Below are 72,089 nucleotides of genomic sequence, written 5' to 3' on the forward strand. Positions count from 1 at the left end.
GACTTGACGGGTGGATGAGAGGGCACCGAAACATTTCCAAGAAAAACTCACTTAGACACACTGTGGCTTAGCCAACGGCACGCTTAATGCTAGTGTGCCGTTGGCTAAGCCACAGTGTGTCAATGGTGTCACACAAGGTTTCCCACTCCCATTTTAAGAAATTATTCACACATGTGCAGACACAAGATGCTTTTCTCAGTTTAGTCTGGGTTAAACTCTCCAGATATAATAGCGATATGAATAAAAGCAGATTTCTGTATAAAATAACACAGACAAACTGAATGGTCTGGAAATGGAAATGGCGTTCACCTCAAGTCAAGGCCGGTCAAGAATGCAGCGCCATTCAGATACAGAGGAATCGACAGTAAGTACATTTTGAGAATTTGTCAACAAATTCTTGGCCTTTTTAACATATGAAACACAGGGACAGCAAAAAGCTACACGTGAACAATCAAAATCATTTTTTTCAATATTTATTTATTTTTGCAGTAATGATATTTAATTATTGCCGTTTTAGTCAGAATCAGAACGAGACAATGCTGCACATGACAGCACTGAATGTGCATGTTGCCTGGCAACCACTTGTAAAAGTTGGTCTTGAGCCCTTTTTACATACAGGGGCATAGAAACACCAGACTTTAAGAAAACATTCAAACTGCATTTAAAACACAATAAAGCAAATAACAAGTATTGGATACCATTATTTTAATCAATATTAATTCGGTACATTTATATCTATATGTATTGGTTACATTTTGTTTTACAAAGTTAAGAAAGCAATGGTTAAGTCAAGCCTGATGTTGCATTACACATAAGAGAATGGTCCCTGTCACATCAGTCCAGTACAAGTCAATTAGAGATGTACTTAGGGTGGGAGGTGGGGGTTGATGGGTGCACAAGCTCTGTCTAAATTTCCATCAGAAGTGATTCATTTGTTCTGTCATAGTCTGTTTATTTCTAGCACTAGCGCAAGAAAAAATTGATGCATGTTAAGTGGAATCAAAATTCCACCAGTTCTGCTCCAAAATGTTTATGCGTAAACGACTAGCAGCATGTGCTAAGATTAACACACAAAAAAAAAACAATGATCAACCTACTTATGTGAATATAAATACACATAAACATGCTAATGTACATTTGACACTATCACTCGGATGTGCCAATCACCGGGACGAAGGAAAAAACAAACCGCTACACAACTCCTTATCCCGGCTGCTTTCCAGCAGCTTTTAGACGCAGAACGGTGTACAATAATTGCAGAAGAAATTGCCACTTATATTGGCATATAGCTGAACTAATTGAAACTCTCCTCCTAATGCATGTTTTCATTATTCTATTTATTTAGGATTTTCCATTTCATAACATTAAGACATGCTTTTCAGTTTTATAGTCTATTTTGACTTGTCCAGCGTTCGTACAGTACAATAACAAAAGAATGTTGTGTGAATGAAATGTTCCTTATGTTTAAAATGAAGATAGTTTGGGCAAAGTGCTACATCAGTCCCCAGGAGGAGGATTGATTTTCTCTTTGTGTACAATCACATATGTTAATATGAAAGTGACAAGTTATTTAACTTTTTCTTTGGACTGATGTAGATTCTGCTTGCCTTTTTAAAGTTAATAACGATATTAACTCCAGCAATTTGTGTTAATCTTATTCTAAAATAGTTGGATAGTTCAAATTAGTACACTTTTTTACTTCAGTAATAGGACTTCCACCACTTTTCGAAGGTAACATGTTTTGTTTGATACTTTTCATGCATAAAATGGGGCCTTTGCCAGTGTTAAGCCATGCACCAAATTGCACCATTAATAGGTGGGATCACTGCTGACTTAGCATGCCTGGTATTAAGGCCTGAGACCATTTAGTGCTTTATAGACATGTAAGAGGGTTTTGGAGACTATCCTCTCACACACAGGAAGCCAGTACAGTCAGTGATTCAAGGGTGCGCTCCACTTCCTTGGTTTCGGTGCAGACTCTGGCAGCAGTGTTCTGGACGAGCTGCAGCTGGAAATAAATACATGGACAAGTTTTTCTGCATCCTGTTCAGACAGAAATCTTTTAATCTTGCTATGTTTTTCAAGGTTGTAAAAGGCTGATGTTGTAATTGTCTTGATGTGGCTGTTGAAATTTTAACTAAAACTGTCCTTGGCAGAAAAACAAAGAGTATCAGTCATTTCACCAAACGCTGACATGTTCATGTTGAAGTGACGAAGCCCACTTGCGGCTGTGGGAATTTTGTCTCTTGTCCATCTCGGCCAAGGTGTGTATTGTTGTTATGGAGCCACACATTCTGCAGAGGGAGAGTGCCGCTTGTTTTCTGCTTCACGCTGATAATCAATGTTGTTGTTCTTTTAAAAACCGTGACGCCGCACCTGTTCCCTTACCTGAATCACATGGTAATTATTGTAACCACAACAACAGAGGTTCCTCTAACCCAAAACGTATTGCCCAAACCATGTAACTTTTGGTTCTAAACCTAAGCCAACTTAAACCACAGCTCCATGACAACATGACAGTACTCCCTCCTTTGCTCCCAAAGGACGAGAGCCATAATTACTACGGCTGCTAGAGGGCTTTGTCACTTGTCACTTTTGAGAAGTTAATGAATTTGTTGGGAGGACAGTCTCACATGCCTGCATATCACTAAATTGTGAGATCATTTTTTCTTTCACACCCAATGTGAAGCTTTAAAGAAGCTATTCCCACAAAGACTCTCCACTAATCTGCCTTCCTGGCTCATCGGAATGGCATCACCTGTCCTTTCCACCGTGTTACCACTCCCCCCCCCCCTTCCCTCTTGTCATGGGGCCCTTCCTCCTCGTCCTCCTTGTATTTACCTGACACCTCTGTGCTGACACCGCACTTTATCGCAGTTCGACCCTCCTCCTCCTCCTCCTCCTCCTCCTCCTCCTCACCACCAGCATCAAGGCCCCGTCTCTGGTCAAGGAGGAGGAGGAGGAGGAGGAGTAGATGGAGAAGCGAAGGAGAGGGGGAGGGATACCAATAGCGCTGCTGATTTACGGCCCTGCCTCCTTGTGACAGCGGCTCTAGGCTTCGGGGCCACCGTCAGACTCCGTGTGCTTGTTACATTAATTTCACGGCTCTTGTCGCCCCTTGTCCAAAGCGTCTTCCCTGACTGAGCTGCACTGCACTAAATGTTATCGCAATCACTATCAATGCTATCGCTAAGTTATCGTTAAAATATGTGCGAAATTCCGGAAAAATGCAGCCGGAGCTGCTTCACAATAACAGCACCCCATCGCAAAGCAAAGAGCTGAGGGGCTGAGTCCCACACACACCTGGAGGAGTTTGTAGGAGAAATGCTTGGCTCGTTAGGAAACATCCATCCAAAAAACAAAGACGCGTCGTTGTTTGTGTGTGACTGGCCAAAAGAAACAGAACAGGTCTGACGGCCAAAAGAGCTCTGAGCTCGATAAAAGATTATTGTGACAATGTCAGTTTGGCTACACACAGGCGAATACTGCAGCTGTTTTGCCAGCAGCAGGAACACACAACAACAAAAAAAACTAGGTTGGAAGGGTGGGTTTTGTATCTGTGCGGCTCAGTTTGTATTCGCGTCTTTTCAGTTCTTCTTGTTATATGGCTTGCTGTCACACGTACACACTGATTTTGTAAATTTGCAGAGTAGAGATTGAAGTCAAAGGCAAGACCCTCCTGGAGTGAGGGTTTTCTTTTGTAAGGATCTTTAACAAATGCTTTGAATTTTAATCAATCTGACTTTCCGATAAGTGGCCTAAAGTTTTCTGGCGTGTGGCAGAAAATTTCATGAAATGAATGATAATGAAAGATCGTGGACAAGTGAGCGTATCACCGACACAGCGAGTGATTGCTGAAAATGTCATTCCAGATCCGCGAGCTTTAATGTGCTGCTATTACAGCCTCCGCGTTTTTATTCTCAGTGCGAAACTCAAAGCCTGACCAAAGACGAAGTTTATCGTCTGCACTTGCTCACTTCGAACCTCGTACTTTCAATGTCAATTTCAATGCCGCCATAAAACTTTCACTAAGTCACTAAACGGTGTGCCAAGGCTAACCCAGAAGTCAAGTCAGGCTGGAGCCATTTCTTATAATGGGCACAGTTTTATAATTGATAGTCTTTTTTTCATCTCTTGTGTCTGAATCATCTGAAGTGAAGTACCAATCGGAAGACTAAACACCATGCCTGGAATGAATCAAAATGGGACGTGATTGAAGAAGGGGGGGTGGGGTGGACTAAATCAAATATTTGAAAGTGTTATGGACTGTGGCGCGTATAACTTCAACTGAGTATTTCAAATTGGAGAGGATTGCTGTAGGACTTTTGTTAGTGAGAAAAAAATGCCTGTAGATTTTCTGAAGAGTGCTACTTCACAAAAGCATATTAAAAAAAAAAAAAACAGTGCACTTAGGATCCAAGGCTATGATGACACCAAATACAGAGAAGGATTAGACTTGTACTAAGCTTTGAGATCAATAAGTCATAACCGCAAAAATATCAAGGCACACCGCTTTGCAAAAATTAAAAAAGGCTTTTAAAAATGGGACATGTGACAACTTGCGGATATACCAAGGCCTCCAGGCAATGCAGATTAGCAATGGATGATAGGAAAAAAAGTGCAGTCAAGCAGGTAGGTGTGCAATTACAGCAAAGTATCAATATCTGTAAGGCTTGTCACACACTTTCATTATTGCTAAAAACTAATTTTATCCCCCAAAAAAACAACGTATTGGGACTTGAAACAACCTCAATGAAATGTTCCCTAATGAGGGAGACTCTGGAAAGCTTCACTACAGTTTACATTTTTTTAATGTCTCGAAATGCATTTCTAGCAGTATCCCTGCTCTAACAGCACTCTTGCATTTAGCCTTGCCATCCGCAATAATTATGCAACAAGATGTGGGATCGGGCCGGCTACCCACTCATGCTATAATGATGCCCACATCGAGCCATCAGCATATCCTCCACAACACCTGCATAATGGACTTCCATAGGAAAAGCATGGTAAAAAGGGGAAGACGGCTTCCTGCATTGGGTTGTTTGTGTGTGAGTAGAGATAGAGACGGTAAAAAAATAAAAAAATTAAAGGCAGATCTACACAAAACAAAACCCAACAAAATCTCACATTTGACCAAAAAATGCCTGCAGCTGTTAAACACTGCATCGAATGCTTTCTCCCTCATGCCTTTTTTTTTTTTTTCCCTTTCTCCCACATGCGCGCGCCTGCACACGCTCGCACACGTTCCCCACGCAGCCAGACGCGCGCACACGCAGACCTGCTCGCCAATGCACAGCACAGCACAGGAGCCCCGGACAGTGCCAGTGCCTGCCCGTGAACGCAGCCTGGCGTCTCTACCGCTCCACTGGATGTTTGCGCAGAGGACACCTGCCTCCGCCGGTGACTGCACCGATCCACGCCGCAAAATCCACATCGCGCCCACCTCTTAACTTTTGCAAATTGTGACGTTTTTTGTTTTTTTCCTTGTATAGTTTGTTTTGTAGCAGGCACCTGTTCCAAGACTCTTTTTGCATCGGAAGGAAAAACCCTGTAGAGCCGTGCGTTTGACATCCAACTTGGCACTTGATGGATATTTGTGAGTGACGGGTCTGGAAAGTTGCCCTGCGTCAGGGAGCATGGGCGCAAAGTTTAAAAGCTTTTTCCTCTTTTTTTAATTAAAATCGAGAGACAGTTTTTTTTTTTTTTTTTTTTTTTCAAATGAAGGCAGGTGAGTCACCCCTCGCGTGAGAGACGCGCAGAGCTCCGCGGCTCTCCAGGTACGAAAGGAAAGGAAAGGCGACGCGGTGGAAGTCGTGATCTGTGCGGCGGATTGCGCCACGGAGGACGGAGGGGAACGGACCGATGAGACAACATGGGTAAGTAAGTGGAGGATTGTGTCGTGTTGACACGATTGCCGCCAGGGAATAACGAACACCGCGAGTTCCGCAAATCATGACTATTATTAGTTGAGCGCAGTCCTTACAATGACATTATGGGTTGTTTTTTCTCCTCTGGCGCATCTGTGAGCGTGTTGGATTTTCAGAAAATCCCCCCAAAATATTTTCGCGGCTTATTCCTGCGCTGCAAACTGACATCTCCAGTGTTTCAGAGTAGCACTTTTGCTCCATTTTCCTTCAAATATTCCCTGAGAATTCTTTTTATTTTATTTTTTAATTTGCATTCAAGAGCATCTTGAATCACCACTGAGAGGTTCTCCATCTCTACTCGCGAATAAAAAACAAAACAAATAGCCTGCTGCAGGAGGGAGTGCTGGTGCCTCTGAAAATCAAGGGGGAGGAGGGAGACAATAATGCTCTCACCTTTTATGATGTGGAAGAGATGTAGACCATTATCTTAATCAGTCGACGTGGGTCTGTCTAGTCTAGGTTCTAGTGAATGCACAATGAGTTAAAGCTGAATAGCTCCTTATCTGTCAGGTGAAGCAACTTTATACCCTAAAATCCCAAACCGACTTTAAAGGGCAGAGATGTGATGATTCTGTTTTCTGTGGCCTCCCCCTCATCTCCCCCTTCGAAGCTCTGACATGTTTTGACTCCATTCTACCCCCCCCCCCCCTCCTGACAGCTCTGGGCATCTACAGTCTCATCCCACACTGCCTATCACCTCCACCATTTTACTGACTCTGGGTGCTCTGGAGCTAAATGCACCGCTCAACCTCACAAACCCACACTTCTCTTCAGTGTTTCTTTTTTTTCACATTTCTTTTTTTTGGGGGGGGGGGAGGGTGCTCAAAGAGAACTGTGGGTGTTCACAATTGTCACTCACTATGCGATGAAACGGCGCTGACTTTCGAGCACTCTGCAGCTGTTCGAACACAAAGCCGCACAATTGCTTCGTGTCCTTTCTTTCACTGGAACTTTTGTTGTTGAATATCTCAGGGAAAGACTGATATTGTTACACGCCCGCACACGCACACTCACTCGTGATGGACGGCGAGGTGCAGTGAGAGAGAGAGAGACGTTTTGAAACTACACCATTCATTTTCATTCCGTCTGTCTCGACTTCTCGCTTCATTTGTGCTGCTGTTGTTTCTTTTTCTTTTTCAAAATGACTGAAAAGCTGAGACATTCTGGAGAGATGCCTGCTGCCCAAACATCTGTGCAGAAATGTGGCACTTACCCAAGTAATGAGCAGCTTAGTGCAACTAATGAGCACATGCTAATGCAGTTTTAATTATGTCATCACAATTACTATAAGCCAAAATAAGAGGCTGCAGTTGTTAGGATATCAACACTTCTAACTGAAGCTCTCTCACAGTATCCACCCCATCTTCATCCATCGACATTGGCGTCCACCGATTTAAATGGGAGAGAAAAGTTCATACCGTCTTCAGTGGTGACGTTTTTTTCTCCCTGAATTCGACAATAAAACATGACATCAACACGATGTGGTTATCATAATCATCTTCACAGAAGGGCACGATCAGCTTTGGCTATGTCTGAGAGAATAGCAGCTAGAGGTGCAGCAAATCCTTTTTTTTTTTTTTTTCAATATTGATAATTACTTTTCTGACTAAATGTGAATAATGCCCATCGCAATTTCCCCCAAATTGCTTGCTTTGCCCAATCAACAATTCACAACACCAGGATATTCAGTATAAATATAACACAGAGCAAAGCAGCGAATCCTCACACTCGAGAGGCTGGAACTAGAGCATGTTTGGCATTTTTGCTTGATAAAACACGGCATCTGTTGGTTGGCAATTCATTAAATTGACCGGTCATTACAAAACTTGTATGAAGTAATGTAGTGTTATTTTTCAAAATTGATAACATGTAAGGAAGAGCATCATTTTGACTGACAAGCCCAGCTCTCATACTGTGCGTGCTGATCACATATCTGTGGCCCAAAGCTGTGGAATTTACCTTCAGCCTTGTCTACCACAACAACGGAACTGTGCAAAATGACGCAAAGAGGGCTACATATCCAGCAGACAGAAAGTAAGGGCAGGGCAAAGCAATGCAGGAGTCATTGTGAACAACACAGGGGGTTCAATGGTCTCCGGTCTGACTGTACACACGCGTCTGCTGCGGTCATACTGCTTGGGCAAGAGCAACAGGGCAATTGCACTCAAATAACCTTCAGTTTATTCGATAATCCATCAGCTTCCTAGGGCAGACGGAGGCAGTAATTGGCCCAATGAACACATGCCAGGAAAACCTAAGCTGAATTACTATGGAAAAAATAACTAACCTGTGGGTACTTCTTTTTTCTTCAAGCATATAGTGCAGATAATTAGAAGATGTTTTTCACAGGTTTCCCACTGGCACAAAACCATGTACTTTTCATGCCAATTTAAGACCATTATGCATAGACAATAGATGTGGATTTAGTTTAAATCAACTAATTCGATTAACACTTTTTTGTTGAAGGACAAGGTCTCTCTTATCTACAGTTTAAAGCCGCAGAACAACATGTTGCTGCAAAGTGGTTGGTTTTCAGAGGGCTTCCTCCGGAGCCATGCAATATACAGTATGAAGACAAAGCCTGCGTATGTTTTAGCTTAAGACCAGGTGGGAAGCTAGTTCATGGATGAACAGTGTTTGGTCAATGTGATAAACTGTGGTCAGATTGTTACAGGGATATGTGAATTCCTGGATATTAAATGCTCTTCTGAGTTACAGTAATAACTGTTCTCCGACTACCACTGAAATAGCATATCATATGGCATGGTTAGGCTACATTCGAGACTGCTTCAATTTATTTTAGTTCAACAATATCATCATGCTATTTTAAACAATGTGTTGTTCTGGATCACTCACATATGGTGTGATTGTGTAATTAATGTTACTTTATTTAACAAACTAGACCTAGGTTGCATCCCAAGACAATTTTGAGCTTACCCACAGCTTTAAATGTTGGTCTTATAGTAAACAGAGCAAGATAACATTACTGCTTCGGCTTCCAGACCGTGGTTCGGGAGGCACAGGGGAGACTTTGTTTTGCCTCCGGGGCCAGAGCTGATGCTCACTTCGGTGAGCTGCAGCATTTATTCATGGACAAACACTGAACATTTACTGCTACTTGACAACTTTACTGTTAATCTCCTCTCTGCTCTGATCGCCAACAGCTGTCTGCTCCGAGCGCGTTCACCGTCACGCTCTCCCCCCCCCCCCCTCTCTCTCTCTATCTGTGCCGCTCGACCACACAGCAACGCCCACACTATATGCTACTCTTATGGCATACGCATAGGCCTGTGTCATCCCCCTACAAATACAGGTTTGAAACACATATACAAGAAAACAAACGTGTGGGAGAGCAACATATACTGCGTAGTTATTGAAGAAGTGGATTGAATGATTCATCACCGAGGCAAAGACGTCACTTGCGAGGAACACTGTCGCGCCTGTCCGTTTTGAAAGAGCAACGGCCAATGGGGAAACTCCAAGTCAACCGGCCGATGACGTAACTTTGTCGCTCGCTCGCTCAGTGACAGACTTTTGAGTTGACACTGCAGGGCTGTGAAAACAGAGAGGAGAAAACCTAACTAACCTTGAACAGGCCTCAGCTGTAGCTCCTTTTCAGATAGCTAAAGCCATCAATAAGGATTATTCTGTCAGTGTGAGGCATGTTTCTTCATTCCAAGACTGACTGAAAGCCCCCATCAGGCACTTTTTTGCTGCAGTTTAGTAATATTCACTTCACCACTACCCACACACGCCATCAAACCATCATAACACAGCATATCACATCGAATTCTTTCCCTATATACCTCCAGGTTTTTCATTTCAAGTTTATTTGTCCCCGTCGTCGTGCAGACAGCCAGACTGTCTTGAATTGCAACATTTCCTCATAGTTTCTTCTTTTCTTTTTTGTTTTATCCTTAAAATTCTGCGAGATACTTCCCCAAGTAATGTGTCCAGCACATTGAGCCCATGTGGTAAAATATGGGCAGAGACACATAACTGAGAACAAAGCCTGGCAGTAAGCTGTGGGAGCTGAGCTTGCACAAAAAAGAAGACGATGCAACAAGAAGCACATGATAATGTATTGTGTTTATTTGTACGCCCCCGGAGGACACTACAGCCCACGTTTGCTTGTCATGGTCTTCCAGCCTCAAAGATAAAAAAGAGAATGTGTCAGTCCCTTCCAAAACAAGGCATATGACCTTGCGGTTAAGTTTAGGCCCTTAAAACGACTTGGTTAAGGTTGGGGGGGGGGGGGGGGGGATTTGGACATGGTTAGATGACACGCAGTAGATGACTGCGTGTTGACAGTGGTTTCTGGTGTCAAAGTCACATTGTAACAACGTGAAACTACTTCCGCCTTAATTTCTCAGTCATTATTCCCTCAGTCAGAAGAGGCCGGTTGTCAAAAAAGCACCATAAAAACTTAAATTTTGTTGTATTTCTCTGTTATATAAATATTAATGACAAAATAACCAACGCTCAGAGTTCAGGTTCTGAAAACAACATCCTCATTGTTTATGCAATGTGACACAGCTGATCTGCTTGATCGAGACGCGGTGTGGTTTGATTAGGTTTGATTGACAGTGGCGCGGCAGCGGGATTCTCAGAATGTCACGGGATTAGGCGAGAGTCGCGGGATTACATATCACAGGAAAATCCATCTTGTCAGGCTTCAAGAAATGCGTTTCTGATCGGCAAGCCGATGGGCAGACCAATCAGCGTCCCGGGAGGAGCTCCTACCAGCTACAGCTGTGGCTTAGGTGTGTGCTCAAAACAACAATGGTCCTGAGGGAGATAAATTAGATTCTTCAAAAATGTCAGTTACATCCCAACTGAAGAGTATTTCTCCATCGGAAGAAGAGCGAAGAATGCCACTGAAGGCTTTTCTTGATAGAAAAGATGATGTACCGACTCACTTCGGTGAGAGTTTGATTGACAGGTGGGTCATCCAGTAACCCGCCACATATACTTTTACCAGTGGACTGCTTTGAGTTCGGTGCTATTCATCCCCTGACAGACATCATCTGACAATAGCTCCTGTGCAGTCGCACTACGTTAAGCAGTGGTCAGTGATGCCGGTTAGTTGGTTTCACTTTCACCCATAAATAGCCTACATGTAGTTACTTTCTTCTTCACTGAGACTGACCAATCAAAGCTCAGTTTTGGGAAGGGAAGAGATACAAGAACAAGATGAGGAAACAAAGAGAAAGAGAGAAGGTGATGGAGATGAGAGACGAGGACCAGGTACTGCCCACTGGGCCCAGGACAGGATTATTATGCTGTTCAACACAAATAAAATCTCACCTGATCCAATTTCAACTGTTATTACCACAGAAATATGTGTATTTTGGTTTATACTGTGGAACCTATAGGCTCACTACAACACACATGTTGTACATGTACCATTTCTATAATTCAAATCCAAAATAATGCAAACTCAAGCCCAAAAATAAAATAAAGAGGGTGTATTTAATTTCACTAAATTATTTATAATAAACCTTCGCAGGAGGGGCAAATGAGGAGTCAGAGTGAGAGACAGTAGGTGAATGCACAAGGTGAAAGAAAGCAAAGAGTCAAGGACAAAGAGAGATATGAACAGAAATAATGTCATGTTGAAGATGAGAGGATACAAGAGAGAGAGGGAGCACATTCATTTTCTGATGTTTTGTGATCATTTTTTAGCCTCTGTTTTCAGATTGTTGTGGGGATCATTCATTGCAACATTTAACCTTATGTTCATGTATTACTGCTGACAGGTCATTTATGCTACTGCCCACTGAAATGCTTTCAAAGCTATTGTTCTTCCACTTTTGTTGTCCAAACATCCTAAAAGGTGCAATTTAGGTCAGGGAAATTCCCAAAAATGATTTGGGGAATGTTAACCCCATTAAGCTCAGTTTCTGGACCGTGGTATATCTAAAACCCTGCATATGGCCAAACCAACAACTGTCATCATATTTTGACTCAAATATTGCTCCATCCTAATCGCTGCATGTGACATCACCTTTTTTTCCCGCAGAAACCCCACTCCCTTCAAACCAGTGAGAGAGTTTAGACAGAACACATCAAAGTCACATGTGAAATAACCTTAACTGTGCTGACTTTGTCAAAAACAAATGGGAGTTCATTTGTGAGCCCCTCATAGCTCACAGTAAGAGGCTGATTTATAAATGCGGTCTGCAGGGCTTTCAAACAAATGACCGTTGCTTTCATTTTTCTGATGAGGTTCAGTTTCACTGTGTAACATATGAAGCCCCAGAAGGAACATGGAGACAAATATAGAACAGTAACACCTTTGGTATGTACCTATGGTACTGTGATTAAGGAGGAATATTTTGATATATAATCTGTGTAGTTTTTTAGGGATACACCGATATTGATTTTGGATATGGGGCCTATACTGACTCAAATGGTTGAATAAGGTATCAGTGACTATGGGGCCCATCTATTAAATGTATCGATCAAATATCAATCTATTATCTGTAGGATTCAGGATCGCAGGATCACTCAATGTTGCCCAATACGGGTTGGAGCCCATCCCAACGAAAGCAGGGTACACCTTAGACAGCTATCACAGGGCTGACACATATTGAGAACCGTTCACTCTCACAATTACATCTACATGCAGTTTAGAGTCCTTAATTTACCTAAAGTGTAGGAGGAAGCAGGAGAATGCCAGGAAAACACATGCTGACATGGTGAAAACATCCAAACTCCCCAGAGAAGGCTGGCCCCTCTTGCTGTGAGGCGGTAAACAATGTATGCTGCATTAAAAAGGTTTACACTTCAATTCTAATTGTCTGATCATTTTGAAGTTGCTGGTGTAGGATGTTTAAATAATAACCCTACACTTAAACATGTTTTTAAACTATAAACCGAATGATATGACTGTACTGTTATAATACACATCAATGCAGGTGTTAATATTGAAATTCCCTCCCAAATTTATCAAAATCAAAGTTTCACGGTTGACAATGTTTAAAAACGGTCTCTGTTTAAAATCAATGCAAGGTACATTTTTAAATACAGCCAGCAGTTGAGTAGTAAATTATGGCATGAAATAAAATAATGTTAAAGCCCACGAGCTCACCTCACTTACCGCTCAGATGGCTACATCACAAAATAACATCTTGCTGCTGTCTTCCGCTCTCTCCACCATGGCCTCTAAGCACTGGGCTCTCTTCCCGGTGCTAGCCACGGACACTGGGACACGTGAAGGCTGTCCTGACCTTTACCACGGCTTCTACGGGCATGGTGGTGTCTAGAATTATAGCACGGCAAACAGTGACATGCAGCATGACATCTGGCTCCACCTGTCGCAGCTTCTCCGCTGATCGGTCGCGAGGTGCTGTATGGTTTCATTTCCCCCAAAGGACTGTTTGGACCACGCCGCCGGGGAGCCGTGTCTCATGTTCCTGAAGCAGCCAACACCTTTGGAGAAAAAAGCTGCACTTCAGCCGCAAGATCACAGATAGCGAGATGCTCAACATGCTCCAGCTCGAGTGCCTCCTCCTACCCTGCCAAGATATCCTCCTTGGCCCAGCAGCTCTGTGCTATAGCAGTAAGAGCTAGATACAATGAATACAATGGCATCAGTGCCAATGGAAGCAAAAGAAACACAGCAACCCTTTTTTAGGGCCACCCACTTTCTCTAAATAGCAGTTTCCTCTCATCCAGTCTGCTAATGTTCCCACTGAGCATTTTTCATCTTCACAGTGCATGCTCCCCAAACAGCAGCAGAAACAAACCCAGTCATCTCATCACATTTTCATGAGTAATAATCCTTATTAATATGCATTACTGACCTTAAAGTGTTATCAACCTCTTCCCGCTAATCGGAGCGAGTTAGTGGTGATGTCCCGGCCCGACCTGTGTCAAACTCAGGGTTTGACCTCGGAGTCAAACGCCGACGCTGTCATGCATCTCCCTTTCGAGTCGCTAGCCCAAATCTCTCTCAAGATGCCATCTGTCAAGACAGCGCTCCTCCAAGCCCTGACATCAGCTAGATTTAAGCACCTTGCACACAGAACGACAATGGCAGCATTGTGCTCTGAAACCATCATGTCCAATGGCTTGCACGGCGCCATGATGTTTTTTTTTTTTGCTATATTGAACAATGTTTGGCCACAGAGCCCCGCTTGCAGAATGCCGGGTCAACCTGGTGAAACTTAGGGCGCAATGCGTCACAATGTGTACTGCACCCAACGCAAACCGTGAAAGGCCCATGAGTGACATATGCGTGCTGTCGGTCTGGTCGAGAATTGGCTCTCCCTTTTTCCTGTGTCTCACCAACATTGCCCAGTGTGCGCTTTGTCTCAGTATGTTGTATGCACAGAAATAGGCAGACACAGCAGCTGTTCGTTCAGTGCAAATCGCCATCTCACTTAATGGAATGGAGCCTCCGTTAGGCGCCCAGCCGTCCTCCAAGAGGCTTTTATCCAAGCCGCACCCTCCGAGGCTGAACAATTAAGCCAACGCAGAATTGCTAAAACTGCAGTTCATCAAATAGCCACTTGAGGCTGGCTCCAAAAGTGAGTGAGTCCTCATAGAACCCCAAGGTAAATTGCATAGCCTATGCGATTTGGCAAGTCAGTTACGTATTGTAACTCAAGTCTATGAGTATAGGCGTAGCCCTCTAAGCTGTGGGCCGCTTTGACTCGATCTGTACCAGCTGAAAAGAAATGCTGCTTTTATTTTGGAACAGAACTATGGGCGCATGGCTGTTACGTGTTGCAAGTGCGAATCTAAGGGAGGCCTCTGTTGAGCACAAAGGCACGACAAGAAACATTCATGACTGCGCATGTGCACTGGGCTAAACCCAATAGCAACAGCTCTCAGAGGGTTAAGCTTATATTCATAATTAACATTATTGGGTATTGGCCAATACCCAAAGTCCAGGTAATCTATTTGTATCGGGACTGAACATTTTTCGACAGTTTTTGTATGTATGTTTTTAAATCAGTTATCTTTACAACCATCATTGGATTTGCACCAAAATGTAAAAAAAAATATTTTCTATAATGATTTCCTGGCCAACCCTTCCACAGCCAGGGTCAGTGTAAAGGCCTTTTAAAAGCCCCGATGATTAAGAAATGACACATACAGAAAGTTGATTTGTAAAGGTTACGTATAAACGGTGTGTATACAATGGCATTAAGTGCTGAATTCGTATTAAAGATAGATATTTGTTTTTCACAATCCTGAACGGGTCCACTTTTGACCTTTACTGATTACCAGCATACCACACACACACACACACACACACACACAAACACACACACACACACACACACACACCATCCATGATGTTAACTCGTCAGCCTTTACAACAGGCTTGCTTCACAGTGGCCAGCTTAGACGTTTTGGTTTGTGCTGATCTTTTGACACCAGCTCTCATATCGATCAATGCAGCTCTCTGCCTCTCTGCACAGATTTCTAAACCAATAATGTGTGTGCGTACTTTTGCGTGTGTGTGTGTGTGTGTGTGTGTGTGTGTGTGTGGATTCATAGGAAAGCCAGTGTCAGTAAACTTCCTGATATGTGTTATATTATTGGTCTGTAAAGAGTTTTGGCTGTCACATTTTGACAAGCTGACTCTGGATGTTAAGCGTTGTTGGTGTAAAGGTGGAATACTTTAGATTTATAGGGTGCAGCTGCTAGAGAAGCAAAGTATCTTCCTCATGCTGCTGTAAGAGGCACACTGTATGATGTAAGCAAATATAAATATATACGACAACTAAAAGTCAGACCTCACCCCAATTAGACCTCTTAAATGCCACCATATTCAAATAGTTTCCATTAGACTTTAATCACTTTGAGGGGAAGGAATCGTTAAGCGTTGTATCTCTACAGCAAAGGAATGAAGCTACTGCCAGTGTCTAAGTAAGATAAGCGGCACAGTAGCTGGATAAAGACGCAGATATCAAGGCAAAAATAAAATCGCTTTACTGTTTCATAAAGTTAATTATCTCTCGGTGCAGTTTTGCTATCTTTGATAGATCTTCATCAGGCATGAACTTCCTGTTAGATCAAAACACTGCAGCAAGAGATAATTAAAGTTTTAATGGGGACATAAAGCAGTGTGTAGATTGAACTTTTGCTCTGACCTCTCTTAAGTGCCATCATCTTTTATTTTTATGTTTTATGTTTGTCTACTTGTTTTCATTCAAATATTCTACACAAACATGCTGAAACAGATATACGATTACTGGATATACATGGGGATCAAAGTCAGTGAAATATCAGGCGCAGCACTATGGCTGTAGGCAGCGGACCGGTGTGGCTTGGCTGAAGCTTCTTGAAAAAGTCACTTCCTCAGCTAATGTTACTGTCGTATTCTTGTCCCCTAAAATGATATTTTTTTATGTTTGCCGTCCGCCTTATCCCATGTCAGTGCAGCGTTAGGCTGCCTTTTTCCACATCAGGCAGCTTTCACGGCCACACAAAACCTGCTGCTGTGAAAATGTTGACATTCAAAACAATCAAATAATCTTTTAAAAGCAAATGATGTTTTACACCCTTGACAAGTGCACTAAGTGGCTTCCGCAAACAGGCAAAAGGTAAAAGGTATCTATTTCTCTGAGACAACAGTTTTAACTTTTATCATTTGTTTTTATAGATTTGTGAACTCATATAAAAGCGTATGAGACATCAAATAGTGGACAGTCTAAATGTCAAAACAATTAGTTGATCAATGGATACCAACACAAAAACAACAGTGTATTAATTAACAGTTCATCTATTATTAAATGACTGTTTATTGTTTATTACATGTACTGGTCCCAGCATCTCAGATGTGAGGATTTTCAGCTTTTCTCTCTTTTATATGTTAAATAGATAAATAAACTCAATATCTTTAGGCTCGGTCGGACACTTTAGAGAGAACAGTTAATCGATTAATAAAAAAATAAAAAAAAGTCATCAGTTATCGTAGTAAGTCATTTACCTTGACTTGTTATCAGAAGCATGCTCTGCTGAGAAAATACAATTCACAGATAAAATACTAAATTACGGAAATCATCTTTAATTGTGTTTCTCATTAACATGATTTATATATATCACGGTTATCGTCAATAGCGACCTGCTGTGTGGTTACTAAACGTGAATCCACATCTGCCAGCCAATAGGAATTGAGAATTCACAGTGGTCTTGGTATGCATTAGAATGATAGACATGTCAGTCAATAGACTTGGCGGCCAGCTTGGCTGCACTGCACTTACAGTGAGAAGTTGATGCACGTTACAGGCAGTCTCTCTTGTGGATAAATAAGAATTCTATAAACCGTATGTTGCTAATCCCATTGATCTGGAATGTTAATGCTTAGACTTAGCAAATCAATACACCTAATCATGGCATTAGATCTTTAAGTGGTAATAATTTAAGCGTCTCTCTCTTTTTCCTATAAAAAGGGCCAACAGGCAGAGCTAGAGCAATCTGTCTGTCTTCATTCCCATTTTACACGTTTATTCTTGAGTAGGTCATAGACTCACTAGACCTCAATTACTACACTCCTCGGAAATCCAGACAGAATAACTGAGCTCACAAAATCAACTGTTCATTTCATTTCAACTTTTAATGATTGCTGCCCCATTTAAGCTGTATTTCGCCATTTCTACTCAGATATTAACCAACCGCGTTCTATTCCATACATCTTGTTGTAAAGCATAGCATGCATTTCGGACTGGCTCTTTGCATGTAGCTCCAGTTGTAGTAAAATAAGCTTTTATCATAAATTGGCCGTTTCACACTGCTTCTTGCTTTTGCTGCGAGTTCAAATTACAACTGGCTCCAATTTTCAAATTAAAGGGCGTAAAATAATTGGTTTTAAGTGTGTAGAAGGTACTCCATTTCAATATTGTAAAGCCAGGGTGTCCAATTTATCAGTGTTGCACGGTGGGCTACGTGACTGGTAATGTGTCACATACTTCAGCACCCTGAATGTATTTTTAATCCTATGTGCCTTAAATCTGAGCGAGCACACTCAATAATGTAATATGTCACACATGCTGTTGTGTTCTACGGTTTTGCTTGCGTAAGCTCGATCACACTTCACACAGTTTAAAACCCTTGGCTTCCGTTGTCAGAGAGGAAGGCAGGAGGTTAGTTTGGAAGAATTAACAAATACCTAGCTGAGGCTTCAAGTTGTGTAAAAATACAGATTATATATCATACAGCCTCTTCTCTTTCTAAGAAGGCAACATGTATAGATTTGTACAGTTTTAGGGAGAGGACATATACACAAGCAAGTATACACAATCAAGTATAGTATAGTACATAATGTCTTATGTAAATATACAAAGAAATATAGCATGCCTGCAATAAATTCATAAAATTGTTGATTGTACAATTTTGCCCATCTATAACCTTGAAGAGCTTTCACAAAGAAACGCTTCCTTTTAATGTGTATAACCTGTACTACAGTAGACCATTTAATAAGAAATATTTTGTTTTCTTGCACACTTTTCATTTCTTTGAAGTGCCCCAGCGTGCGGCCTTAGCCCTGCTGGCCAACCCACTCGGGCACTCTGGGTAATAGCCTCTGCATCAGTGCTCAGAGCGCCGTGCATTCAAATGAAATATCAACTTTGTCGCACCGCCAAGGAAGACGACAGCTGAATCTGTTGGGCCTGCCAGAATCCACTCTTTTTCTAGGGGGGGGGGGGCGGGGGAGCGGTCTCATTGGAAGTTGACCTTAGGTGAGGTAATCAGGGACAAGACATATTTTATCAAATTATATAATGATTCAACATTTGCTGTTTTGTGCATTTGCAAGTCCAGTTCAGTTGACATTTAGTGTCTAACTGCTCCCAGTTGGTGAGTAGTTAAGCCCAGAGGGAAACTGGGGCACAGAGCCTGTCCTTTAAATGGATATTCATTGGCTGCAATTGCATCTTCATGAGATGCAAATTGTGTTGAAGCATTGTTCGCCGCACGCAATAAAGATAAAGCAATGTGCCCCAGTTTTCTTGAAGCACAACCACCCATCTTGTCCTTTTCCGAGAGCTCTGTTCTACTGGATCAAGTGCAATACACTGGATGTTTGCCAACAAGGTTCTAACTTAGGTCTGTTTAAGAATACAAGTTTTTTTATTTGCACCAAGTTTTGACATGGGAGAAAGATGCATGGAATGAAAAAAGACTGTCTCTGCTCCCTTCTAAATCCATTTTGATACTTTATTTTGACTCATACATGAGTCTGTCAATGTATTTTGGGGTCGCAACGCTAAATTGGTGCTCTTAATATAGAATGAATACAGTGTTTGGAAGATGGCAAAAAAAAAACTTTTTTGGTTAAGTGTAATAGGAGGATTCAATGCAGGAAAAAAAGAGACTCTGCAGGCTCAGTCCATAGATGTTCTGGGACAGATAATAATCAATGCAAATTTATAGCAGCTAACAGCATTATTAAACTGCCAGCCTACCACACTAACTCCATCCACTGCCATGTAATACTTAAAGAGAAGTGGAAGTGGAAAAAACAGACTTTGGACTTGAAAGTTATTAGGAACAGATTTATCTTTGTGATAACTACACTAATGTGTACTTGCAAGTTGCTCAAATCTCCAAGATTTAACTTCTGCGAGATATGAAATCTCCAAAACCCTCCGGCTCTGATTGGTCATGCTCTACTAAAAAGAGAGAGCCAGGTAAACAGATGTGTGTAGCTTACCACATGAGATCAAATCTCTTCTGGGGGGGGGGAACTGATAGCAATGCCTGCCGAACCATGGTTGCAGCATTTTATTCATATTTAATGTTCCTACTTTGTGGTCTTTTCCTGCAGTGACACAGATGTAGGGATGTAGATCTCTGTGCAGTTAGCCGTAATGGCCGTTCCAGGTGGCTATTTCCTCTGTTTGCTGTCGGTCAGACTCAGAGACAAGCGTTTGAAATGATTCATGTATATTTGGAAAGCTGTAGGAGGCCTGCACAGCTTGCCCCGATACCCTGTATGCTCTTCTGCGGGAGTCTTCGTTTCTTGCTTCTGACTGACTGGGTAATCAATCTGTGCTAAAGTGGAAGTCTCTCTTCATTCTGCTCTGTATAATCTCCCCCGGGAACCCGTTGTACACATGTCCAGTTAGTTGTTATTACTGTTCTGTCTACGCAGAATTCCATTGCTGAACCAATGTGTGCTAATTAAAGATAATGTCTTGCGGAGGCGTCAGTGAGCCAGTGTCTGAAGGTTGTGGCTTGCTATCACAGCGTACAACTTGGAGTTTTTTTTACCATCTAAAATATGTGTGAACCCCCTTCTCAGTTTGATCCCAAATGTAGTTTTAGTGATACGACATAATGAGATTTCCCGAAGGGCTTCACAACGGACACATGACTGTGTGGTGCCGTGGATGCTTCAGTTCACAGAGCTCCTAATGGAGGTGATGGGTACGGCAGTCCATCTGTTTGGGGCACTCAAGGGATTTACTTCTTTGCCATATATTCACATAGCGTGCATCTACATACATGCTTATTGTCTTTTAGGAAGTTAGAGTTAGGTAACAAAACTACTTAGTTAGGTTTCGGAAAGCGCAATTGACTAACAACACTATCGACTCACGTGACTGGTTGACCAATATCAACCGGTTTTAGTTTCATATGTAACATGAACAGCGGTCTCCTGGAGGAAAGTCCTTTGTTCATTCCTGTGTATTACTCCCCTGGGCTGTTCTCATTTTTACTTGCATTCTGCATTTCTTGAGACAATAATCCTTATGTATCCTGTCACTGTTCATTGTAATAATGATCAAGATACACATGAATCATTACTTGATGTTTTGTATTATTAAAATAACAAATTTAGGGGAATGGGCATTCAGCTTTGGCGAAGCTATGCACACTTAGTAGTCACATTGCAAATGTAATTAGGGCCGAGCACACATACCCTCTATCCTATTTAATGTTGCACATTAGCTAGGAACTTACAACTAGGTTGCCACCTTCAACTTTCATCTACGTAATTCCAATCAATATGACCTGAAAGCCCCCCCCCCACCCTACTTACTGCAGCATGGAGGACATTTCAATAGCTAAACACTGTGCACATGAAACATGAAATCCAAGCATGAAATCCAAGCATCAATAAAACACAATTTTCCGAAAGGTATAATTTAGTTTTTTGTGCTTCTTTGGTAGCTTTATGGCTCAAAACAAACCCTGCCTGTACCGAGGTGTAGCATAGCGACACACCGGGAGCCTGTGCTAATTGTAGACCATTTGTGACAGTGCATGTTTGCTACCCATTTTAGCAAGAAATTGTACCAGTGATGTGTGACATCCAACAATTTGTGGTGTAATGATGCATAATAATGTATTCTGCATACTAACTGCCAGACAACGGAGGATCTCTTTTAGTTACAACGGCAGGTCAGCACACAGAACAATTGACAAGTCATTTTCTAAACATAAAATACTTCTAGTCCGGGTCCCTTGCAATGTAGCCAGCTGTCTGAGGACTTGTCAATGTGAATACAAAGTGACAACAACACACATTATTTGTAAAATTCTGAATTTGCATTTCCATATTCAATTCCTGCAATTTGCCATCAAGCAGTCTCCCTCCATCTGTTTATCTTTAATAATCTCTGTTTGTCCACCAAGTTCTGGAAAGCAATATGTCTCTCCAAAACTTATCTATACAGAGTTGCACATTCTGCCAGTAATATCATCAGTTTCTGTATTTGTATTCATCTCATTCACTTGCTGTCATTTTATTAACCTTGTCAAAAGTCAAACTTCTTATGTATATACCAAATCAAAACATTTGCGCGTGTGCTCTTGTACTTATATTTTTGTGAGGACCAATTTGAGTGTTAGACCTTGAGAGTGAGGACATTTTATTCAATCCCTACCTCGACCAAGAGCTGCTGTTTAGGACTTAGTTTAATGGCTGGGGTTGGTATTAGGTTTAGGTTAAGGTTAGGATCAAGGTTTTGGGTTACAAATTTGTGTGTGTTGTACACGTAGTCAACTTCTTCCTACTCAAATGCAGTACGGTGGGCAGCTAACATCAGGTCAACAATTCATAAGTTATATATTAATATGCATTAATTGATGCTAATGTTTAATCATAATTAATTTGATTTCCTTGATCTGTCAATATTAGGGATGGTATCGTTAGGATTTTACGATACTACTACTATTATCGATACTGCTTATTGGTTCTTTGTGTATTTTGTGTGGAAAAAAAAAGACAATTAAAAAAGAATCAACATTGATTTATATCCTTTTTATAACAAAAAGTATTTCTTAAATGGCAACAGCAGAAATATTTTAATAACTCACTATTGTTGTCTATACTATTTTAATGCCAACAACACATATACTCCTACAGGGAGGAGTATATTTGGAATTGAGAGCCATGGTCATCTACCTACAGTAAAGAAACAAGTTGTTAAGGTGTGTTGACTGGTGGTAGTGGGACTAGCAGCTTCAAAATAACTTACTATATATTACTAATATATTAATAACACTAATTTATAACAACAGAGCTGCTCCCCTTATTAATAACTATGTATCAAACAACTCAATATACACTGACCAACTTATTAGTTGTTACATAAATCCCTTTGACTCCACTGTTGAGTAGGGGTGCAGGCCTTTAACTGGGTAACCGCCCTCTGACACTTGTTCACCCTCTCCCCTGTAGCTGCTCGCATGAAGGGAATTGGGCTGAGGGAGGGGGATGGGCTGGGTCATGGCTGCAGCTTCACCTGACAACCGACACGAAGTTCCCAAATCCTTAAAATACAGTCGTAGCTAACCGATTAGCTTTCATTTATTAGTTATCAAACTATGGCATCGCTAACTTTACCTGCAGAGGGCGAGGATGGACGGCTGCTCGACAATCAGTAGAAATCTGAGCATTTCTGCACATTTATGTTCTGCTTGTTTGCCAAATGTTTTGATAGACTGCTGGTATCAACTCACACACTGTTGAGGGTTTTATTGCATTTGAGACAACAGTTATCAGCATCTACTGGCGTGCAATGTAGCCGCACCTTCAATCTTTTTCTTCTCTCTGCCATGATGTGTGTCTCACGCTGTACTGAGCCGGAGTCGGTGTGTATGCGTGTGTGTGTGTGTGTGTGTGTGTCTATGTGTGTGTGTGTGTGTTTGTGTGTGTGTGAGTAAAGCACAGCTCCGCCCCTCGTGCAAAGACAGGCACAGAGACAGAGAGAGGAGGTTTTCAACGCTGCCTTTTTACACGGAGATCTCACACCGTAACTTCTAAAGTACCGATAGCAGAACCGTTAACTCCGGACCTTTTCGATACTCCGTGTATAAACTACTATCTTATCGGTTCTCGTTTAGAACCGGGTATCGGGGGGCATCCCTAGTCAATATGTGTTTTCTCATATTTGCAACCCATGTGTATGAGAACGGATAGATGGAGGTATTTTTTTTAGACTTGTAACCTAAATCTTGTGCAATACCAGCACTTTAAAAACAAAACTCAACTCACTAAAAACAGGAAGGAAAAAATGGAAGGCCACCCACCATTAAAAATCTCATAAAAATACTAAAATATGCTGAATATGAATATCTTACAATGTAATTACATCCAGCTTTACCTCTACTCCTGTTTTTTTGTTTTTTTTGCCAATGCATTTGGAATTTTTAATAGTCCCCACTTAAGGAAATCATTTCTCTATCTCTGAGATTTAACAATCATACACACAATTATAATATTAGTAATTCAACAAATGATAGTTCTCCCAACACTCAAATTACAAATTACTTGTGGCAGCATTTATTATTAAAAACCATCAGACCTTTAAACCTCCTATAAAATAAACTAATTAGATACGAGCTGTAACTACTACTTTATACATCTCCACAATGGAACATGTCATTCCCACCCTCACCTTACCCTACTCAGAACCATTGTCATTTTAGCCTGTCCAAACAAAAATTAAAACCCTTCCTCCCTTTATGCCTTTTTAGATGAGCTTCTCATTGTTAATTTTCAAATCTGTAGCTATTAACAGCAAAGCAGCTGCCGCAAAACCGAACACAGAGCAGATAGGTGCCTGGGGGGAGGTAAAAGTATATTTGAAAGCAGCGTTGTCCTGAGATATGAATACCCTTAGTCAGAGCATTACTCAGTGTGAGACCAGATGAGAGCCCTCGGTCAAGGATGTGTGTCCTTGACATATAGTGCAGTCAGAATGTATTAGGTCAGTGACACATCCTTTAACTGTTGGCTCTGTACTGCAAGATGTAGAATTTGAAATCAAACAAGGCTATTTTTGGGTTAAAAGGGCCAACTGTCAGCTTTCATTTTAAGTTTTTTGCATCAGGTTACTGACATGGACAGTCAAAAACATTCCACTCTTTGGCTATAGAAAATCTTTGATTGCCTTGCCTATATTGAGGATCGTTGTACAGCTGCCCTTGATTGTTCACACAGTATAAGTAACCTTGAATGTTACCGTTGGTTGCCACTGATCCAGATGGAAATATATATATATATATATATATATATATATTCAAAGACTCGCTCAATGCTGGTTCCATCAAGAGTGAGAAATAAAAATCAAGACCGATGTCATATCAGACAGAACAAATCTTGAGTGGAGGGGTATGGCACCCATCAAACCTTTATATTTCTCCAAATTTGATGGTCCGTGTCAAGGTCCTGGAATCTTGACCCTTATTGGATTTTGGGACTCAGGCACTGCTATTACCCAAGTCTCCTTTTGTATTAAACTTCTGTATATACCATTGTATGGAGGATGGTGAAAACCTCTTAAAATGGGGAAATGTCTGAAAAAAGGAGTTGAAGAGTACTGGCAACTCTGAAAGAAAAGTAAGAAATATACGGCCAGTTTCCAAGGGACAACTCAACCCAAAAACCTGTTACCTGTAGTGCTGTTTGTCCATCTAGATTGTTTTGATGTGAGTTGCCTAGTTTTGGAGGTATCAGCCATAGAGGTGTCTGTCTTCTCTCTAATATAATGGATCAAGAAAGCAATCGGCTTGAGGTGGTAAAAGCAGAAAAAAAAGGTACATTTAAAACTCAACCGCAATGTTTTTTTTAGAAATCATGACCCGGTTACTCAAGATAATCCACAGACCTGGTTGTGAGAAATTTCATGTAGGAACTATTTTCATTTCACCAAACTACAGCCGCCAACGGTATCACTGCACAGAGACGTGCATCTATACCCGAACCACGTCACAGCTCAGCGATGCCATTAATGTTTATGTTTTACAAGCTGGATAATCTGCAATAACCGGGTCAGGATTTCTGTAAAGAGACATTGCTCTTGAGTTTTTCAAATTTGTGCCCTTTGAGCACCACAAGCCAAGTGCCATCTTGTTCTGTTATATTCAAGACAAGGCAGACATTTCTAAGGCCGATACCTCCAGCACTTGGCAACTCACACCAAAGCAATCTAGATTGATGAATAGCACTACGGTTAAGAGGAAAATATTTATCAAAATTTATGTATGAAAACCTTCCCTGTAAAATCAACATAGGGGTCAAAGGGGTCTTGCAAATTTTGGCAAATGTCCTGAAAAAGCAGTACTTTCATATGATCCTCTAAAACTTCTATACTGCTTGTTGGCTTTGTGTCCTTGACAAGTCTGGGTTCAGAATATTAATATGTTTAAGGAGAGCAACGTCTCAATAAGTGCACTTTTGCAGAAACCAGCATTGTGACCCATAATCAAAGGACAACTAAAAAGCGTGGTATAGAAGTATATATTGTGATTCTTGCTATGGCTGCGTTCAGAATGATTACCAGTATTGAAGGAAAACAATTTTCACACTGCAGCCATTATTCCTTTTGCATTACCGCAGATGTAATTTTCCAAAAGTCAATATTTCGCAGAAAGCATTCATGATGTTCTTCTGAAGATCATTCTTTAATTTAAATCACCTGAGAGCCATTCCTCTATTTTTTTTCATATGCTGCTGGTACTATGTAACAAAAAGCTTTAAACAATTTTTCACTTACCAAATCTGTTGGAAACGTTGTGAATCCTTTTTACTTCACAGAGGATACTGACTTTTTTATTTGTCCATGCTTGTTTGCATATATCATCTGAAAAATATACTTTAGTAAAATCCTTAAATTGCCTTCTTTCTTCTGTCTTATATTCTCTTATAGGTCCATTGCTGTGTTATGGAAGACTGAAACACCTCCTCTTTCCTCTTCTCCTCCTCTTGCGGGCTCCCCTGTTGTTCAGCTTTGGTGAACGCACCTGTCCCAATAGCTGCCGATGTGAGGGGAAAACAGTCCATTGTGATTCTGCTGGCTTCTTAGATGTCCCAGAAAACATCTCGGTAGGCTGCCAAGGCCTCTCTCTGCGCTACAATGAACTGCACACCCTGCTGCCATATCAATTTGCTCACCTCAGCCAGCTTCTCTGGATATACTTGGACCATAATCAGATTTCAGCTGTTGACAGTCGAGCATTCCAGGGGGTCCGCAGGCTTAAAGAGCTGATACTGAGCTCCAACAGAATCACATCCCTACACAACTCAACATTCCATGGAATTCCCAATCTTCGTAGTCTGGACTTGTCCTACAACAAACTGGAAATCCTGCAGCCAGGTCAATTCCATGGCTTGCGAAAATTACAAAACCTACACCTACGCTCAAATGGTCTCTCCAACATCCCAATTCGAGCATTCCTGGAATGCCGAAGTTTGGAGTTTCTGGATTTGGGCTACAATCGAATCAAGGCTCTTACCCGCACCACCTTTTTGGGGCTGCAGAAGCTGATGGAGTTGCATCTGGAGCATAACCAGTTTTCACGGATCAATTTTTTTCTGTTTCCACGATTAGCCAACCTAAGATCACTCTATCTGCAGTGGAACCGCATTAGGGTGGTCAACCAGGGCCTTCCATGGACTTGGTATACGCTGCAGAAACTTGATCTGTCTGGAAATGAAATCCAGACCCTGGACCCAGCTGTGTTTCACTGCTTGCCCAACCTTCAAGTCCTCAACCTGGAATCCAACAAACTGTCTAATGTGTCTCAGGAGGCGGTGTCAGCATGGATCTCACTGACCTCCATCAGCCTAGCAGGGAACATGTGGGATTGTGGAACTGGCATATGCCCACTTGTGGCTTGGTTGAGGAATTTCCGGGGTAGTAAAGACACCACTATGATATGCAGCAGCCCAAAGTATCTCCAGGGAGAAAAAATTATGGAAGCCACGAGGAACCATGGTATTTGTGAGGAAACTGATTACGTTCTGACTGAAACACCTTCACCAATGTCAGATCTCATTTCTGAAGCCACTGGTGAACCAACCTTTGCCCCTACTAGCGTCTCTCCACCTATGCCACCAGCCAGCACCTTTGGTCCTGTCCCACCATTCAGACCTCGACCGATTCCTCATCCTACCCTGCCTGGGCATATGAGCAAAGACCCAAGAGACTCAGTTGCTCGCACTCGACCCACTCCTATACCACCCCCAGAGATGGAGCACATGACTCTGCACAAAGTGGTGGTGGGCAGCGTGGCACTCTTCTTCACCATGTCCCTAATCTTGACAATTATCTATGTGTTCTGGAGGCGCTATCCAGGTGCAACCAGGTTGCTGCAGCAGCGATCCATGGTGGGGCGGAGGCGTCGCAAAAAGAGTCCAGAGCCAGAGCAGAACCTGAGCTCCCAGCTCCAAGAGTATTACATGAGCTACAACCCTGCAGCCACACCAGAGGCATTGGAGGTGCTAGGCAATGGCACTGGTTCCTGCACATGCACAATTTCTGGCTCCAGGGAGTGTGAGGTATGATTCATCGCCTCAGCCCTAAAAATACAAACTCAAAATCAAAATACAAAGGCTCAACAGAGAGGTAAATCCTTTATCAAGTATGCCCTGTACAAAGACACTGTTGATTCACAGTTAAGCATATTTGACTCTTTGCTCATAACACACTTGACTTAAAATGTTAGATGTGTCCAATTATTCAGGTTTTACTTTTAAAACAGTGGAAATCAGAAAATTACTACTCTGATTCAGGGAAAGCAGTCTACAAAATGGGTTCAGAGGACCACTGTAACATTAAGGTAGTACTGAATTGTTGTGTTCTCTGAGGTTAATTGAGTGTGGCTTTGACATGGTTTTCGTCTCTGTATCCAATTTTTATTGTCAAGCTACTCTTTTGCAAATGTTCTTTATGATATGTTGACTTCAAGGGACCATGAATAATTGGACGCTGTCTAACTATTTTGACACTGCATCAGCATGGCATGTTTGATAAGCTATTTGTTTGTTGTGTGTTTGTACCGTGTCTGTGTGTGTGTGTTTTGGGTAGTTTTGAGGGTGGTCTACAGACCTTAGATTCTCTGGAAATGTGTGTTTTATATACCAATACAAACCTCTATAGTGCCATAACCTTTGTCAGTCTCTAAGACACAACATCATCATTTGTGCAAAAGTCACAGCAGTGGTGGATGAAGTGAACAGTATTGGTTTTGATCAGGATTTGACAGTGTCTTTATCATATGGCAAAGTGAGATATTTTGCTTGAGAGGCAATTAATGCAACTGAAAAGCTGCTATTAACTTGTTCACTGTGAGGTTGAACATCAATTACAGGTGACTATGGTTTGTGTGGTTTCGTCTGTGGATGTGCACTGTAACTGCCCTTCATGTTTCCCCGAGCTGTGTGCGAAGATTTATGGTAATCTGTACAGAGGAGAGGCACTACAGTAATCCCAAAGCTTATGATATGTCTTGACTGTGGATCCCTCTGCTATGATAAGGAGTATATTTATAAACCAGGGTAATTACAGTCACGCGTCTTTGTCTGATCTCAGGAAGCATGGTTTAGGTGCACACCTAAGACAGATTTATTCATACAGAGTTTAAAGGTTCAATAAAAAAAAAGAAAGTTGTTTAGTAAAATGTGAAAAGAAGTAACAAAAAAAATCTGACACCACGGGGTATATTACCGCCTCAAACTGTAACTTCTCTCTAGTTACAGGAAGTTAACATAACTTTGACAGAGACTCGATGTGCAAAGCCTTTGGGCTCAAAATGTATTATATCATTACAGTAAAGGTACGGAAATGTATACAAATGGCGATAGGAAAACTATTTGCAACTTTCACGAATTCCCTACGCTGTATAATACAGTAATCATACTACTTTTTTAAAATCCTACATATTGCGCAAGCCAAATTATTATTGTTACTGTACCTTACTGAAGTCTTTCCTTCAAAAAAATGTTAAAAATGTTAAATTGTTAAAAATGTTAATTATTGTTACTGTTATCTTCGATAGTTTATTACGTGCAGCACAGGATATATGATTTTGCTGTGGGATTATCATCTTTAATGCATAGGAAAAGTCAAATGGATGCAAAGCAAGTCAACCCACTTTGTAAGAGTCACAAATCTCTTGACATTGACAATGGAGCAGATCTAGCTTTTATCTTTTTGCATCGACTATAAAAATGTTCTCAAGCTCCTTGCAGTTAAGGCAATTATTGCTTGTGTCCTGTGTTCAGAAGAAAAGCTTGACAGCCACAACAAAGTGGGTTTACTTACTTCCTTACGATAAAAGCGAACATTTGGAGCTATAGAGGAATTGTGGTGATTGTGCTGGATTATGATTTTATGTTGTGCATAAGCAATTTTGAAAAGGCAATGGTAAAGAACATTATTGTCAGACCAAATTGATTCCTGTTTTATTCTGCCTCACTGAGAGATTTGACTCCTTTCACAAATACAGCAATTCCCCACTTACGTACCTCCCTATTTTCAACTGTGACGCATGGCGGGGTGGAGAAGTTTTAATTTTTAATGTTTGCTGAGCAACTTGCAAGTTTGTGCTGAGTAAGAACATTATTTTCAATGCTCTAATCTGCTGCCAGATTTTATAAATTTCAATTAAGTCACACTTTGACCTCTCACATGGTGACCTCCACGGCCCGCATCTTATGGCATTACAGCATTGACAGGAGAAGTTGTGATGGAGAAGAATCTTGGAGAATTAAATGTTGTGCCTCTCTGAATTCAAAGTTATCCAATTCTACCCTACAGTCCTACTGGGGAAAACCTCAAGCAGGACAGCACATTGATATTGTGATTATATACTGTGATTATTATTTAGTAGCATACAAGTTAGCTTTTTAACGAGAAAGAAATACATTGACATTTTTACGTATAATCGTTTTGAAGCTGCTCTATTATAAGTATAATATAGTATGTCATAAGCAAATTCACATTATGACGGACCGATTTATTTTGGGCCCGGCTGAAAACCTGATGTGTTAGTCATGCATCTGGAGTAAATATGCAGCTTGACTATACGATGCTACAAAACAAAAGAGGTGTTCCGATTCTCTCCTCCAACCCTGCAAGTATTTCTGTAGCAATCAGCGTGATTGTATTGTCTCTCTCTACATAACCATAATCCAAATCTCATCTGAAAAACAATCTCTCCTTTTCAACATCACTGACAGATGTCTACGATAGTTTCTTGCTGGGTGGGCTCTCTACACTGTTGCTTATTTCAGGTGTTTAATAATTGAGAAGCGGTCGTAAGCTGGGTTTAGTTTGATGAAAGTGCCATCTTGCTGGCCAGCACGGCCGACTGTGCTTTTCATTATGGGTCTGTGCAGCGCCAGCACTCTCTGTGGATGGCAATGTGGAAGAACAAAAGGCAACATAACACATTCGCCCTGCTGGAGGATTCAATGAGGTATTGTTAAGATCGGCATAGAATGGTATCAGAGCCCAGCAGGAAAAGAGTTTGAACAGAACAGTCTGTTTCACTTTGGGGCTGGATACTCCAAACCTCAAAGCCCCCTCAAACCCAGAAGGGGATATCTACTCTGGCTGATTTGGTCTTTCGCTCACGTAAACGTTTGATGCAGCTATGCTGGGAGTTTTTGCTGAGATCACCAGAATCCATTCAATCGTATCAAATTCTCATCATATTGTACGAATGTAAATGTGAGCAGTTGAATGGGAAATGCAGTTACGGTTGTCTCGAGTAGGAGTAAGTCGGAATGTCTCACAGCTACAATGTCTCCACTTTGAGAAAAGAACTACAGAAGGCCATCAGCTCTGAACACTAATAAAACCAGTTAATTAAACTGTAGCCTACACTGTTAGGGCTATGAAGGCTGGACAATTAAGTATTTCAATATTCAGGTCCAATTTTCAATTCGCAAGAGCCACAATTGTAATTGTAAATGACATAATTAGCAGTGCCCTTATAAGTGGGGGTGAGGGAAAAAGTTTATATATATATATATATATATATATATATATATATGAGTTGGGATGTTTGTCTTGTTCGAGTCTGAATCAAGAGATTCCAATAGTAGCGTTGGTAATCTCCAAAGCAGGCCAGTGTTTGATTGAGCACGCTTTGGATTTACAACCTTGAAAGTAGCTTCGCAAGAAGAAAGCCAGCCAGAGATTAGCGTTAGCAAGTGGATCATTGAACAAACGAGCCGGCCAACAAACACACTCTGCACCACTTGACAAATCTTTAGTCAACTTGTTAAACTTCTGTTTAACAGAAGACATGTAGCCAGTGGTAACCAGTAAATAAATGTGAAGTGGTAACATTGATATAAGCTGTCAACTCCTGTCAACAAGCCTTTTTGGTTTAGGACCAGTTAGCTGAAGTGCCATATACATTTCATATACATTTCAGTGGACTGAATCACTTTTGAATTGAGATTCTATAGATGGTCAGATTCCCAAAGAGTTGTACATAACCTAGGTGATTGCCTTGTATAGCTCTGCAGTTGGTGAACAGAGTTGTTGAAATCTCCCACTAAAACAAAAATCATTGGTTTTTTTTAAGCGTAATGGCAATGCACAATACTAATTTCAATATTAATGTCCAGTTGTAAATCACAGCCACATTTGAGATGTCTCAAGCATTTTTATTCAAATTAGATATATTATATGACCTGGTTAAGCTACTTTTAAAACAAAAATATACGATGGCTTTAATTGAATTGATTCAACAATAGGCTAAAGTCATGCTATTTCAACAATTTACTCATTTAAAATCTTATTGAGTAAGAAATGTTACAGACCAGACCTATAGGTTGAATCCCATGATGAATATGAACATGCCCACAGCCTCAAAGCTGCAGTGTTTATTCATATGCAAACTGAAACCTACACCGTACATTTACCACCTCGAGACAACTTTACCGCTCGACTACACAGCTACGCCCATATGCTATTCTCACAACACATGCAACAAACTGTGTTATAAAAGTCACATATGCATCAAACTATTTCAACATCCTACAACTACAAGATGAATCATGTTTAAAACAGATGTACCGGAAAATATCTATTTTATAGGCCTCTGGGGGAAAAAAAACAAACTGTGCGTGTATCGAGGAAGTGGACGGTACCCATTCATTTTGAAAGGGAACAAATTATGTAACGTTATCACGCTGCGGTTGAGCCACAAAGAGCGAGTGGGACCGGGTTGCGCGTAATCACAAAGGGAGGGTGAGTACGTCCTTTTCATGACTGAAAAATATCAAGCACAGTCTCCACACACCCACACAGTCATTAGAAGAGGTCTAATCAGGCAAAACAAGTGAAAATACACATGTGGGTGATCCATGTTTAGGAGATTTAAAATACGCCAAATACACAATTAGTGGTACACTCTGCAAAATGAGGTGACTCTATTTTTACTCAACTGTGTATTGAATGACAAATGTATAACTAGACAGAATGAGGTTCACTCTGTGTTTTTCTGTAAATTTTTCTTTCATGAGCTGATAAAGCACAGTGGGACGCTCTTTATGAACTGATAAACCAGGTTAGTATTTAAATATTTAGTGTTGTTTTCAGACAAAAATGTCTTTAGAAAATTGTGGCTGCATTGGGATTTGTCTAAAAAAAAAAAAAACATTTCATGGCATAGTAATCCTGAGTTCTTCAGTGATATCTGACTGTATTTCAACCACAACACTAAAGAACACGTATTATTGGTGTGTTCAAAGCCTAAATAGAACATTTCATCTCGAAAAATAAGCTTATTGTATGAGGTTCTGATTAAAAAGACTGCATTCTCACTTTTAGATTATGGAATAGTTTTAGATTTCTTTCTTTGGATGAAAAGAAAAAGTCTTACTATTAAGAAACCAACATCAACATCGGCAATTGTAAATAGAGTTAATGACTATAATACAGTGAATTACAGTTGAGTCATAGTTTAACACTTTGCATGTGTGACCCCATAATGATGACTATGAGAGATGAATAAATATATCTTTCAGATTGCGTCAATTAAAATGACACCCCCGATGAATTAAAAGAAAAGCAACTGGAAATACATTTGTTTGATGTTGCTTTAGGGATAGATACCAATCATAAATAGGTACTGGTTCCAAAATGATAAATTCAGTAATGACTAGTAGGACCAGTTGGTACCGCTATCTTTATTTGGTTTCATTCATTCATTTAAAATTCAGCATTTTCAGTTTGCATTTTGCATTTGTCATCGTCTTCCAAGACAACAATAAATACATTTTAAGAACTGACAGTTGTAACATTTTGGTCTCCTAAAAATGTCTTATTCAGCGTTCGTTCAGTTGTACTTATCTTCACCCTCTCATGTCACTTTGGTTGCAAAAATCCAAGATGGCGCAGCAAAAATGCCAAACTCGAGGCTTCAAAGTGGCAGTCCACAAGCCAATGGGTGATGTCACAGTGACTACATCCTCTTCCTATATATATATATATATTCAATGTGGTTGCGCTTTGGTACGTGACTTGGTAAAGATTACAGCTAAAATAACCACTTAGTTTAGGTCAGTTAGTTAGTCATGGTTACAAAGATAACTACTTGGTTGTGGTCAGGGACCTAATGGGACAAAATGCCATATACAGTATTTGCGGTGTTTTGGAATTGTTCTGTGCCATTTGGCAAGGCAGCCAATCACTATAGATCTAGAACTCACACATTCATTCGCTCCACCTCTCTGTAAACACCAACTAACAATAGGCCATGGTCACTTTGCAAAAAGGATGTAAGCAAGGGCACATTGATCAGTGGTAAATTTGAATCCCTTTGGAGAACTTGTAATCGTTGATATTGATCAGCAGCACATCAATAGCGTTATTGATAGAATCCTAGCAATACCCAGTCATCATTTTTTCTGATATGTGATTGATGGTTGGAATTGGACTACAGCATGCACAACTCTGAAAGGACAAGTAGATGGATAGAAATACTTTATTGGCAAAAACAGTCCAAGAAAGCAGCACCAGATAACTGACAAAATAGATTAGCCCGTTCACCGTCTCCCTCCGGTCTTCTCCTCAAGCACTCGCTGCCTTTTGGAGATACTGTGACTGTACGCCTCCTCCCCTCAGACCGCTTTGAAGAGAGGATGTCACACAGCCCGCCACAGCACTCACTTTGCATGTCCCCTGGCTAATTTCCCCTGCAGTTCCGTTCTACTCGATAGGCGTTCCGGCAAAAAAAAAAAAAAAAGTAGAAGAACACTTTAATTTTACGGGTCCCTCTCCCCTTGACTTCCATCAGTTTTAAGGAACTATTAAGAGCTTAAGTGCAAGCAGGCGTGTACCACGGAGCGAAGTCTCAATGAATATACAGTTGGTCTCATGGGCTAGTTAAGACGTTTGTTCTCCGATCCCAGGCCCCCCCCCAAAAAAAATATTCTCCCTTCAAGGCACGGAAACGGCAGCTTTGAATGTGTACATCATGAAATTCTTTATGGCCTTTAAATATTAAATTAATCATATCTGTGATCAAACAAGATAGAGTTTTAAAAGACTGAATTATTAATTAAGAGTCTTTTACAGTTTAAAAAAAAACTTTCTGTTTCTGTTCAATGCAGCTCCTAAACTCACAGTGTCTTACACTGGACTTGGAGCGAGATCATGCTGCTCTTGTCAGCCAATAAATGAACCTCTATTAAAGGAAACGGGGGGCTAATTAGGACGAGATATATGTTTTTCTTTGCTTGGCTCAAGTGTTTTTCTGCTCGACGAAACAGAGGAAAACTGCAAAACACCTTGGTTTATCATCATTTGGTGAACGAACAGCTGCTCGGATGACAATGCCGGCAAACCTCTTGGTGAGAAGTATTTCCACTTATTCAGTGCAACTGCCTCTTAAATATCTCAGAGGGGCAATTTCATGCCCTCTTCCCTCGATTGCTGGGTCATCCTCAAAAGAACTTCTCCCTGCAGAGGCTGTACCGGATGATGATGCATGTGCTGAAATGTTGTAGACGTGGCTCTTTCTGCCCCAGGCCCTCCTCCATATTGCACATGCAGAAATACAGTCACACGTACTCACAAGCCCCAATGAGCCGTGTATTATTAGCAGCATCTGGAGCTTGGCTCGGCCCTGCAGCAAAGACAAATAGGGATCTTCTGTTTTGCTGGATATCACAACAAAAACACAGAGAGAGGAGATTCTACAGCATAGATTTGAAGCTGTGTGTTTGCATGTCTGTTTGTTTCCTAGGCTGAAAAGGGAAACAGGGCTCAGTAGGCACCTTATAAAAAGAGATTCACCGCATCTATCGCCCCCTCTATTGCCCCAAATTGAATTTTACAACCCCCTCCTTTTTCCTCTTGCCACAGGCTTTGGCGGCCCCTGCGTGCTTTGTCCTCAGATAGCAGTAGCATCAACCCACTCACCTTCACTTGTTCTTTCAAAAGCCCACAAACATCTTATTCCGCCACGGTTCACTGGCATGAATACATAACCGTCCCTAAAATGTACAGGTGCTGAGAGGGGATAAGTAACTAGCGGTATCATGACACTGCTCCACTGAAAAGTGTAAGTGTAATTAAAGTGAACAACACTCCTGCCAACACACGCTCACACAGTCTCTTTCCAAAGTGCATACAACTTTACGGCTAGTAAAGTATGGAATGTGGGATACAGCGCTGAGACAATTAACTGATAAATTGATGAGTTGGTCAACAATGACCACTGTACCACTTTACAAAACATCCAGCCTTGACATAAAATAACTGGGGTAAAGGAAGATACGGAACGACATGCAACAAAGGTCCCTGGCCAAACTCGAACACTGCAATTACACGATTAGCATCTCAAATCCCCCCTTTTCTTTGTCTTGTCATAGCAGAGAGAAAATCTTTTGGGTTTACAATATATGTGGTCTGTCTGGCTCTGTGACAAAAACATCAATGTGATGTCCCCTTTGGCTTTGGGAAAATTGTGATTGACTCTTTTTGACATTTTCTGACACTTTATATACCAACGGATTATTGAAAATCAAATATCCACAAGCTGCAGACAAACTCCTGTCCAAACTGGCCATGAAGATTTTCAGAAATTCCTTTCTGCTTTTTTTTCTGTATATGGAGGGCAACATCTTCAGTCCTTGTTCCATACTCCAACCAAGGTAGATATGAGGCTTTAGCAGTCTTGAGTTTGTAAAATGTAGTTGGTGTCCTCCAATCTTTCACTCTCTTGCCATGCCAGCAGCTGTTTAAGGCACAGCATATCTTTGAGCTAAATGTCAACATGCTTGTAATGACAATGCTAACATGCTGATGTCAAGCAGGTTCAATGTTTACCGTGTTCACCATCTGAGTTTGAGTCATGGCAATCCATCCAATAGCTAATATGACATACCAGTCTGCACCCAAGTGGTGGGCTGACTTACAGACTGCTAAAATATTGTAATTTGTTGAGCAGAACTATGTTTTTTTCATTTTATTAAATTTATTATCCAGTTAATCAACTCTCAATCTCATAAATTCAACCCTTGAAGGGGTCCTGAAATCCAAATTTGGAACCACTGTACTAAATGAAATGATAAATAATCATAATTGATAATGAATGTAATCATTAGTTGGAGGTCTAGTGAAACATTCTACTTCCAAAAAGAATAAACTTACTTACAGCCATGGACCCCTTTTTCTTATTTAACCTTCGCTTGCAGCTCCTTTAATTCCTAGTTTGCAGTTTTATCGGCAACTGTGAGCCAACTGAGTTCAGAGGATGAGGGGAAAATAAAGCCTGCAGGAAATCAGTTGGAATCACAAGAGGAAAGAAGGAGGCTCCATGCCATTTCAATTGGTATTGAAATCACCTCTAAGCAGGGGAGAACAGGGCTGCAGCTCCTTAAAAAGGGTCACAGCAGTGACCAGTTTACTCCAACTGTGAAGGGTTGAGACAACGCTGTCCTGCCACACATCCTGAACCTTGAAACTGTGAGGCGGTCTGCTTAAAAGCCCTTAAATGCTTCTACTCTTCAAGAGTCAGCACACTCAATATGTTAGCCTCTCATAAATTTGATAATAAAAGCTCTTTGTCAGTATAGATCAGCACAGTTCATTGGTTTGTGCTCCAAGGTTTATTAGGTTAAAAAAAAAAAGAAATCCCCTTTCAGTTCAAGTTAGAGAATATCAATATACGTTTCACACCATCGTTTTTTTTTTCCTCTGGAGTGCCTCATTGTAAGTTGCCAGTGTTATCAGAATCATACTGTACACTGTCTATATTGTATAAGTTTGTCCTGTCTTGATCTTCTTGTTGCTGCTTTTGCTGAAAATGAACTGTACTTGCAGTCCTTTTTTTCTTACTAGTCACATTAATTTTAATTTCACAAGGCTCTCGGTCCTCCTCAGCAAATGTTTAAATTATTAAAGTGTTTTTCTCAGAAGGGAGCCGAGACATTTGTGGAGATCACAAATATTTCTGAATGGTGCTGCCCTATAGGCGTGTTCGTTTTACTAGAATCAGGCAGCAGCCCCCCACAGGGGGGCCACAGAGTAATGCCGTGTAAATGAGCTTTTCTGCTTAGGCGTAATGTTTGAAAAGCATCTATTTGATGCTATCGTAGGGGGAAATTTAGTTTCCTCTTCCAAAGTTCTGACCGTCATCTAGATCATGTGTAAATGACATCAGCCTGATTATCATGTGTTATCAAGCATTCATTAAGTGTTTACACCACAGTTGTGAACACTAAAAATGTCTCAATATCAGCTTAAAAGTGCACTATAATGTTTTATATTGTGTTGTAAACCATTCGTTAACTGTTTGTATACTGCTTATGATTCTAAATACACCTTGTTTAAATGAAGTGTAACCATATCAATATTAGGTTCGATTTAACTTTTTAAATTTTTTTTAACTTTAACTTTTTTGGTAAGTAGCTGTCCAATGAAATACAGTTTAACATATTACCAGACTGTAGGAATAATATATAGATAGGATTTATTATACATAATGAACCCTGGTGGGTAGTGACAGAAATAAGCCATGCGTGATACATACCAAATAAACAATAAAAATAATAACTTAATAATAAGTAATAATAACAGCCTTGAATTGTCTGGTTGTGTTATGTGTATAAGTGGGGAGTTTTTCTAAATTCCAGATGACTTTTCCTAAATTGTTTGATAATCAGTGTCAATCAGTGATGATAATCAGTGTCTCTGTGATGGTAAATCTTGGGTTTGAAGTTAGTGTTACCAAATATGCAGTGTTATCCAGCCCTGATCATTTGTTGCTTTTGTTGCATGAGATTCTAATTAAATATAGATTTTTTCACATACTTCTCAACTACTACTACTTTTCAAATTGATACCTCTCTCCTTTAATCGATTCATGTAAAAAAAAAAACACTAATGATATGAGCAAGCCTTTAAAGAGGTTCCTCATCATGAACTGTACAGCCTTTTACTCCACTCAAGGTGCTCGTATGCTAAAGCAACACCAAACAGTGGCTCTGCGCTTACATACGTAGATCAGCATTCCACAGCCAGTCTGATGCCATAAACTGCGGACCCACTGTGGGAAAGAAGTAGTGCTGGAAAGCTGTGTGAAGAAATACTTTTAGTAAATGTTATCATCTAAATTGACGCAGTTCCTGAGGGGCTCGGTGCTTTTCCTTTTAACTCCTTTTAACGTTCCATTTGTACGGTTTTACGTTTTAATAAAAAACCCTGACAGTGTTTTCATACCAGGGCGCTTGAAAAAGTTCAAGGCATCACATTCAGGATCATGATATCATTTGCATTCCATATTCTGTTAAATGTCACATTATGCCTGATACTTTTTAATAGAGTATGACACCGTCGCTAGCAGTTGCAGTAGGAGTGCTAATTGCACAATTGCACCCTCTGGCAAGTGTCAACAGCCACTCCAGTGGGAAGGGGAGGGAAATGATAAAAAAGATGTCTCCTGCAGCTATTGCAGTTCTTCAGGATCAAATCTTGCTATATCAAAGTCTCAGCTGATTCGGAACATGTGAACAGGATTGAAAATAATTTAACAAAGGATAGGAAGACAAACAATTCCTACGCCTTGTAGTTTCCACTGGCAACATTAAACACAGCAAAACACTGGCACAGCTTCGGCATGGCACGGTTCTCTCTGAAACAAAGTCAATTAATTACTCAAGCTGAACTATAAAACTTAACTAAACATGCTTGTCCTTTTGGCCAGAAAACTAGAAATTAGAGGCAGAGTAGCCTAAAGAGGGAACTGTGTTTGTGTCTGGTTGGATTAATAAGAGTCCTGTTATATTTGGATGCATTCAAATTTCCGTAGCGTGTTCCACCAACCCTTTTAGGAATTTTCATTTTTTATGCCCTCTCATCCAAGCCGGGAAACTAACATGAACATTTAGCCCTCACATTACACAAATCATTAAAAGTGACATCTATTTCTGTGATAAAATTGATGCACTATCCAAAAGCTATACAGTTTCATGAAAAAAAATGATACATTCTGACCCTGATCCTTATCAGAACAATAGAAATTTTTCAAAAGCAGATACCAGAAACACTGAATGCGGCACCACTGACTCTGAGCCTGATCCCCCTTTTTATTTCATATCATCTGACCATTGTCTTCAAAGACAACAGCTGCACATCCTGTATGATTGTATCATGTGGATTGCTGGAGACTTTTTCTGTTGCTTTGATAAGACTGGTGTACTTTTAGTGTAACTTCAGCTGCTATCTACACTGTTATTAACTATTTCCATAAAGTTGAAGATGAGTCCGTCTCTCCATTTGGCCAGATTCAAAACGCTTCACAAGACTTCAATCGTTCTCGAATGAACCTTGAGTCCATTTAAAATGTAGCTTTTTTATGATCTAACAGCTATCCAATTCATCCAAGATGCATGAGATATCATCAGCTATCGGTCTGAGGACGGATAAGCCTCTGGGGGTAAGGGGCTGTATTTCTTGGGTTCCGGTTCAGCCAGCGGATACCCAGGCCAACGTGCGCTGCTCATTGTTTACAGTCCAATTAGCAACTTGAAATGCTGGACTGGAGTTGGAGACAACGCCTATACAACCAGATTGTTTTTACAAGTAGCCAGTTTATAAACTCATTCTAAACCACTAAAAATCTGACGGTAGCCGGTGGATTCCCAGATTGCATTTCAGCGAATGCGTTCCGCCTTTATTGCTCTCCACACGGACGGATTTACCTGCATTAACCAAAGCCTGCTCGATGGTGATTGATCGTCCCTACTCGGACTACGTGCAGAATCTGTTGATAGAGATTGCACTTGGAGACACTAAGTGTGAATGGGGCCAATGACACTGATGACGGGTCAAATTACTCCTTGACTAGAACTTCATATTGGTGGGATTTACAGTATTTCATTTCAAATGTGGCCTTTTCAATTTCCTTTTTTTCCATCTGGTTCACTTTATCTACAGCCAGCTGTAACAGTGCCATCACAAAGCTATCAATATACAGTGTTTTCACTCACCAACAACTTTGCATGGTCAAAATAAAATATTGAAGACACAGCATATATACACCACTTTGAAAGGCTTAATTTTAGATGACTGATTTCCATTTTACTTCTAATAAAATTAGATTGTAACAATATCTGTCCAAACGAAATATAATTAATCATCTAAAAAGGTTTTTATCATGATCATTACATTGAGTCCTTTGTAATTTACATCTTCTCTCGTAAAGATGCCAAAAATGCCTTCCTTTGGCCAAAATACAGCAGAAATAATGGAATGATAAAAAATGTTTACAACAACTCTATCATACTTAATCATATTCAAATGCGTTGTATTGCATCAAGACAGGCCTGAAAGTAATTCCATTAAGTCAACAAATACAGATTAATATTCCATATAAAGATGTCAGTGTCAGAAGGAAAGATACAAACCCCAAAACAAGTGACATGTATTATTGGCAATATAACCTACTGCTACTAAAACTATAGATCGCTGCACATTTTAACACTAAACTGTATGAAGTCATGAATCAACAGTGGTGATGAGTTATTCATGCTTATGAAACGTTGATTAATTGAATCGTATGTGACAACAGAAACCATACTCATGAACTCTAATTTGAAGCACCTTTTCCTTTCCTCAATAAGTGATTATTGGGTCATTTCGCACAGCAAGTCATTATGGTCTGTCAAATTTGTATCAGTTTAACTTGCCGTGTAAAAAAAGTAAAAAAAAAAAAAAAGTAAATAATAGAAAAATGTACTTTAGTTTTGAGACACCTTTGCAGCGAGGGCTAATCACAGTATATTGATGCCTTATTACATGTTGGTCAGATATGACCCAGTATTCCCAATTACAAGCTTAAAAACCCAGATGTAGAAGAACTGAGGGAACGTCCTGAGCTGAGATGAGAGGATCTGCAGGGAGGCAGCATGACAAAAAGCTGAACCCCATAGTCGCTCAGTTTCCTGTCTGAGTCTTATAGCACAGCACAGTGTACAGTAGTGTTGGATGATATGATGATTTATCATTTATTATGAAAGGAAATGAAAATATGTCAACTACCATAGATTTTTCTAGAATAAAGGAAATGCATATCTGTAGCCCTTGTCATGTGAAATGCCCTTTTATAGTGACCAGCTGAAGGCACACCTGTACATGCTAATAATCATGCTGTTTAATCAGCAGGTGGAAGGATGACATGCTCCCTAACACAGAACACAAATTTTTGAGAAAAATGCCTTTTCGTATAAAAGAATAAAATTCCAAGATGTTTTATTTCACTCAAAGTGTGTGCATGATAGAGTGCAAATCTGCAAATGTGCGAGGCGATGCAATGGATTCACCGAGGACAATGTGCTTGTCAAGGCCAAGGATATACAGAGGACACAGCTCACCAGCCTGATTTCATCCTGTTTCTATCTGTGATGGATACAAAGGCATTAGCCTGAGGGTAGGACCTGCAATAGTATATCAATATGGTGGTGAGGATCCTTCATAATCCTGCTATCGCTGGTTCTGTGCCTTCCGGTGTAAATCCTGCAGAGTGGGGAGTTCAGATCAGATGTTCCTCCATTCTCTGTAGGCATACGGTCCTGAGTGGCGATGCCTTCTGTTAGAACAACCCGTTCTCACTTCCCACCTTCTCACATATTGACGCACAAAGCACCCTTTAGCGTTTGTGTGAGATGCACATGGCGTTCAACTCACTAGAGTGGAAACCCCACTGGGTCAGTGTCAGACAGTCAGAGCTACTGAAATAGTATAAAGAGTGGGAAAGTACAGGGAGGAAGTTGGGGTGGATGGATGTGTCAGACAAACAGGGACTTTGACCCAGGAGACCGCTCTTAGTGTCCTGTGCGAAACCAGGTCAAAGTTAATTAATGTAGCATACATAAGTTATGTGACAAGTGTACTTATTTAATGTGACACACATACTTATTTCAACACAAACCATGATCTTTTCTGATTTGTTCACTCATTTACTAAACTGCATTGCCTTTCCTTTATAAAATTATATTGTGTGTGGAATATGTCGGATTTTCACTGATGTAAACTCCTAATCGTGCCCAGCCCTCTATAACTAGCTCATTGGTTTTGCTGTTATTTAGTAAGAGGTTGTTGTCTTTACACCATAGTCCCCCACAGGACCCCTCACCTCTTTTGGATAGGCCCTCGCTTCGTCGTTGCTGATCCAGCCTGTCACTACACTGTCATCAGTAAACGTGACGATGATGTAATGGGAATTCACGTCAAAGAAGAAATGTAAATTACTCAAATTACTTTACATGTCTGGCAATATTTGAGGAGAGTTCACATCGTGATTCTTTCTAGTTTACATGGTTTCCGGTGCCAAAACGTTCGCAGGACGTTCATTTCAGAATGTTCATAGGATGTTGTTTCAAGTGGGGGGTGCAGTGGGGATGATGCTGTATGTGCAAATCGACACCCATACGAAAAAGATAATTACCAATAATATATGCTGATTGCACGTTTTATTAAATGATTATATGGCCTTTAAAAATAGGTTGTGTACTTTGATGAATTTGTAGAAATGAATGAAGAAAACATGCACATAAGCTACACACTAGTGATGCACGGGGACAACGCCCAGCAACAGGATCAGCACCTTGGGGAGCGCCGCTCACTACTACAACAACATACAACACCGTGAAGTCAGATATACACAATAACAGTTGAGGATAAAACACATACACAAAAGGTATGCAAATTAAATGTAGGCTACATTTAATGTAGGTTAATGTCTTTATTTAATTAACATTAGCAAGGCTATTTCTTTTATTTTATTGTTGTACAGTAGCCTATATGCTCACAGTTTGTTAAGAGTATATTCCGCTGACTTCTTTTAATGAAATACTTTTGTTTGAATATCCTGTTGTGGATGGTGCAACACTATTCTGTATTCTTGTAGTGTCGGAGCAGGTGTTCACTGAAGCTTTGTGGGATGAAACTTCTTTTCAAAGTTGTTCAAGACTTTCAAAAACCTGAAATCCTGCATAGTCATGTACCGCTATCAGCCCTTTCATGTTAAGCTAGACTACATGTTGCCCAGCAACACAAACCGACGGAATTTTAAGGCACAGGAATCATTATTTTTGTGATATCTGTAACAAAAGGGTAAGATCAAAAATGAGTCATAAAACAAAACAAAAACATACATAAAAGATGTTTCATTGAGGGTTTGTTGGCAACTGTGTACTCAGGGATAATAGGAGTAATGGATGTACCTCTATGCATACGATGCATCAGATGATACATGTATCCTAATGAGGGTAAGAAATCATTTTCTTGCTTTATGTAGACATTTACATATGACTTTTTGCTTTTTTTTTATTCACTGTGCACCACATGTAATATTCAGAAGAGAGGCTGGGGGGGGGGACCTGCTGCTTCTAATGTGGCCATCCATCACCTGCATGAATCACAATCATCATAAATCACAACGCTCCGGGCACAGATAAACATGCATGTGCATTCACTTATACGTAGATGTGCGCACACGCCGAGACATGTCATCAGTTTGCTCCCATCCACAACACACTAGATCAGATTTCCTCGGGGAGATCGTGGAGCTCTACCTGTACACCACGGTTTCCATCTCGTGCCTAATGCATACAAACAGCAAATCGCTCTCTGTTTGACTTCAAATGATTCTCTTTTAGAGGAGCTTACTCTTACTGGCCCGCTTGAATATGTGTCATTATGCCCTTGCTTCTAATGAAATGTGGATAGTGTAGAGTGTGAATGCATTTAAGCTCAGTTAAGCTTATTTCTTTTACCCTCAGATACTGTGGGGACTCAACACACAGACATAATAGAATATTAAAAACACATTTGGGTTCTACAGAAACATGAGCATTTTTAGAATAGTGTTTGCTAGAATTCCATCGTGGCTGGTTGGTAGTTATTCTTACGGTTTGAATTAGGTGATGAGGTCGCTAAATATAGGTTTTACCCTTTGACCTGCCAATAAAAGGGGAAGTGACTGGTGTTCAGCCTCTGTTCTGTGCACACCCAGTGATTCAGGCTGGACTCATCCAGCAGCATGAGGACACAATGTGTGATTACATGAACGCTGTGATGATGCTTGTGCGTTATTATATCCATATTGCTTTCCATATGTTTTCCTTAATTGGTGTCTTGTCTGAATGCTGTCATTGGAAATCTAGGTCATAAAGTATGGCTGGAGGCAAAATATTGCACTTGCTGTCAAGATCTTTTATATACGTACATTCATGCTCTTAGCATATTAATCTGGGTTTATATTATTTAAACAGAGATGGCCATGCATTTCAAAACAACAAATATGCTGGGCACTATTCTATATTTCTTTTATACTACCTACAAATGTGTTGTAGACATTACATATCTCAGATGTTTGTGGAAATAACAACTTGGATAAAAAAAAAAAATTTGAATTTTCCCATGATACAAGTATTGCGTCATTAATGTTTTATATATGTAATAGACCGGCATGGCTGATGTGACCTTGCTGAGATCACAACTAGAATTTTGTCAGACCATTAGCAGGAAATCCATTAATCTACCTTTATTTCCACTCAAAGCTGTCTCATTATCAAAGAGAGGATCCAATTACTCCAAACCAACTTACTACAGACATTTACAGACACCTTTGTTCACAGTGGCCAATCTCCCGTTATGTTCTTTTACCGGCGACTGGAACATCTAACAAAAGTGAACTGATGCTGCGACTTGTAAAGGCAGAAACATCACTTGGTCTCGGTTAATCAGAGGATTGAGTGTGTGTTTGTGTCAGGGAGAGGAGCGAGGGCTTAAGAAAAAAGTGTAAGTATCTGTGTTGCTGAGATCAAGAGCTTATACAGGCATCAGCTCCCCAGGAAGAGCGCCCTTAACAATTGTTGTGTTTTCTTTAAGAAGGAATAAGCTCGGTTGTGATGCTTTAATTTGCCATCCGTTGTCTGTATCGCTTGTTTGGATTGGAGCTGATCCATTTCAAACATTATCTCATTTTTTGGGATAATGGGATTTTTTGGAGTGTGTGAATCTAAAACAGACATGCAGCTACGCACCATACGTACATGCATATGAACACACATGAGCAACTGTGTTCATACATACATACATACATACATACATACATACATACCAGACCAAGTTGCAGCGCACACAATATTTAAATTGTTTCATTTACTTTTCGCAAAGAATTGACACACTGGGACTTTTTCCTATTGTCTCCCTTTCTTTTCATGGTCTATAGGGGAACATGAAACGCAACACGAACATAAAGGCAAAGGGGTGAGGAGATAGAACAGGCTAATTGAACAGCCGCGTGAACCCTTTGAGAGTGGCTGGTATATGTCTGGTAATTCCAGCTGTCGTTAATCAGAGCAAACTAATTACATCATGTTTGTAGCTATGCTAATTAGCCTCCTAATTAAAAGCACATGAAGGCGTCAGACGGGGTGTTTGAAAGCAGGGACCGATCTGGACATGTAACCTGTGTTCTTGAAAAGACCAAACACTGAGTGTTGGAAGTAGTAGGTTTCCCTTTGGAATGCATCCACAGCAAAGGAACAGCATTTATGATTAATAGTGTTATTTTGTTGTGTACGCGATGATGTGGACTGACCACAAAGGCCTACTGTTTTTAGTTTTCACCAAAAGTAATACCTGGGTTTGTTTTTGAGAAGTAGATGGATTTTAAATTGATTTTTCCCTCCAATTTTACGTCCTCACAAACCCCAAAAGTTGGTTTCCTGCTGTAAGAGGACTTATCACTGTAATTCCGTAAAACAAGGTTCTTTTGTGGTGTTCACAGTCCTGTACGTGTCATCTCAATTTAACAGACAATGCATTTTGGAGCTTCGTTCAGATAATATAAAATCCTATTGCTTGGGCCAATTGGGCTGGTGCAACTGCCATCTTTCATTTTGCTTTGAGAGTTGGAGGGATTATACAGTTTTACTGCTATGTTGCATCTGATATCTTGAAAATGTCAATGCAGTCTTGAATGAGCTTGACTATAACCAAATAAGATTTGAAGTCATTTTACTATCTCATTCCAAACTTATTTAGAAATGTGGTCCTAGTAAACAAAGTGCATAACGCTACTGTCCTTGGCACATGATTGAAGGTTTCTAAAGAAAATAGATGAAAGGTAGTAAAGCTCCTGCCAAAAATTGACAAATTGCAATATAGTGAATATTAGAAAAAAACAACTAAATAATTGTAGCAAGCCAACCTCCCTCCAAAGTATAGCATTGTATTCATAATGAATATTCACTTAAACAGAACTTCTTGTTATCCAGATTTAAAATTTTTTAGGAACCCCGATATAGGTCAGTTTTCAGTTTCTGTATTGCATTTGTTTCCACAGAATTCTCCCTCAGATGTTTTTAATGCGTGACACTTCAACAGACGCTATGCAGACTGCAGAAATGTCAAAGATGAAGAGGACACAGTAGTAAAAAGAATGAATGATTGTAATATTATTTTGAATTAATCATTTCATCCTCAAACACTTTCAGAAAACAAAAAACAACATGGTCAAACCCACAGCTACCGTAGCAGATATAAGATACCAACGTAGCATTAGCAGTGTGCAGGCAGTAGAGTTAGCTCAGCTACCCATGTCAGTCAAGTGACCCTTGCCATGCAGGTCGCAGCAGGTCCTCGAGAGCTTCCCTCGTAGAACGAAGAAGAATGTCCCTCCACCTGCAACACTGCATACAAAATTACACATGCATCTCCAGATTTGCTCCTACTGCAAATGCATCTATCTCTGTGGCTTTTGTTTGCAAAGGTGCATGCACAGACCTCTTCGAGAATTACGTTGAGCTCAACCTCTTTTATATAATTTTTTTTCATTTTGAACTGTACTTTGACTGCTATCACACCAGAGTCTGGTTTAAATTAGCAGGCGTTCTTACTAATAATATCATGCACTGATAGGATGTAGAGGGGCCTCCCAAGGGTATATTGTTATCGGTGGGCCGGGATCCACAAAGGATAGTGGGTGTTTCTCCATGAGCAAAGTAAATCCCCTGTCACTAAGACTTATTCTAAATCAGACTCAAATGTTCAGGATGCTACTGGCTTGTCTTTGAGGCAGAGCAGATTACTTGTGGCCCAGTGACACAGGTTCTCCGAGATCTTGAACAGTGTAAATATCCAAAGGCTACACTTCTACAACGAGCTGCCATGGTGCATTGTTGGGAAAGAAGGACCCCTGATCATAATGTCTGCCAAGTTCACCCTGGGCTCTTGCCAGGCTTGTCGCAACTCCCACTTTTGCTATAACCGAGGAAGCTACCCTCTCCTTCCTTTTTTGCAGCATTTTCAAAAGGCTGCCACTGGGAGACAATTGCTCCTTCTGATGCATTAAAGATGTTGCTCTGCTGTGAAAGGCCACTAGTGCAGTCCAGGTGACTCTGATATCAATGCCAGAGAACAGGCAGAAAATCCTTTTAGTTTCCTATTTTACCACTGGAAAGCTCCACTTCTGAGAGTGCAAGAGTGAAGCGCGTGTCCCTGGTGAAAGATGACAAAACCTCCTTGTGGATGCGCAGCGGCACAAATTTCTTGTCGGCGTGAACGAGGCGAGGCGGTCAGTCTTGACTGCCGGCAGCAGACGTGATGAGGATTGGTGGAGTCTGGGGACAGAAATATCCACAGCCCATCATGTAAAGTGATGTAAAAAAATAAAAAAGTGCTGTCTTCAACTTATGGCTGGAAGCCATCAAAAGACTTTTGGCTGTTTGCAATGCAAGTGTTAAAAGAGGCGTAGAGTGAATTCCGGTGCTCCTCATTAACGAAGCACTTGAAGAAAATCATGTTGAAGCATAATGAGTTTTCGCAAATAACAGCTCAGCTGTGTCCATAAAGCACACTTTTGAGCGGGGCTGAAATAACTGCATGATACATTATGACAGCAACAAATCCACAGAAAAAACAACAACAAGACAATAAAGGAAAATGATTGCTTATGCGCTCTTGTTGTGAAAATTGTGGGCATTTACCAACAAATAAAGCATAACGACGCGCACAAGAGTCGGCCCTGTAACCACTATCTAACAAGCGATGCAATACTGCAGTGGCTCAACAAGGGGTGTGGGAAACACCCCTTGAATTCAAATACCAGAGACGTGACAGCGAATTACTTTAAATTTGCTACCAGGTCACTGCATTTGACCACTCACCAGATTCTACAAAGAACCATGGAAAAATGTTTTTGAGCCGATGAGAATAAACATTTGAATAAACAAACATCAAACCATGCAGGCAGAATGTTGGATAACTTGCAGACTAAATGCTAAATAAGACTATTTATATATAAAACAATACATTGTCATTTGTGCGACTTGCCATGTGTTACTTCTATAATAATGGATTTCTTGTATCCACTCGGTTATATGAGATAAACAAGGCTGTCAAGGCCAGCTCATGCTCTATTACCAGTTGTAATGGGGCAAGAAGTGTAATATTAAATCCTGTGTAATGACAACATTTAAATGGGTAGACGATCTGCTAATTTCCTCATTTGTTGCATCTTTATTCCACCTATGCTGATGTGTTTCTGTTTAAGTGTGTGTGTGTGTGTGTGTGTGTGTGTGTGTGTGTGTGTGTGTGTGTGTGTGTGTGCCTGATCAGAGGGCTGCACGGTTCATCTTTTGTGCCTGTGTCGCTCGCTTCAGAGTTCACCTCAACGTGCATGTGTTCACAAACGCAGCCTGAGCTTTTTTATTGCTGCGAGTTGCTTCTGTTTTTGTGCTCTGGTGGAATTGTCTAAGGTATGACAATTTGTGCAGGCAGCTGTCTTGGCTTCGCTCACATCCACCTGAGACGGAGATAAAGAGTTGAGTGAAGGCTTATCAGCCTGTTTGATAACGTTTAAATAAAAGTCGTGCTCAGGGCATACTCGTCTTGAAACCCTGTGTTACAGAGATCTGCTTCACGCCGACAACAATCTCAGCTTGAGCAGCAAAAAGTTGAGCCGGGGTAATTTCTCGAGCAGATTCTGAAAGCTTTAGAAATTGCTTAGCCTGGCAAAAACTCACAGCACTTGTGTTATTAAGGTGATGTGGATTTACCTGTAGCCAAGTTGCAAAAAAGGCTCTTTTTAAAGGTTAAGTTGTAAAGTGGAGGGTTTCAGAGCACAGATGCTCAGAGGCAAACTTGGATATGCGAGTTTGACTCTGCATATTGCAGTGTGAAGATCAATCCAAAGCTTGAGGCTCTTAAATAAGAGCCAAATGTAAAAAGCTTGAGTTGTTGACCAGTGGGAAAGCGCTCACACGTAAATGTCCCGAATTATTCACTTGTCATGCTTTCTAATTTACTATTTCTAGTGATACTTATATGCTCAGTGATACGAACAAGCCTGTTTATTTTCAGTAAATGTATTTGCATTGGGGATACATCGAAAATATAAGCACTTTATTTTTGCATTATTGAAAAAATGTATTGAAACATAACATGATGAGTTCTTCTGTATCACTTTAATTTTTACATACTATTTAAATGTAATTGCAGTATATGCATTATCTAAGGAATGTATTTCTAAAGATAACATCCATCTGGAAACAAAAGTCAGGAAAATGATGGCACTTGTCATGTAATTAACTTGCATACACTGACATAATGACAGTTGCTATTCCAGCTGTTGTTCAGATGCCGATCATTGCTTGACGAGAGGATAATTAGAATATCTATTGTTGCAAACACCCTGACGAACCGTGACAACATTTTTAGGTGAGCAGGTTCAATTGAACACATTTTCATAATTGAATTATTTCATCCCAAATTACAATTTTCAACACAAATATTTGTACGAGTTCTCTGCGTTGAGCTTTCATTTAATCTCTGTATAAGACATCGGGGAAGTCTCTCCACCTCAGCTTTCTAAGCTATCTGAGTACATTGGATTTCATCATCTGCTTAATTGCCTAGCCTAATTTGCTTTGCTGGCTCTGTCACAGCCCCATTGTGCCGTTATCAAATCACTGGACACTGCAATTAACTTTACATTGTAACCGCCACCTCTGTAACTGGCACAGACCAGCTGTTAAATGGATTTAACTATATTGCCTTTTTCTTTTTTTTTGTTCTTTCCTTGCAGAATGAGTACACGTGCCCACGCCCTCTACCTGGTGCCTGGCTGGGAGATGTGCCTACCATCCATTAACCCCTAAAAGGGAACTGCTTTGGATGGTGCAGCGAGCCACACTGAAACGGGGATACAGGAGAAAGACATATGCAGAGAACCCATCATTCACATTCAAGGATACGTTTAAAAAAAACATCCTCCACGCTAAGGGCATCCACTGACCAAGACAAACAGGAGATAATACTGTCCTTTTCTTTTTCTTAAGATTTTATAATGTCTTCTTTTTTCGACCCGTGGTCTCTGGTCATCCGCTTTGCTGCATTCCGTTACGTTTCATCACTACACAAACACTGACACAGAGGGTTGCGGATATGCAGTCCTGTGGTGGGTAGCAGAGCCTTGGAAGAAGACTCATGGGCACTAATGGATGATTATAACCAACATGGGAGCTTATTGTATAGACATTAATAGCTTATTGTCTCCACGAGGACAATGTGGCATTGTGTTAAAAAAAAGAGGCAAGAGACTGTACAAATTCAAGAGGCTTTAAAAAGTGTAAACTGAGCAATGAATCACTAATGACAAATGCACTGAAGAGGTGGCTCCGACCGCTCTGCTAACACGGCTGTGTATAATTTAAAGTGGGTTTCCTTTTTTTGATTCCATATTGAGCGTCATGTTATCACCTTTTCAATATATATATTTTTTTTTTCAAGAAAGACTAATCAAAGGCTAAGACGGTGTAAATGTGCCTCACTGGAGCAGAAACATTATAAAAAAAAGGGAGTGTCTGTGCACCTGTCATTTTCCGACGATTCCGCTCCATCAGGTGGAAATCAAGGCAGCAGCTGGGGGATAGTTTGAAGCCTGTGAAAAGTTGCCAGATGGGAAAGTAAACTATCCCCCAGCCACTGACCTTTGGTGAAGTTTTTTTGTTTGATTGTTTGTTTGCTTTTTTTTAAGAAAAAGAAAGAAAAAAAAAGAAAACATTTTTCCAAGTTGTTTCTAATTGCAATCAAACCTCGACTACTTAGTTTGATTTTGAGGACAGTAAGGGCAATCAGAAGCAAAGGAAGGGGGGAAAAAAGAAAAAGCTCCTATCAAGGGTAAAATGTAATTTTCTGGAAATTTAATGTTGTTAATGTTGTACTTTATGAATATGTGTTTCTGCCATTTTCAACACCAAATACCAAAGAGCCAAATGGAGCATTTTTGGCTCTCCTAACCATGGGGTGTAACATGTCCAGGAGTTGCTCTTTGAAAAGAAATCCTTGACGAATGAAAAGGAAGTCTCAACTTTCCCTCACGTCCAGCAGTGCTCTGTTTCCCAATTGGCTTTCTTTTTTTTCTTTTTTTATGTGTGTAATGTGTAAGTCTTTGTGAACAAACGATCTCGCAACGGCAGTCTTTTTTAAGAGGATCTCGTCTGAAAGATAACCTCGAGCACTGTTTACATTTTATGACTTATGTTCAATACGTGCTTCACTTTCCTTCAAATAATCTGCCCATCTCTCCCCTCGAAGACGCTCCAGATGTTGCTGTGCACGGCTCCGTGTGCTTGTGTCTCATCCGTTACGAGTTCTGAATTAGGTTTCGAGAAGCACTGAGTTGTGGATTGTTTGTTTCAACCTTCAGACATAATCTTTCTACACCTGAAAATGATGATTTTCTATTGTACATTTCCCCCCCCCCCCCCCCCCTCGAATTTGTTGATATTTAGTATGCAGCTGTATTCTTTGTTCACTTTCAACAGTATGTTTTATAATGAGAACAATGACTTTATTGGTGAGCAAATTGAATTGGTCAAATTAAAATATTCATTAATCATTTTTTTGTGTTCAAGTGTGTATGAAGCATTTTCTTATTGTGTGCGTTTATGCTTGCTGCCCACTGTAATTTAATAAGCTGCTGCCCTCTTTCGTGACTCCATTCACGCGTGTTGAAATCTGTCCTATCCCAGATCGCCGCTGACGAGGCCGTCACATCAACTTTAGCCTCATTAATTTAGAGAGCAGAACATTGATCTCTGTTCGACCGTTCTGTTCACGGTGACGCTCACTGCTGGCCCCACCAGCCCTCTAATTACGCTTCCTGTGTAATGTGTTGCATATCTCAAGAGGGGGGCCTGCTTGGTGAATTTGCTCCACGTTCGCTGCACTTGGAACATGTCAAGCTGTCAGCTCAGAGGTCCAGATGGCCAATCTGCCCGACGCTCCCTGTGGTATTTTCGCATACTCCTTCTCTACCTATCCCCCCCCCCCCCCCCCCCGCTACACTTCTCCCTCGCTCATCTTGTCTTCCCACAGTATGTGTCGGGTGTCCACATCTCACCGGCTCTCGGTTTCTTAACATTATTTATGACGTTTTTGGACAGTTTTTGGCTATTTTCTTTCCCCGTTTCCTTCTTCTGTCTTTAAAGAATACTTAAATCAAAAACTGATCATTTGTATACCAACGTTCACCCCGGTGTTGCCTTGAATTTGTGAAAACAACTTTCTCGCATGAACGAAAAATCCAGAACATGGAGAAAAGTCTTGATGAATTGATGTTAATTGGGGCAGTGTGTATACAATAGCAAAACAATATCAAACTATATACAAACTCTCACACATTAATAATAATAATCCAAGTCTCATTAATCCGGTCATACTTCACAAACACGTTTTTAAAAAAAATCAGAATCAGCTTTATTGGCCATGTATGCGTGTGCACATGGAATTTGACTCCTGTTACACATTGCTTCCCATCGTACATACATAGAATATATAATAAACAAGAAAAGTATAAAAAACAAGGACAGACAACAAAGTAGAACAGATAAACTAAGCATGAACGTTTAACATTTAAGTACTATGTACAATATAAATATATATCGAGAATATATATGAGCATAAAGAGCATAGAACAACAAAACACTTACATAGACAGTACTCGCATGGACCAGAAGCGCACCTGCACATGCTTTTTTTTTTAAATAATCATTTAGAAAATATTTTCTAGAAAATTGTCTCAACCACTTTCACAAGTATCCAAGGTCACATTATTAAAACTGTTGTGTTTGTCTGACCAAAATACTAAAACCACAAAATGTTAAATTCACAACGATATATAAAAGCAGGACATTGACATTGTTTATCATGCAAACGTTCCAAATATTACCTTGTAAACTGAATATCTTTTGGGGTTTTGGACTGTTGGTTGGAAAAATACCTCCAACACCAAAAACTAAAACAAAAACCGACATTTTAAGAAGTCTTTGGTTCTGGTTTGTGGTACCATTTTATCAAATTAAATTCATTTTTTACATCATATAAAAATATATATATAATTATACAAACAAATTAATCCAAAATAAGATTATCAGTAGCTTTAGTGGTACATGAGGAATGTTTTTTTTGGCATGCATATTGTACATCTGTGCTTGATATTATCCTCTGTGTTTCTCTGTCCCCCTACTCTCCTCTCTGTATCTCTGTCTTATCCGCCGCTGTTCTCTATGATCTCCGTAACTCAGTCCCCGGTGCTGCATGTGCAGTGGCAGCACAGACAGGGCTGTATGCCTGAGAGCAGACACCATGCATTATTTATGTGGCTTGGGCTCCCTGTTGACCCGAGTCCAAACAGTTGGCAGTCTACAACCCTTCCACAGAAAGGCCCCAGGAAGAAGAAGTTAAACTATAAGCAACATACACTGATGTATCAAGCCGCTGCCACAGCACAGACATCCACCATCTCGGATTAGATGCTTGTTTAAAGTGTGTGAAAACCTTTGAAGCAAAACACATGCCAAGCAAGATAATGGTGACAATGTAGAGACTTGAGGAAAGCTTAAATTCAGACGAAGAAGATTTTATAAGAAAGGTTAGATTACTTTAAGATGATCATAACAAATGTCACATAGGACAATTTTAAACATGTATGAACCATGAGACAATATTCAAAGGGACCAGCTTCTGATAGAAAGGAAATAATAACTTTGCCTAACCTCATGACGGCTGACTCACCAACGCATTTTCATGTCAGGCATGCTAATTGGATTTGACACTTAAGTTTGAAGTTTCATTCAGTAGCTTTTTCTTTTTTAACAGCAACTCGTACGACTCTCTAGGAATGACTTTGAATCACTCATAACCTCATATAATCTCTAACTTAGAGTGCAGCTCACTGGGCGGCTTTCATTTTAATTATGACTGTTGGAGCAATTAGTCAGCGACTGCTGAAGAGAAATGACTTAGAAACCAAAATGCCAAACTCCATCATCGAACGAATGTCAAGCCTTTATGTAAGCACCCGCTATTTCCAAAACAGTCACATCACTGCTTTCGTAACCCGCACCAGAAGTGGCTTTCAACACATCATGTTTGTCAGCCATCTGCTCCTGACTGGGGGACCGCAGAGTTATTGTTGAGATCATCTCTGATGCCATCATCAGCCAACTGCTGGTCTGGTGCTTTCTCCTGACCTCTGACTCCTTTCCGAATCTTCAATCAGGATGAACAAACACTGCCATGGAAACCAAGGAAATGTTTGCTTTTTGCCCATGCATCATTGATTCCGAGAATGCAGCCTGTAATGCGCTCCCCAATTCCTCAGCATTCATCAAGAACTGTTAGCTTTTTGAGTTTACCTCCTCCAACAATGTTTTCAAGAAGTATTCCAAAATGTACATGCATGGGATCTTCGAGAAAATTGGAAAAAGGCCATCAAAAGGAGCCTAATTTCTATCAGGACTGGATTTCTTGAAGTGAGTGTACAGAAATGATACTTGGTGACTTTGACCAGTTAGTCGTCAACAAGAGTTGTTTCAATACCAGTGTCTAATATGGCTTCGATAGAACCTACAATGGGGGATCGGGGATCAACTAGAATGTGAGTCAATGCACCGTTCCAATATCACGTCATCATTTATCAGCTCATATACACTACAGAGGAACAACGATCGCTACCCGATTGGTAAATCCTGCCAGATCGTTACTACACACCTGTGGTTAAATACTCCTGTGCACCTCATCCTTTCCCTGATGGTGCTCCATTATGAACAACAAACCCATGTTATAATCGGCAGGAGGAGTGCTAGCTAACGTTAGCTGTTAGCAGGCGGTGGGTAGCACAGTCCTGCTTGGCTGAACACCTGTAAACAGAGGTTCCATTGAGTTCCATGAGTATTGGGCGACGGTAAAACATTAATGGTCCTTCGAGAAAATAGCTGTTTTACAGACACGCAGTTTTCATCCAAGTCTTCAATGAAATACATTGCCAAATTCATAAATAGCTTACATTTCTTGCCTGACCACATATTAGTTGGCAGCACAAAATTAGTCACTTTTATGAAGCCGCTTTTTCTTTGTGACCTTCGTGTACATTTCTGGCAGTGCTTCTCCTGCTAAGTAGTGGCGACTGGGCAACTGGTATCTCGTGTCAAAGGTTTTTTAGCAGCTTTCTAAAGCCGTCTTTATCCACTGATGCAACAGGGTCAATATTTACAACCATGTGGTAAGCAACCGCCTTAGTTATATCATGCCCCTTGGCACTTTTCTTTTCATGACGCTTGCAATGTGCAAAGGCCGGGGTTGTAGTGGCACAACATAGTTTAATACACTTCGAGATTTAAAGTGCGTACACTTTTGGATGTTGTAATTGTTTAAGGGCATTCTCTACAGATTACCTGGTTTTGCTGCTCATCTGATCTGTTCAATCCGGATCATCGCCAAATAATTGAACCATTGTTTTTCTTTTTAAAAACCAGGTCTTCCTCGGCAGTGTGCATGCACGCAGGAACATGTTTTCGCCGAGGGGTGCTGTACGGTATAAATGCTTCGCAAACACCGGCGGCTGCCGTGGCATTTCTCCGGCAGCTGGAGGTGCCACCGGAGGTGACATTACTACCTGCGGCTGCCACTAAGTCAGCTTGCTCTCTCTCCTTTCCTTCCATCCATTTGCAATAACTAATAATATATAAATACTTTTTTTCATTTTATTGATTTTATACATACACAAATAAAACAAAAATATAATATCAATACTTACAACTGCAAATAGGATACAGTTTACAACTAGTGATGCGTTATACAGTACTATTTGTTTATTAAAACTTTTATACAATAATTGACATTGTTGTCAATAAAATTATACAGTGCTGATGTCTTTATTTCTTATTTTCTGGTAAACTCATCTTCTTTTACTCTTAGAAAATAAGTCTTTTGTTTCCATCACAAATATGTCCTGTACTCTATCCAACACTGTATGTGTGTGGGAGGGTCAGTTACTAGCTCGTTTTTTGTGATGGCCTTCCTGCCAGCTGTGAGAAGGATTTTGATCGAGTAATTACATGCCTTCGGTACCACTTAAGTTATATTGCCCAGGTATGAAATGGAACACTTCTTGGAGTTTATAATACCTTTTCGGGAAAGTCAAGAAGATATGTGCATGATTTGAATCAGTATGGCCACATTGTCCCCAGCATGTTTGTTGCCTTAGAAAGAGTTGGTGTGACTGTGGCTCAATGGTAGAGCGGGGTCGTCCTTCAATCAGAGTATCGGCGGTTCGATCCCCGGCACTGCTAATCTGTGTCGATGTGTTCTTGGGCAAGACACCTTACCCCAAATTGCTCCTGTACCTGCTGTTCAATGCAGGCTGTTCCTGCGGTGTGTGAATGTGTATGAATGTTAGTTAGTCCCGATACTTTTAGCCTGACATCTCATTAAAGTATGATCAAGTTTAGAAATAATCCCCAATGTTTTCGGTTGATACATATTGACCGTCAGGTTTACCACTGGATTCTTTTCTTCTGCTACCACCCTTTTTACTTTTTTGTTGTAATACTCCGTCTTTCAACTCTTGACAAATTCTCCATTTTCAGTTGCAGTCTGTTAAGAGTGAACCAGATTTCAAAAGTAAATATTGTTATTGGATCGATCATACTCATGATGTGTCCAGGAAGAGCCTTTTTTCCCAAGAGTGTTTGGGTGTGGTAGCCAGGGATATAGTATGTCTCAATCGCATTCCACCCAGCTGTAAAGCTATCAGCACACCACTAAATCAGTAGTTGAAGTAGGGCTCCATAGAAATACATCTTAAAATCCCACCGTTGTCCTGTGGCAACTGGAGTGTAGTGGCTTTCTTCCCTCCCCAAATAGATCTAGATACTAATTTACCCCATTCTGTACATTGTTTTAGTGGTACTTGTATTAGCAGGAATTGAAATAAATACAATAGCCTTGGCAAAATATTCATTTTTACCACATTTATCTTGCTGCTTGAATCTATTGTATAGGCTGACCGTCTTTCTATATCCTTTTTAATGTTTTGGTTAATGGGATCACAATTGGCCCCAAACAACACTGATACATTCTTTTTTACATATACCCCTTGAATCCCACGTAATATTATACCTTTGCTTGATCTCTTCCTGAGGTGCATAATTTAAAAATGGAATTTAAGTTTTTGAAATATTACATTTATGTACTGCATAGAAATTACATGTCTGTATGATACCCATCATCCTCAAAAAGGAGGCATTGACATCTGTTCGATGTATAATCACATCATTCACAAAATAAGGCCAATTCTATGTTCCCTGTCCCATATAACTACTTCCCTCAGTTTCCTATCTTGAGGAATCGCTTTGGGCCAATGGTTCAATCTAGATAGCAAACAGGGTAGGGCTAAGCTCATCTCTGTCTCATTCCTCTTTCTAGCACAAATCTCTCAGTTAAAGGAGCCATTCACCTTCATCCTTGAAGTAGGTTGCTGGTAAATGGCTTCAATACGTTGAATTGATTATTTAGGAAAGCCTAATCTTTGGAGTGTTTGATATAAGAATTCACAATTAACCATATCAAAGGGCTTTTCTACATCAAGGCGTATTGGGGCTGCTCATGTAGTTTCCCTTTGAATCGTGTGCATTATATGTAGGGTTCTTCTAATAATGTCCTGTGTTTGTCTGCCTGTTATAAACCCAATCTGGTTTATATCATTCAAATCTGACATGAAAGTTTCAAATCATTATAAGTCTAAATAATTGAAGTATATATTTTTTGGGGATTAGTTTCATGATTGCCTCTTTCCATGATGGGGGTGTCTTGCCTTCTTTGATAAGGTAAAGTAGACGGTAGCTCATTCTGAAATATGTGGTAACACCCTGTAGGGAATCCGTCGCTGCCTGAGGCCTTTTTTGTCTTCATCCTTGCTCTCTCTATCCACTCCATTGATATTTTTGCTGGGACTATTATACTGTATCTCTTCAAGACAGGTTGGATCTAGCATACTCATAGATACTCCATCTACTGTAGAGGTTTGTGTATATGATTCTTTATATTACTCCTGGAAGATATCTTCCATTTATTTTGGTTTACTCTTCAATTTACATGTAGAGGGGTCCATCATTTTGTGAATGTTGTTGGCAGCCTGTTTCTGTCGTATAGCCTCCATGCAACTAAACTATTGTTTTTTAAATATTTTTTTTCTCTACTTCATGACCCAATATCTAATCCACTTGTCCCCTCAAATCTTCCGGTCCTAAGTCCTTCAGATCTAAGATCAATGTATTATATGTTTCCATCTTGGTCTTCATAATATGTGTTGTCTCAGCTATTAACCTACCTCGTATTACAGCCTTGGATGAGTCCCTTAGTATACATGGTTCTACCTCACCATTGTCATTTTCCTCAAGATTTCCTATTAAATGTCATTAACAGTTGTTTTTCCGCTCATTATCCCAACATTTAATCGCCACACTCTGTCTTTTCTTCTACTGTCCACTTGAATTGTTTATTTTTTTTTGCATTATGGTCTGACACATCAGCTATGCCAATTCTGCAATCTGTTACCCCATAGTAATCTCCTTTCTGCATTAAAAATGGTCAATTTTGGTATAAACTGAGTCTGGTATTGAATAGTGTGTATTGTTTCCTTTGGAGGATGAAAACTCCTCTAGATATCATGAAACCCAAAACTATATTAATTATTACTAAATTTAGCTCCTCTCCACAAAAACTAATTCCTTCTGCTTCTATTGCAAGAATATCAAGTAGGGATGTGAAAAAAATGTATATCAGTATCAGGACGCTGGGGGGTTGGGAGGTGCATGTGTCAGGATATTATATTCTACCTTGACCTTTACAGTGATATTTATCTCTTTCTCTAAAGTTTTCAAACTGAGTTTGAGATCAAGATTGTTGCCCCCCTTTTGCGGCTACAGATGTGTGATCTATAGTAGGTATTCTTACATTCAGATCTGTTGAGCTTCTTATGATCTTGTCATGTTAAATGGGTTTCATGTATTTAAAAAAATGGTTGTCATAATTTTGTCTCTTTACCCAAACCATTAAAATGTAAAGACATAAGCTTAAGTTCTTGACAATGCATCATTTAACTTGATGTGATTGGGTTCACTGTTTCCCCTCCATTCAACTGAACAACCACAACAATTCTGGACAACGAACCAGAATTGTATCAACAAACAAAAGTGTTTTATCTGGCAAAAGCATTCAAAAACTACAAAAAAGGGCATTCTACTTCTTCATGCATGTAAACCTAAACTGTAAGAACTCAATATTCTGACATATATGGTGGTGAAGACCATTGTATTATCCATGTCCATGCATACCTTCCTAATCACTTCTCAGGTAATGAATGAGTCTTTCATTAAATGATTTGGAGGACATTTTCCTGTCTCTGTTTGACTGTCTCTGATTCTCCTTGTCTCCTGACATGCTGCCACGGTGCCTTTTTGTCGGAGCTGTTCAAGCAGTGGTGGCTTGTCTGTTGCTCCTCATGGCTCTTACACTTTGTAACCTCTCCGTTGAAGCTCTTGCACGGCTTCACTTGCTTTGTTTTAGGTTTGGGGTCCGCTGTTTCAGGGAATATGCAGCTTGGTGAATGTTGTCTAAAATTGGATTCCGTCCTCTTCTAGGATGTTTTCAACGTGTGTGTATTCCTTATGTTGTTGATGTACTAGAGCTGTAGCATAGTCGTGGTCAAAAGACAGCATTTGTTCTCCAGGTTGGACCTTCTTTTGCCATGCCGTTTTGAGAACCATCCGCTGTGCTTCAAATTGGAAAAAGCTGACGATGGATCTCAAAGGCGACTTGAAGCTTGGTTTTTGCGCCAGGGCTCTCTGTGCTGGCGGAATCTGTAAATCTGTCGTTTCAGGAATGAACATTTCACACTCAGCAGTTCCTACACAAACCGCCTTCAGCCCCTCTTCTTTCATAGTTGGCTTGAATTCCCTTATGATCTGGTCTCAGGTTACGGATTTGTGTATTTGTTTATGTAATTTGTATGTATGTATATACACACATTACAGCTAAATTGACCTCGTGTCCATCATCTTTCATTAAGCAGATGCCTGGAATGTTTGCTGTTGTTGTTACCTTGGACATCTGGGCTTCAGATTAGAATGCACAATTGCAATATTGTTAAGCCGTGCCTCTGGAGACTCTAGTGTGGCAGTGTGTGTGTGTGTGTGTGTGTGTGTGTGAGCGCTCTATGTGTCCTGTGACATTCTTGCTGCTCTCCAGAGTAATAACTGTTTTGAGGATTTCGCCATAGCAAAGTGATTGAAATGTTCACTCAATGAACCTCAGGACTGAATCATTAGGGAGACTTGATTGTTTGAAATGAGACTAGAATTATTAAAATATGCTTCGAAACTAATAATGGTAATGGTGAAAAAGATAAATATATAAATATATTTGATCACACATGCGCGACACAAACGTTAATACATTCACAGCCATGCCGACTTCCATTGAAACACTTAAGAATAAAAAAAGTATTGCAGAATTTAAAAAGGGTTCTTCCACAGCCTAGAGCTTGAAAACCTCAAAAGCCCGAGCCCTCTGTGGAATCGCTTTGAGCTAACCCAAAAAGGTCCAGACCATCCGGCCCAATTTAAGCCTTCAAAACAATCAGCAGCAACCCTGAAGTCAACACAGGGTCAAACTGGGAGACAGTGGGGGGAATGAAGTACCAGGATGAGGTCATGCTATCTCCCTGAGCAGCAAGAGCTGAGAAGCAAAGTGTTCTACAGCAGCTGTAAACACGGACAGGAAACCAATGATGTTTAAAAGGGGAGTTACTCGCGGATTGGGACACAAATGTTATGACATTATCCATATAGTTGTATCCAGCTGTTCAGGGCCCTATAGGCAAAAGACTGAATGAATAATGCAAGCAGGCACACTCAGCCTTCTGTGACTACCAGACCAAAACAGGTCACAGCATCGACCTGGGAGGGGTCAAAGTTATCAACCAAGAGTCAGCAGATGGCCGGAGAAAGGTCACGGACTTCATCCACATCCAAGACCAAAAAGCATCACTAACAGAGGTTTTGATTTCCATCTCGCCCCTATATATGAACACTTGTTATCTTGTGACTGAAGGTCCATTTTTACATCATGAGATGAACCAACACCATTTGTCTGATGAACACTGTGTGATGTGGTAGAGATTATGTTATCACTCATACCCAAGAATGAACTTCAAAAGTCAAAACTACAAAGGGGTGTGTGGAATCACCTCCAGTATTGACTCTGATATGGCTTTTTTGTGGGAATTAACTGTGTTTTGAATATTGAAAATTGGCAAAATTACTTCTAAACTGGACTTATAAAAAAACCTAAAAAACAACAATAAATACACAAAATGTATGTAATGTATGCATTGAACTTGATTCATTATTGTCATCTCCAGGGCAGGTTGTGCATTTTCGGAAACCTTTCGTGAAAATAAATAAATGCGTCTTTCTCTCTCTCTCTCTCTCTCTCTCTCTCTCTCTCTCTCTCTCTCTCTCTCTCTCTCTCTGTCCTCTCTCTCTCTCTCTCTCTCTCTCTCTCTCTCTCTCTCTCTCTCTCTCTCTCTCTCTCTCTCTCTCTCTCATGTTCTTTGCAATTCTGCTTTAAAAATCCAGCCTCAATCCAAATGACCTTAGAAGTTATTGAACCAAATAAATGTCACTCACTCTTCAATAATTGGTTATTCAAAGCAACCACATCCATAGTAGGTTAAATAAGAAAATAAATATACAAATAAAAAATCCATAATTTTTTTTCATCATAAAAAAGTTGATACAGTCTCTCTTTAAAGCTTTGTAAACCTGTTCTTATTGCACTTGTGACGTGCCTTTCCCTACATGGGCCTTGTTCAGACTGCAAATGTGTTGTTTGGCATATCCAGATTTTATCCAGATTGATTTTAGAAAGTCTGGATAGCATAACAAACGTTCTACTTGTATCGAAACTGAATTTATAAGTGGTTTGAATCGGATTTCTACAAATGCGTCTCAGCCCAGACGCTTTGGCTGCTCAATTCGGATTTCAAAGTGGGAAAGTGCTAAGCCGAATCCATGCATCAACTAGCAGAGCGCTATAGAGTACAACGTGGAGAAGAACAACAGACCGTGGACAGTGTATTTGTGCCTACGTAGATGGGAGACGTTTGCCATCTGGGTTTTATGCCTGAAAGATCTGTCTGCCATGAATCCTTAGGTTTAGGCAACAAACCTACTTGGTAAGGTTCTGGAAAAGGTCATATTTTGGGTTCAAGTAAACCCTTTCTGGCAGCTAGCTCTGAAGGCAGACTTCTCCTGTGTGCTGTGCCTACTGACCCCTGACCCTGCCACCGTACTGCACCATCACTAACACTGCTCCTATCGTTCATGTGCATACTGCATCTTGCAGAGGCATAGCGTTATTAATTTAGATGTGCCCAACCAACACTCCCAACTGAGAACAGTCTGTGATAATTCAAAGTAACTCATATTTCTGTTAATTTTACTCAAACAACAATTTAATTGTATGTAAATGAGGTCTGGTGATTCCAAAGACAGGTATACAACTTGTGGTAATGAGTTGGAGTGCAGTTGGATAAAAAGATGTACAGAATTGGATGATTATTTATACTTTATGGTGAGTAAACAGTCAAACCAGAGAGGGTGAAACCAATACGAGGGTTAAGAATCCTTTTTCGTGTCCTCTAGGTCATTTCATGAGGCTCCACCTGAGATCACTGCTCCTTTTTGACAGTTCAGTTTGTTTGTGATTGAAGTGTGTCTAGATGTTTTGTACATCCTGCCACACTTCAAATAACTATTTTACGATCTGTGATTGAAGCGCAAGACATTTAAACAGCAAGATCCTGCTCTTGTTGAAACATTGTACCTTGGGTTAAGTTGCCTTGAAATGTTTCTAATGAAAAAGATTGCCAGGCCTCTGTTTGGCATTGACCTTAATATGACTGAAAACTCACTTGAATAGCTGCCTTTGAATTTGCCTGTGGCAGATAAAAAAAAGCATTTTAGCTCAAATGAAGTGCAATGGGTCCACCAGATCCATAAAACAAATAATTATTTTTATGACTTGATATCCTCAGTGAACAGTATTTATGATTACATGTGCCCTCCTGAAATAATTAAATCGTTTTAAACACATCTTAGATGCATACATAATCAAAGCATATGCTGAAATCTCCTATTGAAGCAGGTGGGGAACTCCAGAGCGTAACGTACGATTTTCGCTCACTCGGGTGATTCTCTGTGCCTCGGTCCGTAGCAGGGTACAGCTAAAAAACGAAAAAGGACTTTGCAAAACGGCGTTCTCCCCAAAGTACACAAGCAGCTATGTGACGGAAAGGCCGGTGTAGTAATCGGCCTATTTTAGCAATAACTACTGCAGAGAAGTTGCAGCAACGCTAACGGCTAGCGGTGGACACAGGTGCAGCTAATTAACGCTACTCCTCTTTACACCTGCACTGCTGTCACTGCTCCATTAAATGTTTGCATCCATACCACGATTATTCTAGCTTTGAACAAACATATTCGGAAAAATCGTTTATCGTTTTAAAGGATCGAGACCTGTTGGAACTCACTATCAAGACCGATGATAGCGCACATTGTTCTCTAAAGCAGTTACCGGAGCAGTTACAGGCCATTCTTCACTGCATTCAATCCATACTGTTTTCTTGACTGCCACATGAGAACAAATTCCCATTCTTGCTGAACACCACGGAGCCACGTTTAACTCACGGGAAGGCCCAGTTAGTGCAGCTGGCTGTCGAGAGAGAGAGAGAGAGAGAGAGAGAGAGAGAAAGAGAACTTCTTGAAGAGCAATACTGTTAATGACCGGAAAGATGTTATCGTCACACAGCTCGGCGCACACACTCGCCGACTTCAGCTATTCTAATGCTGAGTGAAGCTTATGTTTAAACATGTTTATGTTTGGTGCTGAATCGTGGATGTAGTGATGTGCTGGGAATGCACAGGCATGTCTTTTTTTCTCTCTTTTTTTTGCTATGGTGTGTTGGTGTTGTGTATCAATGCCTGTTAGTTCCGGTTTGGTTCCGAATGTCATTGAACGCCTGGAGGCTTGGACATTTCTTCTTATCCTATAGGTTGCCTATCTATACACCTTGTTGCTCACATGCAGTGGCTGCATGTGTGTCCCCCATGTGGAAATCTGAGTGGATATCAGGTTGTTTTGTTTGTTTTTTTTCTGGGTTGGACGCTGCACTGTATGTATATAGAGATGCTGGGTTGTTGGCCTTGAATCAGCGCGGACTGGCTTAAATGAAACCAGGGAGAACAGGCAGTTGATCCAGTGCAAGCTGGTGATAACAAAGACAAATAGCCATGTTGCCAGACTACTGTTCAATGATCAGTGGGTGTTGGTGATACTCTCCAGGAGAGAAATGGGGACTGACAAAAATCCTCTCAATCAACCGTGCAATCAAGAGATAACGATTGAATCGTGTATGATTGGTTCGTGCAGTTCATTCTGACTTGTTGATCTTGTGGTTCTCCTGTGTCTAATATTACCTTTTAAAAATGAATTGTGCAGATGGCTTTTGTATTTTCCAGACAGTATGTTGAAAATGGACAATTTTGCAAAACCACAGATTACATAAAATGAGTCCAACAACGTTATAAGAGTAGACAATGCTAAATCATACATTTACTTTCTGCGTAATCACATAATGAACACTGTTGGCACAGGAAGCAAATTGGTGCCGCAGAATCATGCAGTTTGGACATAATTCCAAAAAACTCTTCTGAAGTAACTACATCTAAAGCAAGAAAAGCTGCGCAAATAACTTAACGTCATGATGCATGTTAAACACAGGAAAGTTGCTTTGGCATGAGGAGCAGAGGCAATAGGTAAATCCTTTCAAACATTAACATAAAGGCACATGATAGGTTGTTTGCATAGCAATAATACAAAATGCAATCTGAACACAATTCCCGGAGTTGAATCAACCACTTGCTGACGTACTTCCAAATAAAAGAACATTATAAGCTTCATGAAGGCAATATTTATTCCAGGGTTGCTGAGTTCCATTGTGGTGCTGTATCACTAGATTTAAGTCAGAATAACATGCTGTAGTACAGCCACATCGCCTTAAAAAAATGAGAAGAGTTGTTTATGGTGACAAATATTGATAAGACTGCACTGCAGTGTATGCATTTTTAAAGTCGGTGCTATTGCCCGAAGGCAAACACTAAGGCAAGTTCTACGACAGGTGTTTACAATGGCTGCAGTAATTACAGCAACTCTATTTATGTAGAACAAATGGGTACAAAAGCACACAGTCCACCGTGCAGAGTAGAGGGTGCTCGTGAAAGATGCTGATCTGTATTCTATGTTTTTAATTTATGTTCGACATTTCAGGCTTTCAAACTTTCAGAGGCTGAAAAATTCATTATTGCATACCCCCCATATCTTGGGAGCATCCAAATATTGAGCAAACTGGCTTCCTTCCAGATTAATTTTGAAACACAATATTACCTCTGTATGATATGACTCTATTATATGAAATGCGTCTGCCATCGATGTGCCTCTTGAAGCTTTTCACAGTGAAATTGTGAAACTAGCCCCCACGCTGTTTTGTTTTTTTCAGTACATCTATGTACTAGGCATTACAAAAGAACAGACTTCAAAATAAAAGTGACCAAGAAATGAAGCTTTAGTGTCATTCAGGAAGACTATACTTTTGCATTCTTTGGCCTGTAGTTTATATTTCATACATCTGCCATTAACTCCTCTCATGCATGCTTACTCATATTCCTTCCAGTCATTGTTTGGTGCTTTCAATCATGATATCAGCTGTTCTGATCAGCTTGATCCTTCTATCCAATAGCACGACGACACACTTTACATCATTAGTCTATCATCTTGCTGCTGTCTCTTTTTTAAGTATGATTGTCTCTCTGTCTGTAGTACCTTCACGTTGCTGCTACACACGCGCCTCCACCTCATAATCACCGTCCAGTCGTCGCAGATTCATCATTATCCCCCACTGGGGGATTGATCTTGCTGCAGCTCAGGGCAGACGCCCCTCTATTACAAATCGCCCTGTAGAGTCTAAGCGCCAAATGTTCTGTGAATGTTCACATTCAGTCAATCAGTCATTCCATCAATAATTAATACATTTTAAAAAGTAAATTACAAAATGAATAGATATTAAATAATAAATACAATTAAATGACATTTTTTTTTTACCGCCTGTAAACTATATTTCATAGAACATTTATATTTGAATCATTTGAGTACTATCAGACTTCAGAATTACAATACACCACCTCAGAACCACCTTTAGATTATTTTAGTTTGCTACAATGATCATGCTGGAAAGCAGCAAAGGGTTAAATCAAAGTTATTTTGAAAAAGATATGAACATATTGAGATACATATTGTATATTGCTGCCAAGATTATACCTATCAAGCAACTATTCATAAGCCATATTGCTAGGTCGCACTAGGGCTGAGTATTGTTAAAAAAAATTAGCACCCATACCAATATCTTTAAAGTGATACCAATGCAGTACTTCTATCAATACCTATCATGTGAATGGAATCTCTGTCTGTATACTGGCTAGCTAATTGCCGCCGCTCATATGGAGTCCTGCATTGTGAACGAGTGTTCAAGCTCCGATGCTCTCAGTGAAAATGGCCACGGCAAAGCTTTAGGTGTAATCCCCATGTTTACATATGTCGTTGGTATAAGAGTAGCTCAATGTACATAGCGAGTGAGTTGTTGAGCGACAAAGAGAGAGCGACGGTGGATGCACACATTAAATGTACAGTACAGTGCATTCTCTCTCTCACACTCTCTCTCTCACACACACACACACACGCACACACACACACACACACACACACACACACACACACACACACACACACACAACAACAAAACAGGGACTGATTTGGTGCAATCTGCCATTCCCCCAGATGGTAAGATTATGGCATGCATGCCTTAAGTTAAGATGGCAATAACATATACCATTTGATGGAACCTTTAAACAGCACAGAGTCTCTGAAATAGCAGAGGAATCTGCTTTACCCTTCGTCTCATAGTGTAAGGTCAGAAAAAAAAACTTTTTGCAGGAAATCTGTTCAGAAACTCAAATCCCCACTTGACAGCCATTACTGTTGTGACTGTCAATCAAAAATTGATCAAATCAGAGACCAAGTGGTGCAAAAAAAACGTACACATGTTGGTGATGTTGAGCTTTTGGTCTTGATTCAGTCTGGACTGGCTTTAATGAAACCAGGGAGAACAGGCAGTTGATCCAGTGCAAGCCAGTGATAACAAAGACAAACAGCCAGCAATGGCGCCAACGGAGTCACAGCCTACCGTCCTATGATCAGTGGGCGTTTGAGGACTGACAAAATCCTTTCAATCAATTGTGCAATCAAGTGATAGCGATTAAATCACTTTCTCTGGGACGTTATCATTGTGTGACTTGTTCATCCATCTTTTGCCTGTTCGAATGTCTGTTGGGTGGTTTTGTGGGTGCACAGACCCGCGTGTGGCTCTGCTCCAAGCCCCTCAAGCAGGTTTTATGGCTCGCTGGGAAACAATGCGAGGCATGCCGTACGAAAGCTCCATTTTCCCACTGCAAAGTGGTTTAAACGCAACATAATCCCTCTGAAGCCCAAAGCTTACAAGCACAACCTAAATTTTCTGGTCACAATGTTCAATGTTAAAAAAGCAAATAAGATAGGATGTGAATATCTCAAGTTGCTTTCTGTAGGTATAACTATAGGAAAACAAATCTTATTCATCATGACCAAATCATTAAAGTTGCCAAGAAAAATGTAAGTGAGGGTTCAGGAGTCATTCAGTTATTTTCCTTCAAAGGTTTTATTCTAATTCTAATTTTAATCTAACAAGAATGGGAAAAGACTTAAAAGCCTTCTTTAAAAGAAAGAAATGTAGAATAATAACAATGTAATGTATTCACTGGAAAATTAAATAAATTATATGATCAGTATTAGAGTGATAATTTGACTATAATCTTTAAAGACACACAATGACAGAACACATAACTCAACTGTTTTAAAAGCACTTTGTATTTTTTCTGCACACTTTAAGTCAATATAAAACATTTTGTGGCATTTTAAACAATGCCACAATTTACAAATGTTATACTATGAATTGATATTATAGGATATCATTCAAATTAATCTAACTGAGTTGAACTTTCTATGAAATACGCAGTATATGAAAAACAGGACAGGAAAAGAAAAAGAAAAAAAGATATTAGTTATCAACTTTTCTTTCCAGCCAAAAAAGAAAAAACGTCAGATATCAGAGTATGCAGATCAACGTTTCATGGGAGCCCCAGCTAAACTAACTTGTTCATTAATCAAAACCAAACACTTGTTTTATAGGTTTTTGTTACAATAGGAATATATTCTGCTTGGTTGTTGAAAATACATTCGTTAAGTAAGTTTTGACCTTTAGCAATGCATTTTGATTCTGAGCCAGCAAGAGGACTGCACCTATTGCCAGTGTTGCTACGACCATAGCTTTGGTTGTGGACGGGTACGTGTGTTTAGACGATGGTGTTTGCTTGACAGTAAAACTGTGCTGAACTGCTTGCAGCTCCTCCTGGGTCAGGGTCATGGGGCAGAGTTCGGCCAGTACTTCCACAGCTGCTCGCTGACCAGCTTGTACTGCACCACTCATGTACCCACACCACAGGGTGGCTGTCTCTGTGCCTGCCCAATGGATCCTGTGAATCAAGCAAATCAGTGAGCCAAATATTGAACACAAAGTCTTATGTTGTTGTTTGAAAAAAACATGCTAATTCTATCTTCCTATTGGATTAATTGCATCCCTTTAAGCACATTTATATACTATCTTAAGCTATTAACAATCAGTTGAATTATTACATGTAAAGCTGTTGGCATCATCTCTCTGTTCACTGACATTTGCAAATACAGGTTTCCACCAGAAAAGTTGTTAGACCCAGCGGTCAAGTGTGTGTGTGTGTGTGTGTGTGTGTGTGTGTGTGTGTGTGTGTGTGTGTGTGTCACTAAAATAAGAATAGCGCTGGTCCTAAAGGTCAGCCCACCTTAAGTAAACCTGGTAGGTTGCTGTCGCTAGCTTCAGGTCTTGAGGATTTGTTCACCGACAGCCTGAACTGTGTACTACATCTCTACATTCACAGCTTTAACGTTACTGCTGACATCATGCTCACTGTCAGTGCATTATCTCAAGAGAAGTAATGCACGCTAATGTTAACCCTAACCCTAACCCACACAGCATATGCACTAATTGTTCCTTAAAAGCAGTCTGCTACTTTTATGACCTATCTTTCTTTACAAAACTATCTTGCAAATACTGCTACTCCTTGAATTTCTGTCAATGGTGCCCAAGGTTGTTTTCAACATCAGTCCACAGCCTTTGAGTTGAACGCTATCAAAGCAGAGCTGGAGTGTGCAGACTGCAGGGCTTTGTTATTGGCAAGATGTTAAAATTCAAAAACAAACAAAAGAGCATAGGTAGCATAAACCACGGAAATATATTAATACAGTATAAGTCTTTGGAGAACGTAATACCGGCCTTACTGAGGAAAGCTAATTGGATCAAACTTTCGGTATCTGCTTCACACTGACTGATTCTATTCTTTTACATCTTTGGACACGAGACATTCCACTAATTCCTCATTCGAAGGACAGCAGCCCATCATGCTGTACTACTATAGCAGCTCCCAACCCTGTGAATACACATCAATCAGAGGAATGGAGAAGCACACTTCCCCTTAGCATTTTTAATCTGGCCAGAATCCTTGATGATTAATTTATGCTCCACACATCAGTGTTAGAGGCCTCAGCAGCCAACATGCTTCATTTGGACTCAACGTACACACTTCTCTAGGGCCCTATGTTTTCCATTATGATGTTTTTTTTGCTTGCCATTAATGCCTACATTCCATCATAACTTAAGTTCACATAAAAAAATAGATTTTTTTTCTATAGGGATAACTGCCCTTTTTAAAAATGTCCTAATTTATATATTGTAACATTGTTACAATGTTGCCCTATATTCTGTCAAATTGCATTGGTAGCCATTAACATTGTAAATAATTTTTTCATAGGTGCAAAATAACAACATTGTTTTACTGAAAGTGAGTGTTTCAATTTCCAGTAAATAAATATACATTTTTTGCACCTTGATATTTGTCGTATGTCTTGGAAACTGTGGTGAAGAGAGGAGCAGAGCCTTCAACTAATCACCACCTGGTGGTCAGATGGCTGGGGAAGACTTCTGGTAAACCCAAACGTTTAGTGTAGGTATGTCTGGCTGAGGCCGCTATCTGTGAGGTCTTCCCACCTCCGGAAGAATGTTGTGCATCCCGGGGGAGGCTGGGGGCATGGAATCCGAGTGGCCGGGTTTGCCAAAGTCAAACCCCGGGTGTGGGAATAGTTCAGGGAGGCTATGGAGAAGGACTTTTGGTTGCCCTCCAGGAAGTACTTTCAAACTGTTAGACAACTCAGAAAGGAAAAGCAGGGCATGGGTCAGGCTGTGTTCTAGAGATATTGTCGAGCAGTGGAAAGAACACTTTAAAGGAGCTCCTGAAACCAACTAACAGGTCCTCTGTGGTGGAAAGAGGGCATTGAGGAGCTCCTCAACCCAATGTGTGGAGGTTGGGGTCAATGCCTTTGAAGTTACACAAATTCATAGTACTCTATGTTCTCTGGTGGTTTAAAGCAGGCTATAATATGAACTTCATAAAGGGACGTTACTATTCAGTGGAGTTAGGCCAGAGTAAAAGTTTTGGTTTGATGTTAAGCCAAACACCAGACCGCATAGGTATACTGAATTTTACCACTTGACTCAGCAGCGACAGTCCGTTTATAAACAAACATATTATGTTAATCATGTTGTCATATTGCTTATCCCTTAGGCGATGCAAGTTGGATTTGGCTCCATGACACCGTTGGCAGGTTGCTGATGTAATCCCCTTTTTTAATTGCCAGAACGCGTCATAATGACAAATGTCAGTTCAGCTGGTTCACATAAAATCAAACCAGTTTAAGCTCGCACACCGGACCAGCAAAACCATGAGTTTAC

General features: G+C 40.4%; 2 protein-coding genes across 3 annotated transcripts in view; one reads left to right on the forward strand and one right to left on the reverse strand.

Moving 5' to 3' along the window:
- Positions 1-5,317: 5,317 nt before the first annotated feature.
- On the forward strand, positions 5,318-52,556 carry lrrtm4l1 (leucine rich repeat transmembrane neuronal 4 like 1). Of its 2 annotated transcripts, XM_068705934.1 has the most exons (4): positions 5,318-5,596; positions 5,725-5,876; positions 26,048-27,678; positions 50,742-52,556. In XM_068705934.1, exons 2-4 carry the CDS (start codon positions 5,873-5,875, stop codon positions 50,805-50,807), a joined length of 1,701 nt encoding a protein of 566 aa, XP_068562035.1. In that variant the 5' UTR covers positions 5,318-5,596; positions 5,725-5,872; the 3' UTR covers positions 50,808-52,556. The 2 variants fall into 2 exon arrangements, 1 of the variants encoding a protein (XP_068562035.1); XR_011102248.1 differs by having other exon boundaries at positions 5,318-5,876; positions 26,048-27,745.
- A 16,505-nt stretch (positions 52,557-69,061) lies between these two features.
- The window catches only part of si:ch211-127i16.2 (probable flavin-containing monoamine oxidase A), a 35,296-nt gene continuing 32,268 nt past the window's right edge, over positions 69,062-72,089 (reverse strand). Inside the window, exon 12 of the mRNA XM_068705935.1 lies at positions 69,062-69,744. Within this exon, the coding sequence (XP_068562036.1) occupies positions 69,408-69,744 (337 nt within the window). The 3' untranslated portion in view covers positions 69,062-69,407. The remainder of the gene's footprint in view (positions 69,745-72,089) is intronic.

The sequence above is a fragment of the Cebidichthys violaceus genome, unplaced genomic scaffold (genome assembly GCF_023349555.1).
Source record: "Cebidichthys violaceus isolate CVI_PGR_0920_01 unplaced genomic scaffold, fCebVio1.0.p SCAF_12, whole genome shotgun sequence".
Lineage (NCBI taxonomy): Eukaryota > Metazoa > Chordata > Actinopteri > Perciformes > Stichaeidae > Cebidichthys > Cebidichthys violaceus.

Bases quoted from the DNA above. Each gene is read 5' to 3' on its own strand.
- lrrtm4l1 (XM_068705934.1), top strand. The intron at 27,679-50,741 runs GTATGATTCATC...CTTTCCTTGCAG, and splicing joins CTGGCTCCAGGGAGTGTGAG to AATGAGTACACGTGCCCACG.